This window comes from Enhydra lutris, unplaced genomic scaffold (genome assembly GCF_002288905.1).
Source record: "Enhydra lutris kenyoni isolate GAN:26980312 unplaced genomic scaffold, ASM228890v2 scaffoldscaffold37, whole genome shotgun sequence".
NCBI classification, from domain to species: domain Eukaryota; kingdom Metazoa; phylum Chordata; class Mammalia; order Carnivora; family Mustelidae; genus Enhydra; species Enhydra lutris.
The window spans coordinates 5,161,557-5,229,281 of record NW_019154121.1 but is presented as its reverse complement, the minus strand read 5'-3'; the positions used below and the strand labels follow the sequence as shown (position 1 = coordinate 5,229,281).

At 37.3% G+C, this 67,725-nt stretch overlaps 1 pseudogene; it reads right to left on the bottom strand.

The window, feature by feature from the left end:
• Positions 1-7,067: 7,067 nt before the first annotated feature.
• On the bottom strand, positions 7,068-32,275 carry LOC111154363 (annotated as a pseudogene).
• Positions 32,276-67,725: the final 35,450 nt, after the last annotated feature.

Below are 67,725 nucleotides of genomic sequence, written 5' to 3'. Positions count from 1 at the left end.
TTAGCAGCAATGGCCACGGTCGCCAAACTGTGGAAAGAACCAAGATGCCCTTCAATGGACAAATGGATAAGGAAGATGTGGTCCATATACACTCCTCCATCAGAAAGGATGAATACCCAACTTTTGTAGCAACATGGACGGGGCTGGAAGAGATTATGCTGAGTGAAATAAGTCAAGCAGAGAGAGTCAATTATCATATGGTTTCACTTATTTGTGGAGCATAATAAATACCATGGAGGACATGGGGAGTTAGGAGAAGGCAGTTGGGGGAAATTGAAAGGGGAGGTGAACAATGAGAGACTATGGACTCTGAAAAACAATCTGAAGGGTTTGAAGAGGTGGGGGGGTGGGAGGTTGGGGGAACCAGGTGGTGGGTATTAGAGAGGGCACGGACTGCATGGAGCACTGGGTGTGGTACAAAAACAATGAATACTGTTATGCTGAAGATAAATTAAAAAAATGATTAAAAAATATTTAAAATTTAACAAATTTTATCATATGTTCAAAAGAAGATATCGTAAGGCCTACAAAAGACTTTTATTTATTTTCCCATCCTCCTTTGTGTGAAACAGCTTGGGTTTATGAAGAGTAAAGTCTGGTAGTTCAGCAAAGTGAAATTGTCCTTTTTATCTGCTGACTATCCCCAGTACAGCGTTCTTTACGTTGCTTGCATTTGTTAAACCAGGACCTGAGGAGACGTACCTCTTAAATAACAAGGAGAGAACAGAGGTCTAGTGACTCTAATATTATCCTGACATCAGCACTCCAGGGATTCTGTCTTCAACTAGCTGTTTTGTTTAATCATTTAACTGTTCTCATCCTGTTCTTTGTGTATAAAAAGAAAACAATATTTTCCCCATGCCTTATAAATGTTCCAGGGCTTAATTATTGCTTGCAAACTTCTCTGAGCTTTCTGAAAAAGAGTAGACATAATTATTCGATCTTACAGATAGACACTGCTTAGGGGTTTTTCTGAATGCAGAATGAAAAATAATACAAATTCATCGGAGTGAAGTGTGAGAGGTTTTGTAATGCTGATTGCATATCACTGGGGAACAAATTAAGCCCATCAAATGCCTCAAATATCAATCTCAAATCACACTGCTCTTGGAACAGGGACCTGCCTAGTGTTTTATTTACAAGATGATCACTTTCCTCTCCAAATGAATTAGCTCTTCCACAATGTGTCGATTGGTAGAGTGGGAGTTTAGCAGGCTGGGAATTGTGTACTTCTTGACAACAGAAGACTTGTTGATGCCTAACTTTTGTGGATAGATTTAAAAACTGTTAAATGAAATATCACCATGGAATATCAATTATTCATTATTCTTGAAAATCAGGTTAAACCCAGGATTGTATGTTCAGATTTATAGGGGAACTTGGAAACATTCTGATGCATTGGAAATGTTACCTTTAGAATATATTAAGGGCTATGATTTTTTTTTTTTTTGAAATATGGAGACTGTTTTGGGGAAGAGATACATCTAAAAATACATATTTCCAGGGCTGTCAAATGTCTTTGCATTTTTTTGAAATCTAAAGTCAGCAAGATAAAATTGACAACAGAAAGACATATAAGCTAATGAAGAAATACGCAAAGGATCTAAATAGTTAATTCAGAGAAGCGTAATCCAAGCGACCAGTAAATATATAATAGTGGCGAAAGTTTTCTAGTGGTCAACATAATCTAAATAAACGTTAATAAAGAGCTGTTATTTATTTATTGCCACACACTAGAATGGCAAAGAAATAACAGATTATGTCTCCTGCTGGAGCAGATATGGTGGTGGAAGCAGAGGCCTCCCATATATACATCACTATCAGAAGAGCAAATATTACAGCACAACCCAAGAAAGCAGTGTGAGCACATTTATTAAATCATACTTCCATTTCTTGGGGTCCTTGTAAATGTAAGTTCAAGTAGGTAAGGATAAATAAGAAATAAATGGAAGACCCATCATTAGGTGAAAAGTGGAACACATTTTGGTGAATTCAGATGGAGGGAAGAAGGGCTAATTTTCCACCAAAATTTATTTTCTCCTTCTTCTGTATTGATCAAATCATAGCTGAGATGTGGTTGCCTAGCCGGGGGCTTCCAGGGTCCTCTTGCAGCAGGGGTGGTCTTTGTAAATCAGGTCTTGTCAAGGAAATGTGAATAGAAGTCCTGAGTGCCATTCCAGGGCTGACTGGTTCGCCTCCTACCTGTGCTCCTTCCTACTTGTTTCCAATCCAGAGTGGGACTAGCAATGGCTTCAGCGAAGTTAGCAACTTGGAAACTATGTATTCAGGATAATATTAGCCTGAATAACTGTATGGAACAAACCTACCAGGGGACAGGGTGCAACTGGCTGGAATCATTAGATGGAAGAGAAACTTTAAGGGTTTTTTTCCTTTGTTATTGTTTTTGTCTTTTTTTTTAATCATTTTTTTAAATTTATTTTCAGCATAACAGTATGTTTTTGTCTTTGATTTTTTTTAGGTTGCTTTATTGTAGCAGTTTAGCCATTTAATGAACACCATGCCATGCAATATTATATAACCTTTGGTAAGAAGGAGTAGATCTATACCAGCTGAGCCAGCCAGCTGAGCAGGGGGGATTTCATTATGTACAAAAAGGTTTCCATATGATCCAGTTTTTTGTAAAATAAATGCAAAATCCTATAACCCAGGCGGACACACAAAGAAAGCTGGAGATTGAACTAACAATTAAACAACCAACCAACAAACCAAGTTAAAGTCACCTAGGCAGGAACTGTCAAATGCTGTATAATGTAGAATCTGAAAATAACAGAGATTACAAGGATAATTCTTTTTTCAGAATCTATGACTTTAATTTCTTACTTGACTTCTGAGTCCATTCTGTTCTTCTATGCTATGTTTCAAATGTTTACTTAGTGTCATTACCTAGATATTCTGTAAGTACTTCATATATAGAAAGAAGATGATTCTCTTCCCGGAAAACAGCAAATAATAGACATGTGAAGCAAGCATTTCAGAGCACCTACAAAGTGGCAAGATTTTGTGATGTATGCTGGGTGATACAAAAACTAAAAAAAGCCCCTATCTCTCAAGAATACATACTCAGATGATGGAGCTCCTGGGGAGCACAGTCTGTTAAGTGACCAGCTCTTGGTTTTGACTCAAGTCTTGATCTCAGTGTTGTGAGACTGAGCCCCACGTCAGGCTCAGTGCAGAGCCTGCTTAGGACTGTCTCTCTCTTTCTCTTCCTCTGCCCCACCCCTTCAAATAAATAAATAAATAAATGTAAGAATCCACAGTCAGGTGAAAGAGGAAACATAAAGAGATAATTTCAGTAAAATTTAATGAATGCTTTGATATGGATATATATACAGAAAAATGTAGGAGATTTTGAAGAAGGGTCCCTGTACTTTATTTCAGAAGCTAGGCTAATTTTTAGGGATAAGTTTCATTGAGCCTGGTATAAAAACACAAATCTTTGTGTTTTATACATTGTCTTACTACCTTAAGAATATTTATCATGTGTTATTATTGTTAACTTACTTGTTGGGAGGTAAGTATGTTCACTACTCCATTTCCAGGCAAAGCACCAGGCACACAGTTTACTGGGGAATGAGGAAAAGTGTTGACATAAACATGGTTCTTGTTCTGATAAAATTTCAACTTTTAATGTTGTGGGCCCTGCCTCTGGGCTTCCGGGGAAGCTATACTTGAACTTTAGCAAAGTCAGAATGCCTCAGCAAAACCTCAAAGCATGGGCTCTGTTTCTGCCCCAAAGTGTACATCTGCTTTGTTAAAGAAAATAACCAAAAAGGAGCATTCTGAACACAAAGATAAGAAAAAGTAAGAGATTTCCCTGGTTTCTTATAAGATTAAAGTCCTACAGTCCTGCCTATAGTAGAAACTTGAGAGAAGGTCTGCAAATTTCTGAAATATTCTTTGTCAATAATTTGTAAATTTTTATGTAAAAAAATGTATATAACCCTACATTAAATGTCCCCTTACTGGAACATTCTCATCTTTGTGAAGATCAAATATCAGGTAAATATTCTAACTTGGGCTTCAATAAAACTCTTCCATTTTTTTTTTTTTTTTTTTTTTTTAGAAATTTTTAAAGGTTTGTTCATTTTGCGTCTACATCCTCAAGGAACTCAAGGGCCTGTGGGAAGTAGAGCTGTGTAAGAAAAGGTGTGAAAAAAAAAGTGTTCAGAGAATATTCTTTTCTGCTGTAATAAATATTCATCAGGAGTGAAATATAGTTCAGCTGGCTCCTAGTCCAGAGCTGCTTTGTGATGTTCCATGTAGTACAACTGGGTCTCAGAGCTTCTCTGACCAACACTGATTCTTTGTTTTCTTTTTTAAAAAGGTATTTATTTGAGATAGAGTGACCACATGCAAGCTGGGGGAGGGCCAGAGGGAGAGAATCTCAACCAGACTCAGTATTGAGTGCAGAGCCTGAAGCAGGGCTTGATTTCACGACCCTGAGATCATGACCTGAGTTGAAATCCAGCTGGATGCTTAACCGAGCCACCTGGGCACCCCCAACACTGATTCTTCATATTCAAGTGTGTCTTGAGTTGATGGGAGCTGCAGGATCCTGAGGGCAGGATCCAGGCCCAGGACAGCTGATAACTGAATGGTGTGGGAAGAATCTACTTCACAGTACAGACTAATTCCTTTAAGATATGCTTGGCTCAAACACATAGGACAAAAACACCCACAAAAATTATTGTAAACTTATTGGTGCTCTTATTTACCTTCTGCTCGTATTTCTTGGGTACTGACTTGAAACTTTTCACTTTCAAATACTTTGGAGACTATTCTAACAGAGGCAATGCTTGATGGATGGTTTCCTTAAGTGCTTAGTGAAATTTTGCTGGAACTCATATACCATCTTTCTCTTCTGAATAATGATCCCAGAGAGAAATACTCTTAGACTCATAGAGCTATAAACACTCAAAGTGGGAGGTATTTAAAGGTCATTCAATTTAACCACTCACACAATACTTCAGGTCAAGTTTCGGTGATGACATTTCAGGTTTTCTACAGACTGCCCCAACCAACTCTCCATACAGGTCTCACATTGTTCCTACATTTGCTCTTAGGAAGGCCAGACAGTTAAATGTTCATTTTAAAGTAATTTCTGGCGTGTTTATATGCTTATGTTGCTATCATCTCATTAGCATAACCATATGACTAAGTGAACAAAGAATTTAATTTGGATTTAGATTATTATGTGAAAATTTCACTTTCAAATATAAGTAAGCATGATATAAAAAAAACTCCTTAAATGCTTTATGTTGGAATTCTCATGAGCCACTTGGGAATATAGGTGTAAATTTATTACTATAAGAGAGAAATGTAAAAATTGATGATTGTGAATGCTGCTAACTTTTTGTGCAAACATTGAATATTAAAATAATATTATAAATGATATTAGATGATATTTAAATAATCTGATAATTAGGGAAGTGGCTTGATTATTATGAAAACACTGAATGAGTATATTAGCTAATTTTAGAAAGAATGTTATACCCTATCTGTTCCCCAAATGTGTACTGAAATGAAATTATAAGGTAGGAAAATGGAAAATAGATTGCAATAGATTGCAATGCAATTGTACTCTTTTTTGTATTGATTGTTTGGTCTAGTTGTTAGGTCAGTGATTGATAGAGGAATATTAAAGTCTCTGACCAGGGCTCCTGGGTGGCTCAGTGGGTTAAGCCTCTGCCTTCAGCTCAGGTCATGATCCCAGGGTTCTGGGATCGAGCCCCGCATCGGGCTCTCTGCTTAGCAGGGAGCCTGCTTCTCCCTCTCTCTCTGCCTGCCACTCTGCCTACTTGTGATCTCTGTCTGTCAAATAAGTAAATAAAATCTTTAAAAAAAAAAAGTCTCTAGGGACGCCTGGGTGGCTCAGTTGGTTAAGCAGCTGCCTTCGGCTCAGGTCGTGATCCCGGTGTCCTGGGATCGAGTCCCACACTGGGCTCCTTGCTCTGCAGGGAGCCTGCTTCTCCCTCTGCCTCTGCCTGCCATTCTGTCTGCCTGTGCTCGCTTTCTCTCCCTCTCTCTCTCTCTCTGATAAATAAATAAAATCTTAAAAAAAAAAAAAGTCTCTAACCATGAATGTGGATCTTCTTCTCCCTTGAATTTTGTTAATTTTTGTTTCACTTACTTTGGTGCTCTGTTTTAATTTCTTATAAATTAAGCATTGTTGTTTTCTTGATAAATTAAGCCATTTTACCATTATGAAATGCCTTTACTTACCTTGGGAAATTTTCTTTGTATTGAAGTCTCTTTTGATACTTATCAAGTCATACTGCTTTTCTTTTTTTTTTTTTTTTAAAGATTTCATTTATTTATTTGACAGAGATCACAAGTAGGCAGAGAAGCAGGCAGAGAGAGAGGGGGAAGCAGGCTCCCTGCTGAGCAGAGAGCCCAATGCGGGGCTCAATCCCAGAACCCTGGGATCATGACCTGAGCTGAAGGCAGAGGCTTTAACCTGCTGAGCCACCCAGGCGCCCCTGCTTTTCTTTGATTAATGTTTTCATGGTATATATTTTTCCATCAGTTTTCTTTTAAACCACTTGTATCTTCATATTTAAAGTACGTTTCCTGTAGATAATACATACTTGGATTTAAAAAAAAATCAATTCTGAAAATCTTTGCCTTCCTAACTGGAATGTTTATCTTATTAAAATATAATACCTATTGATAGAGCTGGGCTTAAGTCTATCGCCATGTTTAAGTTTCTATTTATCGCTGTCTTATTTTTCTTCCTCTCATTTTTTAATCTATCTTAATCAGTCATCCCTCTGGGACTGTTTCATATGCTCCATGCTTATGGCCCATGTTGGTATTTTTCATATCATAGACCAGTCCCTGAAACACTGGTCAACTAAGCCCCAATGTTGGAAGGCAGGCATTTTTGTCCTTATGGTTCTGTCAAAATGTAAATTTATCTAAGCTATATTCTGTGACAATGTGGAGCTTTTTTGCAGCCCTTTTTCACTAGTAGGACCCTTATTATTTTTTGACAGAAGTAGGATTTTTTGATGGGCTTGAATAGGGAGGAGGCAGTGCTGAGGTTCCTATGAGGGTAGAGCGTGCCATTTGTCCAGGGGGACATGATTAGGGATGTATTTTGCATTTGACCCCACAGCCATTTGGATGAACTGCTTTTCAGCCACCATGTCTTAAAATTCATGTGCGTTAAACTCAGTAAAGCTCCACTTTTGGAAATGTGGATTTTCTGGCCATCAGGGAATTTGAGCTTGGCCCTGTGTAAGGCCTCAACCACATGCTTCTTGTTCTGCAGCTTGGTACAGGTAACTTGGACAATGTGGACCCTGGCCATTGTGCCCTGGGCTTACCAAAGGCACCAGGCATACCTGTCTGGAGCCCCTTAGCCCTAGCATTGGACAACATGTTGATATGGATGATGTGGATGGGCTGGAGCTGCACTCAGATGTGAAAACCATCTCCGCCACGCTCTTCTCCATATACTTGTTGGCACAAATACAGGCAGGGTCCAGGGCTTTAGAGGAGAGCTGCTCATATTCACCTGGTCCCATTTGGCCACATAGTGGGATCTCATCCTCTTTTTCCTTCTGCCCCAGGTTAAAGATGCAGATCTTGGCTTCAGGGACACCTCTGCAGAAGCAAGAGTTTGGATGTGGCTTGTTCTTACAATATTGGTAATAGCAGGCAGGGTGGTGGCCGATGGTGACACCAGGATCTCCAGTAGCACACTCAAGGAAAAGAGTAGGATCCCTATTTTAAGCAATGGTTTGGGCTTTGGAATCCTACTGTGTGGGAGGACTTTCAGTTCCAATACCCTTCAGGAGTTAAATTCCATTGACTACTTCCATATATGGAGACCGGAAGGCTGTGTCTTTAGTCCAACTTACTGCTTTATAATTTTGTTATTTTTTAAATTCAGAGAGGTATTAATTTTGTTTTTGAGAATGGCTATTTATTTATTGATTTTTAATGAACATATAATGTATTATCAGTTTCAGAGATACAGGTCTGTGATCCATTAGTCTTATATAATACCCAGTGCTCATTATATCATATGCCTTCCTTAATATCCATCATCTAGTTACCCCATCCTTCCACCTATCTCCCCTCTAGCAACTCTCAGTTTGTTTCCTATGATTAAGAGTTTCTTATGGTTTTTCTCCCCCTCTGATTTTGTCTTGTTTTATTATTTCCTCCCTTCTCCTGTGATCCTCTGTTTTGTTTCTTAAATTCCACATAGCAGTGAGATCATATGATAACTGTCTTTCTCTGATCGACTTATTTCACTTAGCATAATACCCTCTAGTTCCAACCACATCATTCAAATGGCAATATTTCATTTTTTGGATGGCTAAATAATATTCCATTTTATATATATATATATATATATATATATATATACATACATACATATATATATACATATATATGTATATACACACACACACATACACACACACACACACACACATACCCCCCACATCTTCTTTAGCCATTCATCTGTTGATGGACATCTGTACTCTTTCCAAAGTTTGGCTATTGTGGACATTGCCATTTTAAACATTGGGGTGCAGGTGCCCCTTTAGATCACTACATTTGTATCTTTGGGATAAATACTCAGTAGTGCAATTGCTGGGTCATAGGGTAGCTCTATTTTCAACTTTTTGAGGAACCTCCATACTGTTTCCAGAGTGGCTGTACCAGTTTCCATTCCCACCAACAGTGTAGGAGTGTTCCCCTTTCTCTGCAACCTGGCCAACATCTGTTGTTTCCTGACTTGTTAATTTTATTGAGAATGGCTACATCTTTATAATGTTTCTTTTTGAATTTTATCAACTCTTTTTGGAATATCAATGGGGGTAGACTGAGTATGTGTATAAATCTGTGTGTGTGTGTGTGTGTGTGTGTGTGTGTGTGTGTAGGTCACAGAGAGGATTTACCATACAATCTTGAATGGAAATCTTGTTTCTTTATAAGATAGGAATACTAATATCTCATTTATAAAATTATTACAAGCCTTAATGATATAAGCCACATAGAAGGCTTGGTAAGTTGCCCAGCCAGATAAAGAGACTCAGCAAATATCACAGAACATTTTACTACAAAATATAGTCACTCAGTTATTGCAGAACAATAGATAAGAACATGAGGAGGTAAAATTGCATCAGGCTCTGAGAACTGTCTTTGGAATATATGTGTTTGAGACAATCTCTGAGAATATAGAGAGTGTGAGATGGGGTTCTTGCTTTGGCCCATTGACATTGTTTGAAGAAATATTAATCTCCTGGACAGCCATTCAGTGAGAGGTAGTGGGAAGGGACAATTCTCTATGGTCTTTTGTGTTTCTGCATGTCTTACATTGTGAATTACTAGATGCCCCTTTTTCTGAACTATCTTTTCAAAGATGTTTATATAGTGAACAGCTATACAAATTGCTATCTAATATCAGCTCAATTTAGAGAAAGAATTTATGGATTCTCTGTGATTAATTTTTCAAGTACTTTACACTTAAAAGGGAACTCTATGGCTCTGGGCTTTCACAAGTCCCACCAGATGATAGAGATAAAACAATATCCTTAGGGAATGCTGGCTGGACATAGATAGCCCAGATGCCTCTGTCTTTTAGCCTGGGTGGCAAACTTCTTGCCAGTATCATCCATCAGAACATTATAGTTTCTTTCCAGCATGATCTTCAGTAGGAGAAAATCTGTAGAGCCCACCAAAACACATTATTTTTCCAAAGTGGATATACTGGTTCCCCCAGATTTCTCTTATAGTTTCCTTGACTCCCTGAAACTCGTGTGCAGGGCAGCTAGTCTTTAAGGGTTTCAGTGGCCACAGGGGTTCTCTCATCAACATCCATTCCATGCCTCCTTCACTGTGGAAGATCTGTGTGGTTTGGCTGGGATCAGACCAACCTACTTCTCATTCCCTAACCTTGGTCTTCTTCTAAACACACAGTAGAGATTTCTGAGTTAGAGAGGAGTCATGATGAGATTTCAAAACAATTAAAACATTGTAAATCTTGGGCAATGTCAACTTGTTTTCCTACTGCAGCCACAGATGATCAGATCTCTTTGATTTGATATCTCTAAAGACTCGGAATTTGAAGAAAGGCCATCTTTCTCTCTGTTCTATACATTTTATTGTGACAAAGACTCTCAGAATTGCCTTTGTATGCCGCTGTGTCTCATTTGAAAAGTTTTCCTGATATTGATATTATTTTTCTATCTCTTGTTCAGCAATAATTTCATAGGAACATTAGTTGTCAATTCTCCATTCTCACTCTCTTTGACACCCCTCCCTCCAACATTGACTTCTTGGCAATGACAGGTGCCATGAAGAGCCCTGGCAAAGAGGTGATATATTACTTCTTTTTTGCTCTCACCTTACTCACAACAGTCATTGAATTTGTTTTAGAGGAAACTAGAGCTGGCTCTGCGAGCAATTAAGTAGTCTTAACCCAAAAAATGCAGTGACTGGAATTTATACACGGCACAACGCTTCACATTTATTGCATCTGGGGTTTGAGAAAAATCACACTTTAAAATGTTATGAAATGAGTTTTACAGAACAGGCAGAAATTCAATGTTGTATAGAAAATCATATAGGGTAGACTACTGAGAAATCAAAAATAAATAAGTGTAAGAGAAAATTATATGGTGGAATAGGGAAGGAGAAATAGAAACAAGAGCAAATAAGGCCTTTTAGGAATGGTAAGAAAGGAGACAATATCAAAATAACTATTTTCTAAACACAGATTCTCCTTAGGAAAGCAATTTGGACACTAAGAACAGTCACAATTCTGCATTCCAATTATAAAAAAAAGTATTTTATTTTAATTTCTCCAAGGTACATTTTGTTACCTTACAATAATATCTTAGAAACATCATTTTAGGAGGAATTTGATCTTGATTTATAGTTTTACATTTTGTGACAAATCCCTTCAAAGACGTTAATGTGCTGGTGCTGTTTAGCCTGAAAGGGTGTCTCTCAAAGCTGATAGGTTACACTCAGGAAACTGAGGATCAGAGAAGGTGGCAACAACCTAGGAGAGAAATCAACTAAACCACTCTATATGTTTTGACCCTGACACTAAATGATAACTGGTTTACTTAAGAGACAACTCTGTAGTCATTTTTGTCAATTTTCTGAATGATGACACACACATAAATTGCACCTGTTCTTATTTATTGATACTGGCAGAAGAATAAATGTCAGTTTGTACCAAAAAAATATCCAAACAAGTTTCCCTTGTATCCCTCTGAAGATCCCCCGAAGATCTTATTACATAATGATTATAAATACATATTTCAAGTTTGGTGACCTTGAAGGAATTCTTGGTAAGATTAGCAAGGGAGAGGAGGGTTGCCCAACAAATAGACATTATGAGGAGATTTATAGGCACTTAGGGAAGAGGATTCTTGATATTTTTCAGACAAATGGTTATATAGAACCAAGAAACAGCAAAACTGCAGGTAGTAAATAATGAGTTCAAAATTTAACATTCCAAAAAGGAGAGAAGGAACATTGTGAATGGGTTACAAAAGGAGGAGTAAGATTGGAGGAAAATTAAATTGCTGTAGAATATAAAGAGATTGGGGACTGTTGGGCTGCAATCTCCATCCCTACTCAGTATGGATATTTTATGGCCCTGGGGCTTGTTTTATATTTTTAAAGAGCTGTTTCCTCTCTCCTGAAAGTACTTATTTCAGAGAATTAGAATTTAAATCATCATTGAAATAACAGTAAGATTGGAGCTTTAACAAAGTCTGACTGATGATGTGATAATCCTGAGTTGATCCTAGGTAAGCATTAACCCCTGAGAGATGGCAGTAAATAGGAAGGTTATGCAAATTCAGTGTAGGGCAGGGCTGCAGAATCATGTAGCAGGTCTAGGAAAAGGATTTACAGCCAGAATATTCAAGTGGAGTGAAAGCTCTGCTATTTACTTACTGCAGTATACTCACTTTAGAAAAGAACATTGGCATACCTGGGTCCTTGTGGCATTGTGCATAAGTGTGATAACATTGTGCCTCTCATACTTCTCAGGATTACTGATAAAATCAATTTTTCATCCCCACCAGGACTACAGTTCATTGATCCTAGTACTTTTTTTTTTTTTAACCATCTCTCATTCCTCTGCTCTCCTTTCTTCCTTCCTTTTTCCCAACAGAGTCTGTGACCTGTAGTTATAATGACTCCCTTCTAAATGTTTTCAGCAACCTTGCTCCTCTTGCTTCTTCCAATTTGTTTGGCAAAACCACTACCCTAGTTAAATCTACCCCTACATACTTTGCGCCTGCATTCATAAAAACTGAATGTAGCTGGAAAAACATAAAATCATGAGACGTGATTTCGCTCTTAATTCATGACCACTAATTTCAAATAGGCCTTTAGTGCTTCTATGACAATCATATTAAAAGCAAATATTTATTATGATAATTATATTGGATATTAATTTTATTTTCTGTTTTTCTTTCTGATTAGATTTTGGTATTAAGATCACATTAAATCATATAATGTTAACTTCAAAAAGTAATTTTCTTTCATTTTCTACTGTCTTTAAGAGTTTCTCCATGATGGGAATCATTTGTTCTTTAATGTTTGGTAGAACTTATCTGTAAACTATGTGGGTTGATTGAGAAGTGTGTGTGTGTGTGTGTGTGTGTGTGTGTGTGTGTGCGTGCGTGTGTGCATGTAGACTTTGATTCAATTCAAATTTAAATGTGATTATATAGATAGTTTCAAATTTTTAATTTTTTTGAATTCATAAATTTGTTTCATAAGTGACATGTTTCTAGGAAACAATGAATTTTAGTTGTATGTTCAGTTCATGCATGGTATTCTTATTTTTTAAAATACTTACAATCAATCGGTAATATGTCCCTGATTTCATTTCTAATATTATTTAATTTTGCTTTCTCTCCTATTTTTCATGATGTTTTTCCAAATTTAAGTATTTTATGTGTCTATACTAATATTGCTCTCTAATATTTCAAAAAATATTTCTTTCAAAAATTAAACTTGGTTTTTATCTTTCTTATTTCCTTCCTTGAGGTTTATTTTTTAAATTTGTTTTCTTTTTATAATTTAAAGTTAGTGTTTGGCTCTCTAATTTTCCATCTTTCATTTTTTCTTTTTTTTTTAAGATTTTATTTATTTATTTGATAGAGAGAGATCACAAGTAGGCAGAGAGGCAGGCAGAGAGAGAGGGGGTAAGCAGGCTCCCCTGCTGAGCAGAGAGCCTGATGTGGGACTGGATCCCAGGATCCTGGGATCATGACCTGAGCCGAAGGCAGAGGTTTTAACCCACTGAGCCACCCAGGTGCCCCCATTTTTGTTTTCTAATAGACACAATTAAGGTTATAAATATTACTCTAAGTATGACTTTGGCTGTATACCACTATATTTAATATGTATCATATTTAGTACCATTTAATTACAAGTATTTTAAGATTTATATGTTGATTTAATATTTAATCCATGAATTTTTAAGTGATGCATTAATTTCTCTATGTATGGATTCTTAAAAGTTACTTCTTTTCAAAATTATTTTCTAACTTAATTGCATTTTTTTTAAAAGGTTTTATTTATTTATTTGACAGACAGAGATCACAAGTAGGCAGAGAAGCAGGCAGAGAGAGAGAGGAAGGGAAGCTGACTCCCTGCTGAGCAGAGAGTCCGAGGCAGGGTTCGATCCTAGGAACCGGGATCATGACCTGAGCTGAAGGGAGAGGCTTTAACCCACTGAGCCACCCAGGCGCCCCCTAACTTAATTGCATCTTTATCAGAGAATATGGACTGTTTGATGCTAATTCTTTGATATATGTTGAGATGCATTTGATCACTTAACATGGTGTGATTTCTGAAATATTCATGTGCTTGAAAGAAAATAATCTCTCTGTTGGGAACAGGATTCCATATATGTTTGTGAATCTGATTTATTTATCATGTTCATTTTTTTGGTCAGGTTTTTGTATCAGTTACTGAGAAAAATATGTAAAAATCTCCCATTTTGAAAATGAATTTATCAATATTTTTATATTCTTCCATTAATAGTGGTTTATAAAACTTTTAAAAGATTTTATTTACTTGCTTGAGAGAGAGAAAGAGAGAGCATGGACAGGGGAGAAGCAGAGGGAAAGGGACAAACAGAGTCCATGCTGAGTATGGATCCTGATGGGGGGGGCTTGATCTCACTACCCTGAGATCATGACCTGAGCCAAATTCAAGAGTCAATCCCTAACTGACTAAGCCACTCTGGCACCCCAATAGTAGTTTATAAATTTTGAACATATGTTATTAAATGCATTATCTGGTTAATTGCTCTTATTATCATTATGTCATGTCCTCTTTGTCTTTAAGAATGCTTTTTTTTGGTATAATTTATTTTCTCTGATATTAATAAAGACTTCCTCTTGGGTGAACATTGGAGACACTACTAGTTACTGACTTTCTTTTTTCAGCCATTTATTTTTACTAACCAAACTTCGATTCTGTTCAGTGACAATAGGTGCAGATAAAACACCCTATGTCTTAGCCTCTCTTGGTTGCCATATGCCATATTAGATTAAATCACATGCTATGCTTATTTTTCTATGTAAGCATAGTAATTTTCGGCAATTTGACGTGATCAAGCCTAATAATTTTGTCCAAGAAGATTTGTAAATGCAAGTCAGCAGGTGGAATTTTTGTGAAGACTATTTTAAAAGAACTCTATTTCGCTGCCCTGGTTTTTCAACCTCCTGTCCTTCGCCCTTTTCCTTCATTTCTTCTTTTGTGGTCTTTGACCCACTGGCATTATAGTGATGATATTATATCTGAAAGATTGAAAATGCATCTTAAACAGGGCAGGGTGGAAGGATGGAAATATTCTTGATAACTCCTTCACCAGTTGCACCAACACTGCACTGCATACCCCTGGATAAGCCATTACATGAGAAAAAACAGCCCCTAGTTAGTCCAGCTCCTACTCCTCTCTCACTTTAATCACTGCTTTTGATAATAATGACCCGCAGTTAAGTAAGTAGCTCCAAGTAAATAGAGCTGGTTTCTTGTGCACAGGTGGACTCCCTTACCTTCTATTCCTCTACCCTTCAGACTGAGGGATGAGGGGACTCATTCTTGAATTCACATAAACTTGTGATACTGTTAGAAAAATACATACTTGAGAAAAATAATAAGATGGATCTTTTTTGTTTGTTTTTTTGTTTGTTTCTCTATCCAGAACCAGGGGAGGGTTTTACATATATTGGCTAGTATGGAGGAAGGACCCCAGTGGCAGCTGCCTGGGTGCCAAGCCATTGACCATTTAAGTCAGGAGACACTAGAAAAAAAATATTTCAAAAAAAAAAAAAAAAGAAAAAATATTTCTTTCTGTTCTTGTTCTTGTTCTTCTTGTTCTTCTTGTTCTTCTTCTTCTTCTTTTTTTTTTTTTCCATTTACTTTCAGCAACACCTCTGCCTTTGGGAGAAGAGTTTTGTATTGTAGCAAACCTAGTCTGGAGCATGACAGATGCGTTTGGGGATTTGTTTGCTGAAGTATTCATGCAGCTGGCTCTGGTTCTGAATTTTAGGGCCAATGGCATAATAATGGCCCCTCTCTTTTAAGTTCCCACTATGCTAGATAGTGTGCTAAGCAGTTAAAATGTATTAACTCATTTAGTTCTTAGAACAATAGGTTGATTTTATTATTCCCACCTTCATTTATCAGAAGAAGCAACTGGGACAGTGAGAAGTTGAATACTTTGTCCAATGTCTTCTGATTAGGATGGACTTGAGCTGGGATGGAACTCTGACGCCTGGACTCCAGAGCCTGTGTGATCAGGCGAGCAGCCATGACTCCTTGGCTGCTTCTCCTGACCCTTGTGTAGAGTTGTCTTCCTGGAGTTTTGAACCGCATCAGGAAAAAAGCGGTGGTGAGAAGTGAAAAGAAAAGCAAACAACAGGCTGTTCGGGAGGAAAAGCCATTACTGAACAAGCTCCCAGGAGACGAATGCTAGACTTTCCCCACCGCAATGCTCAGATTTTATCCAGAAATAAAAACATCCATTTTTGCTACTCTGGGGTCCTTTGGTTGTAGGTAGAGCTGTGTGAAAGTTTCCTCTCCCACTGCCATTCTTCCAAAAACAAATCTGAGACCTTTCTCCGAGGTTTGGTCCCACTTTGGCTTCCATGGAGCAGCTTGCTGGAGTAGGAAGTGTGTTCTCTGAAGTCAGACAAGCTTGGGTTTGTGTTCCTCCTCAGCTACTGTATGTGATCTCCATGACCCGCACACGTCACTTAATCACTCCGAGCCTTCATCTCCTTATTCATCACACTGGAATGTTAATTGTTAACACATGGCTTCGTTCATTCAGGCAACAAGTACGTATGGATTGCCTATTTTGTGCTGGTCACTGGTAGGTAATGTTTTGTCACAAGCAGGTCATAAATCATATTTAGTCTTAGGCGCCATGAACTTATAATTCAGTGGAGAAGCTAGACTCCTGTGGTAAGTGCTCAGACTATTCCGCATACAGGTTGGTCTGGCGAGGAGTGTGGAACATTCGCGTGGGAAGGCAGTTAGCAAATGTTGGTGCTTGTTCATTTCTTCCAGTCCTTCCCTTATTCTAAAGGAGACTACTGCTGACACCCCTTCAGTACATAAGTATGGTGTTATTTCAGAAAACTTCCTCTTGCCTAGGATGTCTTTTTTCCTTTAATATGTAATGTGGGTCTGAGGTTATGTTGTTTAACTACCTTGCAAAGCCCAACGAGGTGATTTGCGCCATGAGTTGTTTGCACCTTGGGCACCCTTCATCTCAGTCTTCATGTAATATTTAACAATTAACTTTACATCTTCTCCAGAAAAACAATTTGAGAATTCAAGAGAAAACTGTAACAAGAACATCTCAAAATTTGGAGGAAGTGAAATAAAAATCAGTTTTGGGCTTTTTGCCTTATTATTTGCATATTATACTTAGAGAACTACTTATTATGGTTTTTGTTGACTGCCTCCCAATTACCCCACTCCAGTTATAAACATGAAAAATGTGAGAATTTTAGATTAGTTTCTCCCAGAGTTGATATTGGAGTCTGGCACTTGGGGATTCTTGCCTTGTGGTTCTGTTGCCAATTCAAACTCCCTAGGAATACAGGCAAACATATTGCTTCACGTGTTTGTTTTTAACCCATAAGGAAGTAGGCTAAAATTCAGGAGGTTTCACACAGAGTTCCGGAAGAAGATTTTACAAAATACTTGCATTTTTTTCTCCTGTCTTTCTTTAGTGTGTCTTGAATCTGTAAACCACCAGACTTTGAGGTTAGGTGGGGTTCAGTAGATCTATTTTTAAAATTTATGAAGGGGGAGAGTAAAATTCTCTCAGCTCAAACAACAAGAGGTGAACATGACTTGAAGATGTAAGTGTGTAGGTTTAATGGGGGGGGGGGTAAAGGGAACTGTGAGGTTCACATTAAATTTGCAAATATTTTTTTCCAGGCTGTTTAGCAGGATGACTGGAAAACATCTTACCTCTAAATTGACAAGCACTACTTCAGATCAGTTTATATTAGCAAGTGTCTTTAAAAAATATTGGCTCTAGAAGCATTTTATATGAGAACATCTACACTTATCAGCTACTAACCTTGAAGCCATGAGAGCCTTTCTCATAGCTTTTTTTCCTTGTAAGGCAGTAGTGGCTCAAAATATACAAACCCGCAGAGTGGTGAGACTGGGGGTTAGTGGTTGTAAGGAGAGGTCTGTAATGAGTCTTCAAAACTATACAAAAAAACACAGCCTTTTGTGACTTGGAAGTATTTCACAGTAACTAGAATAATTTAATCTTGCATTTTTAGTACAGATAGTCTGTCTAGATGATGACATAGCAATGGCACAAGCTATTTCTACAACTCAGTTTGTGAAATATCTTTAAGGAAATACCCTATTAATACTCTGTAGGTGGGTGATTGCATATCCAAAGAATTTCATTCTCCAATAAAACCTTTATCAAGATTTAATTTCCATGAAAGCAGAAAGGCAGAGGTATTTGGGATCTTTGCATTAAATCATGATTAAAACTCATGTGAGGTTACCCACAAATATTTAGGATTTTATTTAATTGAACCCAAGGTGAAAAATAAAACTAATGAATGGCAAAGTTCATTAAAAGAACTTCCAGTTAATGTAATAGTCCAGTGATTGCTCAGAAAACCTAGGAAGATTTAAACATACACACATACATATATGTAATATATACATGTCTGTATTATTTTGTTTTCTCATATAAGGTATGCATGCATAGCTATAGGCATGTGTGTGTGTGTATGTGACACATTATATTACTTTCAGAGTCAGATTCATTTTTACAAAAAAATAGACACTTTTTTCAGTGAAGATTCCAACCTAATTCTTTGAACTTGGATTATAGAATCTCATATTCTGCTCTCCTGTAAGTTCGATTTTATCCTTTAGAGTCCAAAAGTGGGAATATAATATAAAAGCTTTAAGCTTCCTTTCTTGCCTCAGAAAATTGCACAGAGATAGTCCCAGTAATCAAACCCATAAAATATGACTTGTTTTATGAGCGAAGATGTCCAAAAAGCTTAAGAGTAACCTTTGAATTTCTGTGGAAAATTATTAAGCCTTCTTTGATGTCTCGCTCTATCCTCAGCTGCACATGCCTGATAGTGAAGTTAACGAAAAGTAACAAATATTAGCCCAGAGAATGCACAAAATAAAGGAAAGTGGTTGAATGCTCTGAGGCTGAACATGTAACAGCATCAGGTCCAAGGAGAAGGAGTTAGAAACTAGACATGTCCATTAAGGACCCTGGCATCTTCTCCATCCCATGCTCCACCCCACCTTCCCCAAGAGGAAGAGACTGCAGGCTCTCTGCTGTTCAGGATATATTTTAAAACTTTTCATGGTGTGTGAAATGGCCCTTTTTTCTAAATAGACTATGAATATCATCATTTCTAAAGGTGAACCTGAGTACATAATCTTGAGTACAAAACTGAAGATAAAGACTCAACAATCTCAAACTGAATGAACTTAGAATGTGAATATATAGAGCCTTGAAGAAAAATTCAAAGTAACACAAAATTGCTGGGGACCAATATTTATGGAATGCTAATCATGCACATTTGAAAGATTGCTCTCAGCTATTAATATCCTTAGAATGTTAGCTCAGTGTTTCTTACACTTATGAATTGGGAAGATCTCCCTTAAACAAAAGGAGTAGCCTCCATGTTGACTTAAATAGTATTTATTTTGCTCTTACTTAATTATGCATAAGTATAAACCAGCTGTGAACTTCTTCTACCTATGGCTCATATTTGACTTTGACTTTGAAAATCAAAGCTATAACAAATTAAATAAAATACAACGATTAAATAATAAAATTCAAAAAAATATTACTTTAATTTGGTGGATGTAGTTGATTTTCTGAATGTAAATGGCACACTAAAATGTTCTGGGGAAGGTTCTTCTGAATTCCACTGTACGTGTTCTCTGCTCTGAGCATTTTACTAAAAAATCATATCCCTAGAGAACTCTCAATATCAATTGTTCTTCATTTGCCATGAATATATATTTTTACACATTAATTTTCTTCAATTATTTTTTCTGTGTTATAATACTTACAGTAACCCAAAATAATGCCAAATAAATATATGCGTAGATACCAAAATTGTGTGGCTGTATTTGGTTTTTAAAATGTTATTTAAGGGGCACCTGGGTGGCTCAGTGGGTTAAAGCCTCTGCCTTCGGCTCAGGTCATGGTCTCAGGGTCCTGGGATCGAGCCCCGCATTGGGCTCTCTGCTCAGCAGGGACCCTGCCTCCTCCTCTCTCTCTGCCTGCTTCTCTGCCTACTTGTGATCTCTGTCTGTCAAATAAATAAAAATCTTAAAAAAAAATGTTATTTAAATAATACAGAATAGCAATGTCCAATAGAGTTTTCTGCAACAGTGGAAATGTCCTATATCTGCACTGTCTAATATGGTAGCCAGCAGCCACATGTGGCTAATGAACACTTGAAATATGAGCAGTGTGGCTAAAGAACTGAATTTTAATTTTTTAAAGGATTTGTTCATTTATTTATTTTGAGAGAGAGAGAGAGCACAAGTGGGAGGGGCAAGAGGAGAAGGAAAGAGAATCTCAAGTAGACTCCGTGCTCAGCACTGATCCCAACGTGGGGCTTGATTTCAGGACCCTGAGATCATGACTCGAGCCGAAAACAAGAGTCAGGGGCACAGTCACCTGTGCCACTCAGGTGCTCCAAACTGAATTTTAATTTTGTTTCACTGAAATGAATTGAGATTTAAATTTAAATAATTATGACTAGTGGCTATCATATTGGTAAGTGAATACCTAAAATACATTTATGTTAATTTTTTAAATTATTATCAAAATGGAAAATAAATGTCATAATCTTATAAAGAATTTTCAGGTGTCTTAGAATACACACACTCTAGTTTGAGCATGAACTGCTAAGGGTGGTTATTTGATCAGTCTTGGACGTAAATATACCCAGCTCTGTATGTCTTCACAACTTGATGAACCCAAGTTAGAATCTTTGGAAACCTTGATTCAAGAATAATGGGACACCTGGTTGGCTCAGGACATTGAGTGTCTGCCTTTGGCTCGGGTCATGATCCCAGGGTGCTGGGATCCAGCCCCACATTGGGCTCCCTGTTCAAGCGGGAGCCTGCCTCTCCCTCTGCTTCTCCCCCAGTTTGTGCTCTCTCTCTCAAATAAATAAAATCTTTAAAAGAAAGAATAAATCTGGTATATAAAAGGATTCACCAGAACTATGAATTGGGGTTCTCAAGGAAATAATTTTAAGCAGAGAAACTTGAAAAAATAGCTACATCTCTAACTAGCACACGCAGAACCATGAAGTGACAAACCAGTGTGGTCTACACTACAAGAGCAAATGGGTTAAGAAGTACAATGTGTGGTATTTGAAAATGACTTCAAGCTTTTTGTTTGAGTTTTATTGAGATATAATGGACATATGACATTGTGTAGGTTTAATGTAGACAAAGAGATAATTTGATACCTATATATGTATTGTGAAATTAACACAATAATGTCAGTTAACATTAGTTACATGCCAGTTAACACCAGTCACCATCTCACATAATTTCTGTTTCTTTTTTTGTAGTGAGAACATTTAAGATTTACTGTTCTAGCAGCTTTCAAGTGTATAATTATTAACTATGTGTACTGTGCTGTACGTTAGAGCATTTTTTGGAGTCAGTTTCTTTTTTGCAGTGGAGACATCCTTTTCAGGTTTCTACCACCTTCAGTTTGGCCACAAGGAATCCAGCCTCTGGCAGGAAGTCTGGCCAGCTCCCGTCAGACCATTATGGTCAGTCTCTTTTGGGAGGATTGAGAATTCAGCTGGAGACTTAACAAGGCTTGTTCTTGCCCAGGCATGCCGCAGGTAACAAAGCACTTCTCACTTATTGAGGGCTTAATATGTACAAGATATGATGAGGAGGTTGTATGGCAGTGAAAAAATAATATCTTCTCAAAACGATTAACAATTTAGTAGGGAGATATGATGTACACAATCTTTTATAGCTAAAGATCAAAGAAATAAAATGCTTAGATCGGAATATATGATAAGATGAGTGGAGCCCAGATGGGGAAAATATTGGGGTGGCCTGGAAATTTCAGGTAAGCTTCATATATTTAAGTCTCAAAAAATATATCTTAAATGTTATTTGATTCTATATATCCTTACCCTTTTAAGTTGCTTTTGAGATGACTGATATAGGCTTAGGCATTCATGAATAGCCAATAGTGATAAGATGTGAAGGAATAAAAGTAAAATAAATAGGAGAAACACCAAAAACAAAAAACTATGAGAAAATATAAATACGGAAGAGAATTGGGAGTTTCTATAAATGTGTGCACTGTCAGCATCCTTTCATGTGGTGGAAGAACAGTTTTCTCTTATCTGTTAATGTCAAGGTAGGAATACATGTACAGAAATCAAGCATATCTGGAAAGAACAAAAGGTAATAATCAGAAACAAAACAAAGAAGGTGTAAGGACCTATTTAGCCAGAGCGACTCCACCTTGGTTAAAAAGCCATTTTGTTGTTTGTGCAGTAAAACTTAAATTGATCCTGCCCCCAAGAGAAACTTACTTAAAAGCAAGTCTGGGAAACCAGTAAAATATGGTTGGCCAGTTCCTAATAACAGAGTCCAAAATACAAGGACAGGTCAGCCAGTTCCTGATAATAGAGCCCAGAATACAAGGACGAGTCAGGCCAGGTGGAGACATACAATCAGTAAAGCATACATACTGTCTCCTTAACCACCAAAGAATGTAAACCCCGCCTTTTGGGCGCCAAAGTTGAGCGCCAATTCTGACCAGAGTCAGAGAGCTAGAGAGTCAGTAGCTCTTCAAAGAGCTACTAAAGGGTAAATTGTAATTCAACTGGTCACTTGCGTGTGGCCTAACATGACTATGCAATGTTACAATCTCATTGGCCACCTATGTGTGGCCAGGCTTTTGCTCTATAAAAGTTAGTCTGTGAGACTGTGAGGGGTCACTCTCCTCAGAGGCGGCCCTGACCGGTCAGTCTGACTTCTTTTTTTTTTTTTTTTCTATTTTATTTTATTTATTTATTTGACAGAGATCACAAGTAGGCAGAAAGGCAGGCAGAGAGAGAGGAAGGGAAGCAGGTTCCCTGCTGAGCAGAGAGCCCGATGCGGGGCTCCATCCCAGGACCCTGGGATCATGACCTGAGCTGAAGGCAGAGGCTTTAACCCACTGAGCCACCCAGGTGCCCCCGGTCAGTCTGACTTCTAATGCTTGGCATAGAATAGAGCTTTGCATAACTTTCACCTTGTCTCAGTCTTGTTCCCCTGGCTGATCAGTCTAATTTCCAATACTTGTCATAAAATAAAGCTTTAAATAACTTTCACTTTGTCTCAGTCTCGTTTCAGTTAATAACAGACCTAACAGAAAGAAAGAAAGTGCTCACATTGTAAGTTAATGGAATGCAAATCAATAGTTTGAATGTCCACACTGAGAAAAGAATATTTCCTACTGAAATTTGAGTTTTGATATTATTGTTAGAGCCACAGTGTTTAGTGCTAAATGTCTATAAAAATATTTTCAAGGTAGACGCACCAAGAAAGTTGTCAAATCTATGAACCATTTGGACCGTCGGTCTTTGTGTGTCCCTAACAATGGCTCCAAACAATGACCCCTGGGGTGGTCAGCTACTTGTTCTCTACACAGTTGTCTTCAGCAGTGCCTGGACATCTCTGATTCCCTTTTTGGATCTGACATCCCTGCATATACCTGGACAGATCATGTTCTGGGTCATAAAATCTCTTGGGAGTAATGAAAATTGTATGAGAGAGGGCCTGAAAAACAAACGCTCAACATGTTCTGCCTATTGAGAGGAATGAAGGGGTGGGGAACTAGCCTCTTCCATGACAAATATTTTGATAATTTGAATATTCAAAGAATACAACAGAAGAGAGACTCAAGACATTAGCAGCAAAGCTAAAACATGAACTAGTTAAACCAAGAGGTTTCTTGGTTTGTTTGTTTTTAGAGATTTCATTATTTATTAGAGAGAGAGCATGAGCAGGAGGGGCAGAGGGAGAGAGAATCTCAGACTCCACAACTCAGTGCAGAGCCTGACACAGGGCTTGATTTCATGAGCAGAAACTGAGTCCGATGCTTAACCAACTGCGCCATCCAGGTACCCTTAAACTAAGAACAAATTAATGAATGCATTCCACTGCAAAGCATCTGAGCAGGAACTGGGTCTATTTCTCTTTTAATACAATCCACTAAAATAATAGATCTGATGCCTGTAAAGAAATAAAGGAAGGGCTGAGTAGGAAGAGACTCCAACTGACGTCTAATTCTCAGAGAGTTCCAGTCAGGCTGAGGAGAAGCTCTTATTTATTTTGTTTAAAAAAGATTTTATTTATTTGTCAGAGAGAGAGAGAGAGCACACAAGTATGCAGAACAGCAGGAAGAGGGAGAGGGAGAAGCAGGCTCCCCACTGAGCAGGGCGCCTGATGTGGGGCTTGGTCCCACAATCCCGGGATCACAACCTGAGCCAAAGGCAGCTGTTTAATCGACTGAGCCACCCAGGCACCCCTTGCTCTTGACCCAGAATACCTGTGATGGGCACCCATGTCCTGTTCTAGCTCCCACTATGCTGTCAGGGATCTAAAGGTGAAGCAGCTGAAGCCTGTCAGTCAACTTTGCTCCTTACCACAGGTCCTCTTGAAGGGGTTGTGAGCTGGGTAGCTCCAGGGACAACAGAGGCACTTGGCTCAACACAAAATTTTCTTTTAAGGTCTTTATTCTGAACTAGGAAATGAGATTCTCTCCATGTGGGATTTGAGAAGTCTGATCTTTACCAGGGTTTTTTAAACTCCCTTCCACCCCACACCTATTCTAATTGCTTTTTAACTCACGGCACATTCTTCTGGACTTCATGTACAGGTACTAGAGACAGACTCTTGAGGATGCTTTTAATAGAGAAAACCACCTTTCTGTAAATTGCTCTAAAGTGTTACTAATGTCTCTCTGTAGGCAATATAATGGAGTTTGGGATTGAAAGACTCAAGGGATGTCCTTCTGAAATGATCTCACCTGTAAGTATATACCACAGCAAGAATCCCTAGAACCAGCAGGATGGTTCTCACTGTCAAGATTTTGACCCTGGGATGAGAAATTCAGGCTTACCATGTTCGGAATGCCACGCTTGGCTGGGGATGAGATACTTAGCCATGGCTGCTCCGTGGTTTGTTTGCTGTCCTGAGGGAAGTAGCATATGTAGCAACATATCATCGATTTTGGACAACCAGAGTGGTTAAAAGAAGCTATTTGGATTATTACGGAGAAAGCTGTTGGCAGGTGTGCGTCTTGAATAAATGAACAAGTTGATAATTACACACCTGGAACCCAAAGAGCAACAACGTGGGTGGTGGCTTGCTGGGGTGGAGATGGATTGTGACAGAGGTTTTGGATGAGTCTATGAATGGTCCCTACCTCCTCATCCTGAATTCCTTGGCAAAAGGGATTTAGCTCACAAAGCATGGATGTCACTGCTCTAAATTATGCTAGTAATCTCTTCCAACTCTGCACAGACTTGTGTCTGAATTCTATTTTCTACCACTGTAGATTGTTTTCTTGCATGGCGTTTACTAGGCATGAGAGGATGGAGTCGTGATCCTGATTCATTCTCAGAGGAATGGTTTTAGAAAGAATTCAGTAGAATAAAACAGTTTGGATAAGATGCTCTTCTTCATTCCAAAGCATTAGCTCATTAATTAAATATTACTGAGGAAATATTATGTGCCTGAATATATGGAAGGCGTAGACTCAGAGATAAGTAAGATGGGCTTTAAAAAACACAACATGTGGGCACCTGGGTGGCTCAGAGGTTTAAGCTTCTGCCTTTGGTTCAGGTTATGGTCTCAGGGTCCTGGGATCGAGCCCCACATCGGGCTCTCTGCTTGGCGGGGAGCCTGCTCCCCCCTCACCCTGCCTGCCTCTCTGCCTACTTGTGATCTCTGTCTGCCAAATAAATAAATAAAATCTTAAAAAAATAAGTTCTTAAAAAACACAACATGGAGCAAAAATTCAGACAGCTAACTATCAACTAGGGTGGTAAGTGAGGGGTTCCTATTTCTTGCAGTGAATCCAGACTGACAGAGAATCCAAGGTGATCATATCTCACTGGTGTTTAACATTTTTAGTCTCTTCCTATTTTTCAGGAAAAATGGCAAATTTCTTTGCTTAGAAATGTTAGTTAACATTTATTGAGCACTTGCCATGTGAAGGGTACTATTCCAAGCTTATATAGATGATTCACTTGAACATCACAAAATCCCGACGTAGGTACTTTACAGATAAAGAAAATGAGGCATAAAGAGATTAAATATCTTTCCCAATGTAAAACAGTCAGTAAATGGTGGAGTTAGGAAACAATCTAAGCAGCTGAACCTCAAAGCTGTAATTGAACCCATTCATCTACGCTGCAAAACGGTCACAGCCTTGTCAAGGATTAGAATTAGACCCATCTCTATCCTGCTTCCCATTGTCAATTCCTCTAGACATAGCAGCTTCCCGTCATGTTATTTCACACATTAGTGCTTTTGCACAAACTATTCCTTCCCTCAACTTTAATTCATCAATGATTTACTTAGCTCTTGCTTTATGCCACGGCAATTCAGGATACCGGGGATTGCCGTACCTATTAAAATGACAAATGCAGTCTTTCCCTTTATTTAGGTTATAGACCACAGGGACTTGAGAGCAAATAAAGAGAAGCTACTGCCTAGAATGATAGGTGGAAGTAAATAAATAGGAAATTACAGTTGTAGTGTTATCATGAGAATTGAAAAGTGTCCAGGAAGCACCCATGGGGGAGGTATGATTTGAACTTGAAGAATTAGGGAGGTTGAAGATCTAAACAGGTAGCCCAGCGCCTGGCAATTCTGGCCTCTTCTCTACCTTGCTAATTCCTAGGCATCTACCAAGGCTCAGTTTCTTCTTTGAGAGTCCTGTCTTTTCCCCATTTTGATTAAGAAGATTTTTATTAACATCTTGGCAATTTGAACAGAAGACGCTTTATTATCTTGCACTGCTATTGTTAGTTATTGCCTGCTTTTTCTCCCACTAAACTGAAATAGCCTCAAGGGCAGAAATTATTACTTGCTTAGTTGTGTATCCATTATATCAGCTATGCTGCTGGCTTAGCATACGCCCACTACAAATATTTGTTAATGAGTGAGGAAATGGTTGAGAGTGAAGCAAGAAATAAAAAGGCATCAATTCAAAGTGAGTTACCTATATAATACTAATGATAGAATTTTTTTCTAGATGATCAGAGATCCTTAGGATTGTCAATAAAGTTGATTTTGTGTTTTATTCTTATTATGTATGCTTTTGCATCCTTGGGTCAAACTGGTCTGCTAGGTTGGTTAGAAGCTCCCATAGATGTGGCGAAAGTAGTGAGTTTCATCTTTGTATGGACCAATTTGCTTTCATTTATATCTGTAACCTGAGGTTGGCTCATGCACACTGGCCACTTAATCTGCAAATACCTGTTTATAGAGAACAAGAGAAGGGGGCTCCTGGCTGGCTCAGTTGGTAGACCATGTGACTCTTCATCTCAGGATAGTGAGTTCAAAACCTACACTGGGCATTGAGTTTGCTTAAAAAAATAAATAAATAAAGAGAACCAGATGAGAGAGTGTATGTTTGGATCATCTCAAGTCAATTTCCATTCGTGCAACAACAACTGTCACAGACATACCCCAGCAATGGTGAGCCAATGGCTGGCTTCACCTTCCCATGTCCAGGACAGCCCAGGTATTATTTCTCTTTACTGTCATATTATGTTTGAAAGTAAAGTGGTAGACAAGCCTTCAGGACTAACGTAATGTGACAATGCATGTCAGCATCATCGTAGACTTAGAAAATTTACTTCAAGTAATATACCACCATTCCTCAATTGTCAGAATAATTTTGTGACTTAGATTTTTTTATAAAATTATTTTCTTTGACTGTCCCCACTTATGTAATTAGTTATACTGAATTACAAAAATCTTCCTTATAATGTAAGCCTTACCTGAGCAATTTAACAGTAGAGCATACTACTTATCTTCATAAACTCAGACTAGAGCCACAAAACTGTTTTCTTCTGAAAACAGTTGATCTTGAGGTACTTATAGACTCAAATATTTAGATAAGTCACTCTGTTCCAGATTTGTAACAGATTATATCTTTAAGGTCAGAAAATTAGGATATTTTAATGTGGTAAGAATAACAAAGTTATGTAGGGTTACTTACGGTGGGGGGGAAACACATCATGACTATGATTAAAATGATTTTTGTGGATGCTTTGTAGAATAAGGTCAGTAAAATTGGGACTAAAAGCTGAAGACGTTCCATCTGGTGGCTGTTAAATATCATGAGTGTTATTTTAGGAGTAACCTCTGGACTAGGTTCTCCCTAGAAATACTGTGCTTTAGATTTTAAAGAATAGGGTATGCAACTTTCATTGTCAAACGCAGCCTAATCATTTATTGGATGTTCTTAGTTCATTAGGTTATAGTGATCCTGAGGCCATTTTTGGTGACACATATAAAGTTTATAAAGATAAATTTATCCCTGTACCATATGTCTGATAAGCAGGTTGAAAAGTTTCAATCAGAAATGTGACATATGGTTCACTCTCTGTGCATAAAACGCAGTTGACTCCCAGGTTCCTGGTGAAGGGTACTTTAAATTGCCCAGTAAGCAGATATTACTCAAGGTCACAAGTATTTGAGCATACTTATCCAAAAATAAACATCCCTCTGAATTTAGGGTGATTTCAGTATTGATGGAGAATAAAAGAAGGAGGAAATAGCCAACTAGTTTTAACCAAGCATCCCTGCCCTTCTTCACTGTATTCGTGCTCTGAAAAATAATGGTACTGGGAGAGATTTTATTCCTTTTATAATTTATTTGGGGAAAAAACATTAATAACTAAGAGGCAATAAATGATTCACATATACGTACGTTCATCTGCCTTTTTCCCGTATTTATCAGGTGCAACATACACATTTTCTTCCATTAAGATACCGAGAAGGAAAAGAAAAATCTCTCTAGTGAAATGTGATCAGCTTCCAAATAAAAGATTTTCAAGGTTGTGAAGATAGAACCTTTTACATTTCCTCTTAAACAGTGTTGTCATGAACTCTGAAGTACAGGGTCAGAACAAACAGTGAATCTCATTGAAGGGTTAAGGGAGAAAGTAGGTCTCGAGCCCCAGCATTCCAGCCTGAGGGGACACTGTCCTCACCCATTTCGGTGGACACTAAGGATCTGCCATGGAAATCTAGTGCTTGGAAAAACAACTTGAAGACATTTGTCTTAGATCTTTGCTAAGGTACTTTTTCTTACCAACTTACGAGACGATGCAGTACTAGATGCTTAAAAGCAAGTAGGGAAAGGGGTGTTGTTGGTGGGTAGTGGTACTGATAGTGACTGTGCTTTGGGGAAATACTCAGTGATGAAGGAGTCTGGTTGATAGAAAATTTCCAATGGCAGGTGGTAGAAAACCCCCTGAATTATGAGAATCTACTGCAATAATACTGTATTCTGTCTAATCCGAACAGTGCATGCCACTAATACAAGCTGTCTTTACCCCCTTAAACATGGGTCCTATTAAGTAACAAACAAGAGAGATTTATTTGTCCCGATGAAAGTTGTTTTGTTTTGTTCTGTTTAAGTTGAAACCCACTAAGCTGTCTACCACATGAGGTAAAAGAAAATTGGAATGGGTTCACATAAGTTAAGTCCTTTGCAATTATTATTTGATGTTTCCTTTAGAAATTACTTTATTGGGGTGCGTGGGTGGTTCAGTAGGTTAAATGTCTGCCTTCAGCTCAGGTCATGATCTGGGGGTTCTGGGATTGAGCTCCACTTTGGGCAACTCAGTGGGGAACCTGTTTCTCTCTATCTCTCTGTCCCTCCACCCTGCTCCTGTGCTCGCTCTCTGTCTCTCAAATAAATAAATAAAATCTTAAAAAATGTTACTGTATTAATGTTTACCAAAAATCCATTTGAATATCATCATTTGATGTAAATTATAAAGGAATAAGTAAAGTGTACCATAGGCATTTATTCTGAATAATTTTAAGTTACAACTCTTGAAAATTTCTATTTCTAGAAATACATTCTTAGTTCTTTTCTAGTTAACTATCCTTGCAGGACTCTATTTGGTATTTTCTGTTGTCTAATGAATTGAGAAGATAGTTGGTTTCCACATATCAAATGTTATTGGAGAATCTGACACAATGGAGGGAAGACCCTCAGATTTCCACTGTTTGATGCTTTTACAGAACAAAAAATTAGTGATAAAATTAGTCATGTCACTTTAAAAAATGCATCTGTACAATTTTTTTTTATAAGAGAAAAATTTAGCTTCTGGGCTTTGTTTCTATTTATAAAATATTAATGTGTCCTGACATTGAAAAATGAAATGAGATTAAATGACTGTTGTGTCTGGGGTAACAGTACTCCAGATGTTAGAGCTGAGTTGGGAAGATGAGGACTGGGAGATAAGTTCTCCTACAGCAGCAAGAGAGGTTTCTCATGTTTCAGAGACATTTGTAACCCTAAAGCCTTCCCTTAATAATACAGTAAAGCCTGAACTAATGGGATACCTTAGATTTCCTGTAATTAAACAAATCAGCTGAGTGCAGGACTAAATTTCCAGCTCTTTGCAGAAATCTCCCCTTTGTAATTCAAGGGACATATGATCCTTTCCATGTACTTGACAAGGTATGTATGCTGTGCTTTTTCTCTTCCTTAGTAACCCCTCACTTTCTCAAGTCCACCAGGGACCCTAAGCTTAGGTTGTTAGGTCTCTAGGCTTAGGTTGTTAGTCTCCAGCTTTGGTTCTTGCTCTTTGGATAACTTCTGGCTTTCCCAATGCTGCCAAGGAAGAAGGAGGGGATGGCATTGCCAGGGCAATAAAATCCTCTTCTCCTTCATTAATATCTGGCCAGAGAGAGAGAGAAAGAGAGAGAGATGGCTCAGGGCTCACAGGTTTGCAGTACAATGGGGGCGGGGGAGCCCTACAGTTGGAATAGGCTCCAGGATGAATCTTCACCACCATGAAGTCTGACAGAATGCATTTTAGCTGGAATCCATACCCTTCTTCTATCCTTTAGATATTAATAGTTAATATGATTCATGAATTAAAGAGAGAATATTTCTTGAAATTTTTTACTTATTAATGCATTCATTTGATACTTTTTGAATGATCAAATATACTCTGGTTAATTTATTCTACTTCTTTGAGACGTTGTCCTGTGCTATGTGAGATACAATGACAGTCTGGCTATGGTGTCTAGATCAGGGATTGGGTTTTCTATCACCTAATACCCTGCTCACAACTTATTCAGATCTGCTTTAGAACATTCTAGCCCTTCCTGACAATTACTTGTTGGCTGACTGACCTACCAAACAGACAGTCTATAAAGAGTCATATATAGGTTAGCTCTAAATGGTTAAAGAAATGGAAGCAAAAGTGACCGAGGAGAGAGAGCAACCTGAAACTCTGGGACTCTGACAGATTTCTGTAGGGTTATTGTTCTGTCTTCGTTACAGCTCCTCAGCGTCCTCAATCCTCAATCCATGAAAACACCTTGAATTGGTCCGACATAAAAATAACTGACTCTTTGTCTGTGTTGCAAATGGAACTTCCAGAGTTACCGTGTTTGTTTTTCATTGTCGTTTAATCCAAATTGTGAACCTGTTGGGTATCTATATAATGTTTACATAAAATCAGCCATTTGTGGGATCCACAGTTAACTTCAGTAGCTGCTGCCTACTTTATCAGCTTGCTGGCTGTGTTTGCTCACTCTAAAAACTAAATTGGCACCAATGGAGCTAAAGTAAAACAATAACAAGAAACGAAAGCGTAGAAACCCATAAGCAGCTTAAGACAACACTGATAATATCCTCTTAATAAAGTATTTTCCCAAATCACAAGTTTTCCCAATTATATTTGCAGGTGTTCTGGCAGGAAGTCTGCAGCCAGACTTCTTAGTAGAATACTAATTCCAGTTTTAGTAAATCTGACACAATGTTTAATTTAAAAGATCAAATTTTAATACCTTATATAATGGGGTATAAGTAAACAACTTTCTCCTATGTAAAAAATGAAAGTCTCTATATAATTGTTTATCAGTTGTCCCAAAGAGCTGAATAATACATTTTGGGTTCATTTGTGGTTCATCCAATGGGCTCCTCATGTGTTAGATGGGGACTGTCCATACTCTTTGAGAATTAAATATGTCTTATCAATGTCTATGTCCCTGTCTTTGGCTATGTTTATGCCTACAACTGTAGCTTAGACAACAACCAGGGAATAACAGGATTTCAAGCTTGTTAAGAATCTGAGTTTTGACTAACTGTCCCCTGATATTAAAAGGAGACAATAAAATACAGAGGGAATGCATGATGCTAGAAGTAGGAATGTGCCATCCAGTTAACAGAGGAAAAGTACATATTTCCCTGGGCAAGGTGACTCTGAACTGCTGTTGTGTATTGAAGTAAACATCACAAGAGTTCACCTTTACTGTATTGAAGTATTTTCAAGACTCCTTCATTTTCCTTTCTGGGAAATCTCCCACTCTATTTCATTTCTGCAATTAAGGCCATTGTTTCCAACCTGTCAGGGAGGATTTGTCTCTTTTTCATATTCTTCCTTTTGTCATTTTGCACACGCTGTTGGTGCATCACGGCTGCACTTTTAATAATATTACATGATAATAATTCCTTAATTCTGTGTTTCTCCACAGGGATAGGCACAGTCCTGGAAGCACACAACAGAATGTGAAATATACTCGATGGCTACTGCACTCTCATCACTCATTCACGAGGTCACTCATTCATATCCCATGGGAAACACCCTGGGCCTTGCGCACTGTTGTGGTTACAGTCTTCTCAGGAACAAAGGAACCATGCAGAGTATTTCAACAAGTGGGAGTCCAGTTCAGGAAACTGGTAACGTAGGTGTTGGAAAGCTGGAAGGGCTAAAAGAATGGAGATCAGACATTATAGGAAGCTGTTCATCGCTGTAAATCTGGGAAAACAACAGAGAGGAGATGCTGTTACGGCAATTTAGAAATGAGGGAGAGGGGCCAATTCCTTGAGAGATCAGAGGGCTTGAGGAGTTCCCACTGCTCCATGAGCTTCCTGATCTCAGCTTCCAGGACAGTGCAGGAGGGACCTCGGTGTCTGAGACTGGGTGGAGGTACGAATGTGTGGGTGGGGCCAGGCAACTGCTGCTGCAGCTTGGCTAGTGTCGGGACCACGGAGGCCATGACTTGTGGCATGTTTTGGGAGTACTGTCTACCTGGGTGGAGGGAATTTTCTAGAGCACTTTTCACTTGGCTCTTTCTACCATAACAGGTCTTGCCTCATTCCATTTGGCCAGTTTCCAACTATGACTATTGAAATAATATATTCAGGAACTGGGGAACTGACACACATGGTCTTGTAGTGTTGGGGTTAATGTAGAGCATGAAATCAGCCATAATGTAACACAGAGGCCCCTGAGCACAGGGAAGTTTTCTGAGAAGGATATAGGCCTTGGGAATGCCCAGGCCTGAAGGTCCATTCTGCCATTGGAATGCCTCAGGGAGTTGCCTTCCCAGAAGCTTTCTTAGCCCAAACAGTGGCCTGTGATCTGAGAGACTTATGCATTGTCCCTTGGGCTATGTTCAGCAGCACTCATAGAACCTGCAGATTAGCATTTCATATCCTTCCTGTAAACAGATCCTCCTAGTTTCACCAAGACCCCTAGTCACACATCTCAGGCTTCAGAAACAGTGATAAGGGTTTGTGATTATCCTTGAAGGACCAGTAAAAGCAGGAACAAAGAAGAGCAAAGGGTGTCTGCCTCTGAGCGTTGACCCCCTTGCCTTCTCTCTTTCATAGCAAAATTTGGAGTAGTCTTTCATCCATTGGTACAGAGATTGCTGGCCATTTCCAGAATTGTAGAATTACTTTGTTCATCATCAGACTTGAGCCAAAACTGTTTTCATCACCTGACCCCAATAAGCCTTCTCTTTGCTGGTGGACCTCCGTAATGTTTTAGGTACTTATGAATTAATAGTAACTCAGAGCCATTATCTAATAATCCCCCAAAGAGTCTTTTCTTTTGTGGAGAGTGACTGTGAATAATAGTTTTAGATCCTTTCAGGGCAAACTTAGAGTGATATTTAGAGCATATTTTCGGGCAGCATTGTAGGATCCTACTTCAAGGCGATACCATTATGTTGGGTAACTGTGAACCTATATTATAGTGCCCACTAGAATTAGACCTTAAGTTATTGAGATCAAGTAGTACTTTAGTAAGATACTCACTGATTTTCTTTTCAGAGATCATTTGGTAATGATCAAGAAGTCATTACCAAAATTCAAAGGACTCGATTGCTGCTTTGATTCTAGTTCCTATGATGCTAATTTGCCTATCTTGCCACTGGAGTTAAAGACTGACCTAAGCTTGGTCCTGCTGAAGTTCCACTATTGCCATAGTGATGAGAATCTGGTTACAATGACAGCATCTCCTACCACCATTCTAGCTTTCGGAGAACAGCCACCACAGAGTTTTCTAACTGATATAATACCTACTTCCTAATGCCTTAGTTAAGGTAATGTCCTATGGTCCCCCTTTGGGAGACATAGTGAGATACGATTTTTTGGGTTGAGCATACTAACATTACTTCAACACTGATCTTCCAAAACCTCTTATTCCTTTTATATTAAATCTGGGAGTGATAACTCAACATCATTAAGTAGCTCACTGCTGAGTCTATATTTCCATCAACTGATCAAGTAAGCAGACAACTTCTCAGTGTAACACATTAAGTCCAGAGTCCCTGGAAAGTAGAATATATACATATACATGTACAAAAATTAATCAAGAAAAATATTTTAGAGGCATAGTATATATGTATAATTGCATTCTAGCAGTTTTAAACCAAGGAGGACTAACATAGGAATAGTTTGCTGAATAGATTCAGTTGTTCCAGTACCATTTGGTGAAAAGACTATTTTGTTGATGCAAATTTTGAGTCTTTCAAAGTTTAGGAGTATAAGTTCTATCTTTTTGGTTATATCTGATTACATTTGTAGGAATAGAAGCACTAAATGATGGGTGATGGGTTGGGGTCTTGAGGGATTATTTTTTTCAAGCTAATTACCTCTGGTGAGGCCATAGCAGAATCTTCAAGCAATGGAAAACTGGTCTGTTCATATAGGGGAAGAAGCCCTGCTTTTACTGGCAAGGATACTATACATATCATTTTAAAATATCAGGGAAATTTCAGGATTCAAATTCAAATTTCCGAAATTTATTAGTTTTGCTCTTCAGCCATATTTGCCCTGTAGCTACAAGAAATAAGAGATTTCTTTTTTATAAGTTGAGATTTTTAAAATGAATGACATTAAGAAAAAATTCAGCTGAGTAAATCTGAAGATCTAACTGGCTTTATTAATTTATGAATCTGGCAGTGTCTCACTTAGCAAACAGAAGGGAGCTCTGAGGAGTTGTACAAAGTAGAAGGTTATTATAGGATGGAGGGCGGGCTAAGAAATTTATTAGCAAAAGAAAAGAACTGTTCCAGGCAAGGTTGCTTTCCCTTAGGGTAAGAGCAGAGGGTCTTAATGAAAATTCCTTTGGGGGATGAGGAGGGTCCATGTGGCAGATGCCTTGGTGCTGATAGGAAAATCCCTGACTGACTGGTAAAGACTATGTCTCTCAAGGACTTTGAAAAGTATTAAGCCCCAGTTTGGGGACTTGGCCTATGTGATGCCATTTGGGTCTGTGGTTTTCCTTTTGGCACTGAACTCATCATTTATTTTTCATAACACTCAGAAACAATCAGATAACCTCCCAGTTCTTGTGGTTATCATTCCTGTTATAATGGAGAAGAGCAGTAGCCAGTTGGGCTACAAGTCTTGCTTTTAGTAGCTACTTCATTCCTTTTTTTTTTAAATTTATTTTTAAATTATTTTTTATAAACATATAATATATTTTTATCCCCAGGGGTACAGGTCTGTGAATCGCCAGGTTTACACACTTCACAGCACTCACCATAGCACATACCCTCCCCAATGTCCATAACCCCACCCCCCTTTTCCCAACCCCCTCCTCTCAGCAACCCTCAGTTTGTTTTGTGAGATTAAGAGTCACTTATGGTTTGTCTCCCTCCCAATCCCATCTTGTTTCATTTACTCTTCTCCTACCCCCTTAACCCCCCATGTTGCATCTCCACTTCCTCATATCAGGGAGATCATATGATAGTTGTCTTTCTCTGATTGACTTATTTCGCTAAGCATGATACCCTCTAGTTCCATCCACGTCGTCGCAAATGGCAAGATTTCATTTCTTTTGATGGCTGCATAGTATTCCATTGTGTATATATACCACATTTTCTTTATCCATTCATCTGTTGATGGACATCTAGGTTCTTTCCATAGTTTGGCTATTGTAGACATTGCTGCTATAAACATTCAGGTGCACGTGCCCCTTCAGATCACTACGTTTGTATCTTTAGGGTAAATACCCAGTAGTGCAATTGCTGGGTCGTAGGGTAGTTCTATTTTCAACATTTTGAGGAACCCCCAAGCTGTTTTCCAGAGTGGTTGCACCAGCTTGCATTCCCACCAACAGTGTAGGAGGGTTCCCCTTTCTCCGCATCCTCGCCAGCATCTGTCATTTCCTGACTTGTTCATTTTAGCCATTCTGACTGGTGTGAGGTGATATCTCATTGTGGTTTTGATTTGTATTTCCCTGATGCCGAGTGATGTGTCTTTTTCATGTGTCTGTTGGCCATCTGGATGTCTTCTTTGCAGAAATGTCTGTTCACGTCTTCTGCCCATTTCTTGATTGGATTATTTGTTCTTTGGGTGTTGTGTTTGCTAAGTTCTTTATAGATTTTGGACACTAGCCCTTTATCTGATATGTTGTTTGCAAATCTCTTCTCCCATTCTGTCAGTTGTCTTTGGGTTTTGTTAACTGTTTCCTTTGATGTGCAAAAGCTCTATTACAAAGCTGTCATCATCAAGACAGCATGGTACTGGCACAAAAACAGTCACATAGATCAATGGAGCAGAATAGAGAACCCAGAAATAGACCCTCAACTCTATGGTCAACTAATCTTCGACAAAGCAGGAAAGAATGTCCAATGGAAAAAAGACAGCTTCTTCAATAAATGGTGTTGGGAAAATTGGACAGCCACATGCAGAAAAATGAAATTGGACCATTTCCTTACACCACACATGAAAATAGACTCAAAATGGATGAAGGACCTCAATGTGAGAAAGGAATCCATCAAAATCCTTGAGGAGAACACAGGCAGCAACCTCTTCGACCTTAGCTGCAGCAACATCTTCCTAGGAACATCGCCAAAGGCAAGGGAAGCAAGGGCAAAAATGAACTATTGGGATTTTATCTAGTAGCTACTTCATTCTAAGTAAACACGTGATAATTTAAGTGAGCAGGTTGTCATTGCATGTCACAAATTACTAGTGTTTTAATTTACTTGGATAAAGAGGCCTTCATTCAAGCTCAAAAAAGTTAAGCAATCTAATTTAAGAATCTTAGCTTGTTCATAAGTGCGTATCAGTCAAAGACTAGTGAGGGACTAGTCAGAGGGAAAGAAAAACTACACAGTTTGTTTCAGGAGAAGGAATTTAACACATGGGATTTATTACACGGATATTGAAGGGCTAAAAAATCAAAAAGGAGAAGATGAAACGAGTAAGTGCAAAAGCATCTGCTGTCTCAAAGCCTATAGAAACAGAAGGGAGGGAGTGGGCCTATCAGAGGAGGGGCTGCAGCTGTAGTAACTGGAACCATGGATGTGCGGACCACAACTTGAGGAGCTGGGACCATGAAGGAGGTGCCACCATGTGGCAGACTTGGAATTGCAGTGTTTCCCTTTTTTCTCTTTTCCATTATCTCTCCTGAGCTTCACATTGACAGAAGCCAACTGGAAGCCAGCTGCAAAGGGTGTCTGGGAATTTGCAGACTCCAATATTTAGTACTTTAGAGTATAGTATGATTTAGTAGAGTGGACACACAGCTAAAAAAACAATGGGCAAATAACCAACACAGACGCTTATGATTTCTGAACCTCAATTTCCTTATATAGCTAGCTGTAATTCATCCTTTAAGACTCTACTCATTCAGGGGCACCTGGGTGGCGCAGTGGGTTAAAGCCTCTGCCTTCAGCTCAGGTCATGATCTCAGAGTCCTGGGATCGAGCCCTGCATCAGGCTTTCTGCTCAGGGGGGAGCCTGCTTCCTCCTCTCTCTCTCTGTCAAACATTAATTTCCACTTGATCTTTTTCCCAGTTTCCCCTCTGGAGTAAGTAGCCATCCCTCCTTTTTGCTCCCACTGAAACTATTACTGATGATTCTCACATTACTTACTTCAGTGACCCCACTTGCAAAACTTTTGCTTTCTGTTCCCATGATTTCATGCTCTGCTTGCCTAGACGTCTTGGTTCTAAAGGGATGGTACATTTCTACCAGGACACACAATGGTTTCATTGAACTCAAAGTTAAGACTGCCCCCTGTCCACTTTGGTCTCCTCGTTCCTCTGCATCAACCACTAAAGTAGGGAGTTACTGTGCTGGTTGGGGTGAGTAATACTGACTACCAAGGGAAGTTTGACTGCTACTCCACACTGGAACTGGGGAAGAGAATATCTGGAATGAGATCTTTTAGGTGATCTCTGTATTTCCATGCCTGTGATTAAGGTCAATGGAAAACTAAAACGACCCAATTTAGGAAGGATAACTAATGGCTCAGATCTTTCAGAAGTGAACGTCTGGGTCACCTTATCAGGTAAAAAACTATGGCCAACTGAGATGCTTGCTGAACGCAAAGGGAATACAGCATGGGTAGTGGGAAAAGTAGGTATAAATACTAGCTACAGCCATACATAGCCAAATACAGCTACAGTTATAGAAGTGAGGACTGTAATTGTCATTAAACTAGAATCAACCTTATTGGTGTCTCTGGTTTTCAGGCCTTCAGACTTGGACTGAATGGTACTACTAGCTTCCCTGGGTCTCCAGGTTGCAGATGGTAAATTGTGGGATTTCACCCTCCATAATAACATGAGCCAATTCCTTATAATAACTCTCTTCACACACATACACACACGTTTAAGATGTTCTTATCAAAATTTATATATATATATGTATATATATATATTTATTTATATTTATATTTATCTTCTATTAATTTTGTTTTTCTGGAGAACCCCCAGCTAATACAGATTCTAAGAAGAATGTATAGTTTTGCAGTATTTTAATACTGGAAATTTGAAAACTCACATTGTGAGTACTGGGTGAAGAATCATACAGACCTAACATAATGGGGTATGGGGCTTCATCAATTAAGTTGTTCTTGCTTTGGTCTGCATCAATTCTATTAGTCCTTGTTCATGCCCTCTTAATTTTGCTTCTGCATCTCTAGACCTGAAATCCCAGGGGACATTAATCTACTTTTCTCAGACACATGCACATTCTGTCTACCACCTGATCGCAGGTTGTCTGGAATTGTTTCCATTCTTTACCTATTCAGGAGTTTTATCTCTTTAATTTATTTGAAAGCTTCTCAAGAACAAAGATTTTGTCTAGTGATTTTTTTTCTTTGTCCTACATAGTATCTAATGCAATGTTGAGGATATATTTGGTACCCTGTATTTGTTAGATAAATTATTGATAGCTACACTTGATACCTTCTCTGTCTACAATGAAAATCTACTTCTTTTCTCAGTCCATTTTAGAAAAATTGTAAGCAAAGTTGGAAGTAAAATTTAGAAGAATTGTACGTGGGCTGGATGCAAAGCGTTTCCTCAGCAACTCCCTTTTACATCTTAAGGCAAATCAGAATGGCTTCTTGCCCATTTTTAAGTAGAGACCCCTTAATTTTTATATTTCCAGATTGAGATAAGTAAGAAAAACTGTAATCAAAGATGTCCGTGGGTGTTTGCATTCAGTTTGAGTAAATGTTTTTCATTCGGACATTTCATTTGTGGTGTATTTTGGATATGTATTTGGATCTCTAGTTACCACAACATACATTGAATTGTAAAGAGATGAAGAGTTTCAATGTAACAGATGGTAAATTAAGCTCTAAAATAAAATAGATGGATGCTAATGCTAGGCATTGCTTTTATTAGGGCTGTTAGAATTTCTATACCCAGTAAATCTTTGTCAATGTTAAAACTCAATGGCAAAGAAACATGCTTGGGATGGTGCTTGTAAGTATGATTTTAATATAGTTTGGTTTTAATTTTTAAAAATAACTTTACCTTAAAAATGATATGTGCCCATGATAAAACAATTCAAATTATGTAAAAGGCAAAGAAGAAAATAAAAATGTCCTTTAAGTGCATAATTCAGAAACTACTGTTGTTAATATTTTGGTTACTATCCTTTTAGGTACATATCTCTGTTCATGTATAAATATAAGTATATACATAAATTTTACATGAAACACTACATGATGTTTACACCTATTTTTGACTCAATGCACTATTGTTGATCATATCTTATGTTAAAAGAATAGAGGAACCTCTTGTATCTAATATTTCATTTATTTACCATATGATTAATGGTAGTCTTAGAGGTCATTTTTATTTCTTTCTTAGTCTAAACAATGCTGTAGACAGCATTTTTATTCAAATATAATTTTTCACTTTGTTCTAACCTTAGTTGAGCTTATTCATTCATTCATTCCACTGATATTTATCAGCTCCAACAGTGTGTCAGTCACTGAGATGCTATACTGTTTCATATGCCATATGCTGGGAGACAACTCCCCATTGGTTTCTCTCTCTTTCTCTCACGTTTCTGGATGTCTTGCAAGCAGAAATATTGGCTGTCCTTTTTCTGGACTCCCTTTGCAAGGATGTTTATATGGTGAACAGCCTTTGAAGATAGAAAGAGTGTCTCTCACTGGAGTGAAACGTAGGTAGTGTAATAGAGATGCTTTTCTCTGGAACAAAGATCAAACAGGTTTGCCATCCATTATAAAAGGTTCAAGTTGCCTAAGCTTGAGTTCCTCTTCTGTAATGCAGCCTAATGTGTGGACAGGCAGACCTAACTCTCCTTATATTAACCTTTGGAAATGGAGGTTGGGAATTTAGAAAATGCTGATATGCTGGCTATTGCTCACACTATCAGTAATAAAGTCCTTTGTCTCTGGAGTCCTTTTGTCTCAGGAGGCCAGCATCAGTGAACTTGTGGCATGCTTTCTTGTTAGGATGCAAGTAAAATAAAATCTCAGACACTTCTAAGTTTTGTAGCATTTTGTACTTTCCTGAATTTTATCTATTCAATGATTTTATTAGGCACTGAGAAAAACACTAGTTAACTAACCTCAAGAAATAATTTTAGGTAAGGTAACAAATATATCTTTTAGATTTACTTTAAGAAATATGTATGATGTGTATAAAACAGTATATTAAGAAATTGATAAAGTACACTTGCCCTATGGTAGAAAAAAGAAAAAGTTCTCATCATTTCCTTTAATCAATTTCTTATATTAATGCTTGAAACTCTACCTAATTTATTCAATTTTAAATATTCTTCTGTAGACAACAAGCTCATGAATGCTTTAGAGATAATATACTTTATTTAGTGCAATTTTAAACTAAATATTATGAATGAGATTTCCAAACTATGTCACTAAGGTTTAATGAGGTATAATTACAGGTCCTAAGATATTTGTATGAAAAGCAAAAGCTTACTGTACATCATTAAAGTGTTTTATGTATGATGATGACTGACACTACCCATTATAGAATTTGAATAAGCTTAATTGTCCAAGAAAAATAATTGAAAATAATCCTTTATATGTCAAAAATATAACAATTTATCATATGACTCTGTCAGTTGTTATTTAATTTCCTTCCTGGTTATAGACATGCTTTTTTGGTAGCTCATTAGTTATGTCACCAGGAAAACAATATTTTTAGCACTGTTCAGGGTGAAACTTTATTTTCAATGTGTTGAAATATGAAGTGCACAAGAACATTGGCATTAAACCAATGCAGTATTATCAGCATGACCTGAGTGCTCTGACAATTAAAGGGTAGAACAGAAAATAGACATGAGTAATGATAATTTTTCAGTTTGTTTCTGAATATTTCTATGAAGTTTAACAATATTTTGGGAAACTAATCACTATTCCATGTGTCATTCAACTGAGGATAGACTAATAACAATTCTAGTTTTAAAAAGTTTATTGTATCTTACATCTAACAGCAAATGAGAGGCATAGGGTCCAAGGAAAGGAAATTGGGAGGAACGTGATGAACATGTGGATTAGATTAGCCCAGATCAATTCATGTTTCTGTGTAGTTGAAAGCGAGAAGCAAACTTGGCCCCAAGATTTAACAGGCAAAACAAAGGTGGAAATAAAATAATTTATAAAATTTAAGATATCCATAAATTAAGGCCAGTCAGTTTATTAGAGAAACATCACTTTTCTTATTCCTGACATGTGCAGAATTATCTCTGAGTGAGCTGCTTATTTAAATAGTCCAAAGACATGAAGAAAAAGTTCTACTTGTTACAGATGTTGCTTAAGGGGATGCTGCATCAGAATGTGATACACATTCTCAAGTCTTGGATGTTAATATTAATTTTTAATATTAATATAGAAGAGATGAAAGAGTAGATGGACTGCCTATCTTTTAGAACATCATCTGTAAATATGTCTGGCAATGAAATTTTGACAAGGGTTAAATAGCTGTAACTCAGAGTTACATTTTCTTGCAAGAACCTGGGATCTAGATATTCTATCAAATCTTTAAATGAGTTGTCTATATGTTTGGGCAGCCAGCTGACAAAGGGCAGGCTAAAAGTGTTCTTAAAAACAATTAAGGAGGGTAAGGAAACACTTGCCCATATAAATGATGTCTTACTTTCTCATGGAAGAGGCTGAAAGTATACATATAGGCAGACCCTATAACCTATATATCTGTAAAGATATCCTAGTAGAATAATAGCACCTAAAACACTCTGTGACGGTATACTTTTGAGTTATAATAGTAGATTTCTACTTCAAGGTTACAGGTTGCTTTTTCTTACTGTCTGGTTCATTTGGATGAAGGGATGAGCTTGAATAGTTTACTATAGATGGTTATGGGATACTGTCTCTACTTTGTACTCAGTGGGGATGAAGACTTTAGAAAAGACTTTTCCATCTGCACAGAGGTCATTTTCCTGTTTTTCCTTTTGGGTATTTTTGCTTTTGCTTTATGACTACTACTTGAAATGTGATAGATTTATTTGTAAGGCATCCTCTTTCATCTGCAAAGAAAAATTTTTTGCTGCCTCAGGAGCTCAGTTGCCTTTTTCTTTTTCTACTTAAATCCTTTTTTATTCTCTATCACCACTTAAAGTCTTGCACTGGACTTTACGACTGTTTTTACTGCTGTTTGGATTAGGAAAAGACCCTAAGAGCCTGTTGCTGCACTTTCCTCTGAGCTCGGACTTGTACATTACTCAGGGCACCAGGGAGATAAAGTTACAGCATCTTTCTCTTCCAAATTCTGTTCCAAGATTGAATGAATATTAACATTTAATTCTCTGGGATTTCCAGAATTAAGAAAGTAACTATTACTTTAGAGCCTAAAAAACAAATTCCATAAATGTAAATATTTTTAATATTAATAGTCATATTATAATGAACATATACATTTATTCTAAGTCAGTTAAGATAGTATAAATTACAATTACATCTAAGCACAAATAATATAGCTTATAATTGGACTTTGGAATCCTTTACTACTTTATAAGAATCTTTAATTTCTTAGGTCTTTTGAGTCTCCTGCTAACTTTAACCATTTAGCAGATGGAGAAAATGAGGGCTCAGTATCTCATTTCTATTCCATGCTTATGAGTCATTCCCTGTCCACTGATGGTTTTGGCATGAGGAAAGTGAGGATACTATTTGCATTCCTTCCCTTTTCTACATGACCTATAAGGAGGAGTGTTGATTTGGATTTAATTCACTTCCAGGATACTTTTTATGCCAAAATTGTTTAAAAAAGATTAAATTTTAGAGTTATAATAAGCTTTCATAAGATAATCATCCTCTTTCTTCCACACTGATTTATGCTTGAGTGTCAAATTGGAATGGGTGATTTCAGAGAATAGAGTTTAGGCTTTGCAGGCCAAAATAGGCAAACGGACAAACCTAAGGGTCTGCTTTGGTTTGATGCTCCTTATACTTAGGGAAAACAAGCTTTCTATATAGTCAGCAAAACGCTAAAGTTTTAAAATAAAGTATGAGTTATACATTCTTTTGACAGTAACATGTTATTTTTGTTTTGTTCTGTTTTTGTTTTTGCTTTTTGTTTGTTGTTGTTGTTGCTTTGTTTTGTTTTGCTTTGCTTACTATATATCTCCATTAGAGTTTTTGGGGAAAAGAAGAATGAGATGGTCAAGGCAGAGTTTCAATATTTCTGGATCTTTTACATAGTACCATCTTAATAACATGCCTTAATCCATTATCATGAATTTTCTTAGGTGATTAAAGGGTTTGCTCTTTCTCTGAGCGAACTGCTTATTTAGTTATATCTGAATTGAGGTAAGAAAATGGTTATTAATAGATCTGATTTTTCACATTGATTATATTGGTAAAATTTATTCATTTATTTTTTTTAGAGAGAGAGTGTGTGTGCAAGCGGGCAGGAAGGGGCAGAGGGAGAGGGAGAGTGAATCTCAAGCAGACTCCACTGTCAGTGTGGAACCTGATGTGGGACTGGATTTCATGACCTAAGCCAAAACTAAGAGTCCGGCACTTAAAAGACTGAGCCACCCAGGCACCCCTGGTAAAATTTTCTAAATAATAACAAATTAAAAACTGTAAAAGGAGATTGATTTATTTAGTTTACTGCAATAAGGAAAATTCCTCACATCCAAGGATCAGAGTGTCTCAGCAGGTGGTTTTGCCTCAGATTTTTATTATTTTTTAATTTTTTTACTTTTTAATTTTTTTGTAAACATATAATGTATTATTAGACCCTGGGGTACAGGTCTGTGAATCGCCAGGTTTACACACTTCACAGCACCCACCATAGCACATACCCTCCCCAATGTCCATAACCCCACCACCTTCTCCCGACCCCCATCCCCCCAGCAACCCTTAGTTTGTTTTGTGAGATTAAGAGTCTCTTATGGTTTGTCTCCCTCTCAATCCCATCTTGTTTCATTTATTCTTTTCCTATCACCCAAACCCCCCACATTGCATCTCCACTTCCTCATATCAGGGAGATGATATGATAATTGTCTTTCTCTGATTGACTTATTTTGCTCAGCATAATACCCTCTAGTTGCATCCACATCGTTGCAAATGGCAAGATTTCATTTCTTTAGATGGCTGCATAGTATTCCAATATATATATATATATATATATATATATATATATATATACCACATCTTCTTTATCCTAGATGTCCATCAACAGATGAATGAATAAGGAAGATGCCTCAGATTTTTATAGGGAGGTTTTCTGCAAACAAGTTGCAGATGAGTTGATTTATATTTGGTATTGTTCTGCAAGAAAGGGAAGCTTTAGTCAGTTATCTGAAGGGGAAATGTTTTTCCCTAGTGCTTAGCTAGCCCTAATCTTAGCTAACCAATCATAAGACAAAGCAGGGGAAGTTGGATGGTCGGAGTTAGGCCTTGTCAGCAGGTTCAAGCAAAAATAGAAAAGACTGTTAATCTTTGTCTGTCCCCCCCTTCGTGTTTGAGACAAACATTATCTGTTTTAGAATAATCTCAGGATTTTGTGTAATTTCTGCTGGGTTTTGGATCAATGTTTGGGGATATGGTCCATATAATTAGCAGTTTCTTCTTTGCTCTGTTCCTGGAGAAGTTGAAGCTGAACCATCTGTTGTGCTCTAAGTTGCCTGCAAGGATTCTTGTGATAAGGTATTTAATTGTAGAATACCTATTAGAAGAAAGAAAAATGACTTATAGCGAGTTGGCAACCATTTTTCCTAGAAAATTTTTATGGACAGTTCCTTCAATGCTAGGATAAGGATTGTGGTGGCACTTAGCTTCCTTTTTGAAAAATAGTTTATTTGTCAGAAAGAGAGAGAGAGAGTGAGAGAGCACAAGTAGGGGGAGCAACAGGCAGAGGGAGAAACAGGCTACCTGCTGAGCAAGGAGCTCAATGCAAGACTTGATACCAGGGCTCTGAGGTCATGACCTGAGCTGAGGGCAGACACTTAACTGATTGAGCCATCCTGGTGTCCCTGAACTTAGTTTCCTTTTTAAGAGTATCTTCAAATTCGGAGTTCATGTTTTGGTGTCTGTCTTGGTGTATTTAGGTGGGTAGTTAATAGTGGATTATTGAGATTGATGGTGGGGCTTTGAAGAAAACAAAGGAGAATATAAATAACTTAATAAAGGGATCAAGTTAGGGATCTGAGAAGGACTGACAAGATTAGTTAGGTAACATGAGCCTGACCAGTTTCCTGAGAAATACTCAATTACCAATAGACTCAATTTCCTCAAATGAAATAGGTGCCTCTGGGGGCTCTCCAGGTGGAATGGAAGTAAGTTTGCCATAGGTCATCTTTGACTCTAAAGAGAATAGGCCGATTGGGACTTTTCCATATGTAAAGTTTTAGTGCCCCTAGATGGCAGTAAAACATGGTAGAGCTGTTTTATGTAAGGTTGGATTTTATGACTTTTACAAGTATGGTTATATCAGAGTTAGAAGCATAAAAACTATATCAACAGAAATTGGAACTGAGAAAATGGCCATCTGTGAAATTGTGAGAGAAGTGGATTTGACTTTATCTAAAAGCAGTCCAGATTAGATCTGGATTTCCATCTAACATATATAACATATGAGAAGAATTTCCTAGCATCGCATGTGTCAAAATATCTAAATTAATAGCTGTGGAGGTTTTAAAGGCAGGAAGAGGAATTTGGGGAAATATGGTTGAGCTAAGAGGGAAGGGGCAAAGAAACAAATAACTATAAGATTATAAGACTGAGTAATCAGTTCAACAAATATCATCCAAAAGTTTTGAAGGTATTGAATATTTACAGGTAAATGAGGAATGGAGAAAAAGGAAGTGGTAGGTTGTGCCAAAAGGAAAAAGAGAGACATGGCTTAAGGAAGTATTCAAGTAAATGGGTGATTGAAAAATAAAGGAGTCTCCAAAGAAGATATTTAAATGGCCAACAAGCACATGACAAGATGGTCAACATTATTAGTCATTAAGGAAATGCAAATTAAAGCCACAATGAGTACCACTTTATATCCTCTATCTAGTATGGCTATAATTAAAAAAAGATGGGCAAAAATAACTATTAGGAAAAATGTGGAGGAATTGGAACTTTCATACATTGCTGGTGGGTATGTAAAATTATACATCTGCTTTGGAAAACCATTTGGCAGACCTTCAAAATGTTCAACATAGAATTACCATGTGACTTAGCAATGACACTCCTAGGTATACATCCAAGATATTTGAAACATGTTCACACAAAAACTTATAAATGAATTTTCATAGAAACATCATTCATAATATCACAGCCCCAAAGTGGAAACAACCCAAATGCCCATAACTAACAAAGGGATAAACAAAATATGGTATATCCATGCAAGGGAATATTATTCATTCACAAAAAGGAATGAAATACCAATTCATGCTACAACATGAACGGTCCTTGAAAACATGATGCCAATTGAAAGATGTCAGAACCAAAAGGCCACATATTGTATAATTCCATTTATATGAATTGTTCAGAATAGGAAAATCCATAGAGATAGAAAGTAGATTAGTAGTTTCTAGAGGGTTGGGGCAGGGCATGGGAGGGAAAATGGAGAGTGACTGCTGACTAAATGTAGTTTCTTTTAAAGGTGATGAAAATATTTTGGAATTAGACCATTGTGATTGTTGCGCAACTTTGTGATTCTACTAAAACCATTGCATTATACATTTTAAGAAGATGAATTTTATAGTGGACTACGTCTCATTAATAGGAGGATGATAATAGGAGGAGATAAAAGAGGAATAAGGAGAATATTAAACAGGGGAATCCTAAGGAATCTTGTTCCAGTGCCTTGGGTGGAAGCTGACCATTTTGTGATGTCATCTGTTTGGTCCTGATTTCTTGGGAAAGAGTGTACCTCATGTTGTCATCTTCTGGAAGGTTTTGAAAGAACTTCAGTTTAAGGTCTTTCATTGGTGTAGATTTCTATTTGTAATAAAACTTGTATTTTAAAAATTATGAAACATGAGCCTGAGGTGGTATTCCTTGTAGTTCCGCATTTATTTTGGTGGTTGGGAGGACAGATAGTGTCTCTTCCACCTGGGCTCAAGACTGGTCTTTTAGTGGTGTCTTTCAAAAGAAAAGGTGTCTTACCTGAAGATGATGTCAAGGCTATGGTGGGTATATTTGGAGAAAGGCAATTTGTTCTGTTGGTGATAAGTATGAGTGCATTTAGTGATACTTTGTAAGTACTTAAAGCTATCATATTGAAACATTAGAGTCTCCTAAAGTCCAACAGGAATAAGAGACCCTCACTGGCCTGCTGTAATTATTTCATAAGGAGATAGTTAAATTTTACTTGGAGGGGTAGGGAGATTGAAGAATTATTAGGGCTAAAGTTAAGATTTTGGATGAAGGCAGGTTGGGTTCCTTAGGGAGTTTGATACTTTAAGTTTTAGAGTTCTAGGCCCATTATATTTTTCTAAGGGTTTGAGAGTAGTAAGAATAGTGCAGTTTTTGTGAAGTAGAAGAACTCTGAATATCTTTTTTTTAAAGGTCTTATTTATTTATTTCAGAGAGAGAGCAAAGCAGGGGAAGAGGTAAAGGGACTAAGTACAGAGGTGGACACAAGGCTTGATCCCAGGACCCTGAGGTCATGACGTGAGCTGAAGTCATATGCTTAACTGACTAAACCACCTAGGCCCCCCAAGATCTCTGAATATCTTGAATAAACTTACTAGGGAAGGGATCTTTTCTATTGCGAGAAGAACAAAAGTATTCCCCAAGTGGGGAAAATTCTTTCTAGGAGTAACTTAGCTACAGTAGTGTCAGTAGCCTCTTTGTAGGGAAAAATCTTCTAACTATGGGAAAACATGCAGACTATAGTTAGGACATGTACATAACTATATGACTTTGGGTATTGAGTAACATTCATTTGCCAGTGAAAAAGGGTCTATAAGGGGCTGACTCTTATCCTTGCCTTACTTTTAATTTTTTACCAGGATTGTTTTCCTAGCTGTTAGGAAAAATCAGGTTTGCCTGCACAATATAAGAGTTGGTGTCCACACCAATATCTGGGGAAGAGATCTTTAAGATTTTCTTTACTGTGGGATTTGCTGAGGCTGTTAGATAACTTTTGGGCAAGACCAAGGAAAGACAAGTGGCCATCTCTAAAGCTCATTTGAGAAAATAAGATATCCAGCTTGTTCTCATAGATATTCATCCTCAGGTACTGGCAGTTGTCCAATACCTTCTCTAAGTAGAAGTTTCTGCTCTAAAGGAGGTTGATGAAGGGAAAATATGCAGATGGTTGAAGGAAAATTTTCTTGTGAAGCATCTGTCGTAGCATATATGTCAGTCAACTCCTTTTCTTTACTGTTGAGAGTCTGACTACTAGTGTGATCTTCAGTTGTGAGAATAGTTAATTCCTTGGATAGTACTAAGATTTCTAATAGGTTAGTTATTTCACTTCCATTTCTGGTGGGTGTCTTTACAACTTTCGTGACCGCTCTTTGTTTCTATACCATATCCAAATCATGTCCAACATCAAAAGCATGTCTTCTACATGTATAAATGTCAGCTTTCTTATCTTTTGCTACTATGCAAGACTGGTACAGGCTTGGAGTTTAACAATTTGGCTGAGTTAACCTCAGGTAAGGGTTTGAATTTGATGGGTTGTTGAAAATATATGGTAGTATATCCTGGTTTGAAATTTCCCATTTCTAAGTCTGAGCTAAGTACATGTATAAAGAAGATGACATCAAGGTCTTTGAGAGGAGTTTCAGTGAAGTTTGGATGAGGAGCAATTATAGACTAAATGATGGTGACGAAGCTATGAGATTGTTCCTCAAGAGGGAAAGAAGACTAGTTGCACTGAGGTTTAGATTGTGATGGATAATGATGTGAGAGCGAGAAAACAGTAGGATTTCATAGGATATGAGCTAGAGTCAGAAAAATGTAGAAGGGATGGGAGTGGGGGAATGGGTGAGCCAGGTGATGGGTATTAAGGAGGGCATAGATTGCATGGAGCACTAAGTGTTATATGCAAACAGTGAATCATGGAACACTACATCAAAAATTAATGATGCACTGTATGGTGACTAATGTAACATAATAAAATAAGTAAATAAGTAAATAAAATCTTTAAAAAAGTATTGAGTGTTCTCAGTAAGTGGCAGGGTTTGAATTGCATGGAGTACATATAGATTGAGTGAGTAACTCAGCACTGCGTCAGCAATGGCATTAACTAATTCTGCAGCAGTGGCGTATTTGTACAGACAAACAGAAAAGCCTGAGCTGTAGTATGTAAAGTGTGGCTAAAATGCACAATAGGTCTTTGTCTTTCATTGTGTTTTTTGGTGAAGACCCTTAAAGCACGTTTTCCTCTTTGGGCATAAAAGGTAAAAGGACAAAGAGTAATTGGGAAACCCAGCCATGAAGGAAGAGGATAGAGAGGATGTGAGGTTTTGATATTCAGATATGGAAGGGGAGTCCCAGTCAAGATGTTCAGAGATGGACTCTTAGTTCTGGTGTATAAAGGGAAGGCAATAGTGGAAAAGTCAGGAGTCCAATTCCAGCAATAGCCAATTAATGCTATAAACCCTTGGGTTGTATTTTAATCTTGATTATAGGGAAATTGATGATGGTGTTAATTCATTTAGGTGATAAATATTCCCATCAGGAGAGATACCATGTCCTAGGTAATACACTTGAGGAATGCATAATTGCATTTATCTTTAGAGCCCTTATGTCCCTTGTGGGCAAGAACTTGGGAGTAAATATTGGATGTTGACAAGCAAGCTGTCAAAATTAGTTGAGCAGAGAAGGTCATCTACAAACTGGATCAGAGCTTCAGAATAAGGTTAAATGTCTCAGGTTTGCATTTAGGTTTCAAAACAACTAAGTCCAGTAAACACCTGAGGCATAAAGTGTACTATTTTTTTTTTCATAGAACCCCAAAAAAGATATGAGTTGGGGTGAAGAGGTATGATGAAAAAAAAAAATCAGAATATAAGGCAGTGACTATAAATGAACAGTATTGGTTTGAATAGAAGCCAGAATGGTGTTAGGATTAGCAACTAGAAAACCATGGATCTCTTTCATTTACTGTTTTTTTTTTTTTTTTAAGATTTTATTTATTTATTTGACAGAGAGAGACACAGCAAGAGAGGGAACACAAGCAGGAGTGGGAGAGGGAGAAGCAGGCTTCCCACAGAGCAGGGAGCCCAATGTAGGGCTGGACCCCAGGACCTGAGCCGAAGGCAGAGGCTTAAGGACGGAGCCACCCAGGCATCCCTATTCATTGCTTTTAAGTCTTGAACTAGCTGCCAATAGCCTTCTTTACTTGGAGGGCTGGAATATTTCAGGGACTGAATGTGGGTACTGAGTCCTTAAATTGACTAGTAAATTCTTCTTTATTCTTATGAAGGTCCAGAAAGTAACAACAGTATATAAATCTGAGTGTGACTAAAGTTTCAAGAGTATTGGCTTAGGGGGCAATGCAGGTCATTAACTTTCAGGAAAGGTTGGAAAGGGCTGCAGGTTAAAGTGGGAAATTAGGGAGCAAGGTTTTGTCACAGAAGCTGGGGAGATAATGAAGAGGAGTAGGGACTGAGGGAAAAGGAAAATGTAATTCATGGAGTAATGAGTAGTGGGTGGAAGAAGACCTGGGGTGGTGCCCATGGAAAGGTCAGGGTGAAGAAGCAGTTTGGGAAGTTTTGCAAGAGGAATGGATTGGTGATGAGATAAGCATCCTTAAGGGATTGTACACTTTGAGATACTGTCTCATTTTTTAGCCTTGTATCAAACAAAATAAACTGCCACTGGTGAGAAGACATGATAGAGCCAAGATTCAAGGTCATCTCACAGGTGAACAAGTTTAGAGACCTCTCAGGTGTCCCAGTAACACCACTGGAGTTCTAAACTGCCCTTAGTAAAATCCAACCATTTTCAAAAGTAAAGAATTGAATTGTTACTTGTAGTGGTGAACATCTAATTAGCAGAGGTTTTGGAAAGGGATAAGAAGAGGATTGAGAATTTCCTATAGTACAAAAGTTGAACAGAAACTGGCAATAAAACAAATAAAAATAATGCTTAAAAAATAAAATTCAAACATTTACTCTTCTGCCATGTACAAATATCTGAAGCACAGGGATCAGAATCTGTATTCAGTATTGGACTCCTGAATTGCCAGTCAGGGAAGGAACATAATAGGCTCAAGAAGCCTCAGCACCTGGGTGGTGAAGATGAAGACTAGTCCAATACAAGTCATGCGACCAAATCATTGAACACAAAAACTGGATAAGAAAGGAGATTGGCTTTATTCGGGCTGTTAAAATAACAGGAAACACCCCACATCAGAGTGGCTAAGCAGTGTCTTAAAACTCTTTTAGGGGGCGCCTGGGTGGCTCAGTGGGTTAAAGCCTCTGCCTTCGGCTCAGGTCGTGATCCCAGGGTCCTGGGATCGAGCCCCGCATCGGGCTCTCTGCTCAGTGGGGAGCCTGCTTCCTCCTTTCTCTCTGCCTGCCTCTTCGCCTACTTGTGATCTCTCTCTCTGTGTGTCAAATTAAAAAAAAAAAAATCTAAACTCTTTTAGGGAGAGTTAAGCCAGTTACAAATAGGATGATTTACAACTGGGGTTGTTTTGCAAGAAAGTAAAGTCTCTGTTATCTGAACAGGAAATATTTTTCTATGGGGTTAGCTAGTTCCATGGGGAGAGACAGTTCTAATCTTAAGTAATCAGTTATGAGACAATAAACAGGAAGTTAGAGAATCTATCAATAATGTTTTGGATGGAATTTGTTTCTTAAAACTTAGGGAAAGAAATGTCATCTTAGTTTCTTTTATCTGAAACAAATAATGAAATCTGTTTTTGAATTCTTATTCCTGGGTAATGGGAAGTTCTATCTCACTGAAATTTTAAAGACCTTCCTCCTTTTTTTCTGATGCCTTACCATTGTGGTTGTCTGGAAATTCAAGGAAGTTCCTGGTCCTTAGTCTGCAATTTTTACATAGGTACCAGAATTTCTTTATCTTATGTAATACCACTCTCCAGCCTGGTCCTTTGCCTTTCTCAGAGCTAACTTGAAGGTTTCCTTCCAAGAGCTCTTTTCCAGGATTATAACTTTTTTAAATGAGAGAACACTCTCCAGGTCTTGTGTTTATGGGACAACTCTCACCAGTATCCCACGTTGATCTCTCATCTCGACAAATAAGGTATGGTTCTGCCTTACTCTCTGGAAGTCTAGTACCTCTTTCCTCATTGTTCTGGAGAAGCTCAACCCTTTCCTCCAAATTTGAGTCATTTCCCCCCCCCATATCTTTGGACTAATTTCTGTATTAACACCTTTTGATGAGCCACCAACTCTCAAATAAACTCTGATTGTGGGAACTGGGGTTGTGGGGAGAAGGTATTTGTTTCACATGAATTTGATTCTATAACATAATGCTCATTAGGTCCTTGGGATAGGGAACCTAGATTCTGAACACATGGTGTAGCCACTTATTTAGAAAGGTGAGGGTCAAATCCATTCAGTGTTTGACTCTTTATAGCGGGGAGAATAAAATACAAATTATTGCCCAAATAAATGATCCTTTGAATTCTCCCCAAGTAAATTTTTGCACTTCAAAAATAGTCTTCCAAATGAATTTTCTCTTTATAAATGTGGCATAGGTACTTGTTCATCTGCTTTCCCTAAGCAGTTATTCTTGTAAGTAAAGCAGTGTCTCAAATATGCTTTCTATTCCTTCTGAGTATTCTAAAAATTGGGTTTATGAGATTACCTACAAAAATAAAGTGAAATAAGTTCATTGCACTTGTTTTTCTATTTTAATTCCAGAATAGTTAACATATAGTATTATATTAGTTTCATGTGTAAAATACAGTGATTCAACAATTCTGTACATCACCTGTTGCTCATCACATCAAGTGTACCCCTTAATCCCCATCATCTGTCTCACTCTTCCTGCTACCAACCTCATCTCTGGTAACCATCAGTTTGTTCTCTATAGTCAAGAGTCTGTTTCTTGATTTGTATCCCCCCCGCCCGTACTCATTTGTTTTGTGTCTTAAATTCCACATATGATTGAAATAATATGGTATTTGTCTTTCTCTGACTGATTTATTTTTCTTGGCATTATACTCTCTAGATCTATCCATGTTGTTGCAAATGACAAGATTTCATTCTTTCTTATGGTTGAATACTCCACTGTGTGTGTGTGTGTGTATTATATCTTCTTTATCCATTCATCTATCAATGGAAAATTGGGCAGCTTCCATAATTTGACTATTGTAAATAATGCTGCTATAAACATTGAGGTTCATGAATCCCTTTGAATCAGTGTTTTTGTATTTTGGGGGTAAATACCCAGTCGTGTGATTACTGTATCATAGGGTAGTTCTACTTATAACTTTCTGGGGAAACTCCATACTTTTTTCCACAGTGGATGCACCAGTTTGCCTTCCCGCCAATGGTGCAAGAGGGTTCCTTTTTCTCTACACCCTTGCCAACACTTGTTTCTTTTTTGATTTTAGCCATTTTGACAGGTTTGGGGTGATATCTCATTGTGGTTTTGATTTGAATTCCCTGGCGATGAACGAAGTTAAACATCTTTTCGTGATCGTGTTTTGAGAGATCTTTTTCATAATCCTGGACTTAAAAATAGTAAGAACATTAATTCAGATGCTGTGTATAGCTATGATCTTTTTATCCTCCTCGTCCAAGCTCTTCAGCCGCTGTTTGCATTTAGGAATCTCATTTCTTATATTCTTGGGATCTGACCTGGGCTGTCTTGCCATGGATCCTTTAACTGATGGAGAGGGAGAGCCTTTATCTCAAACTGGCACTTTTCTAAATTGAGTGAGTCTTTAGGCCCTTCCCTTTCTATTTCCTGGGTCAAACTTAAGAGTGAGGCTGTGCCAAAAAGCCAATTTCTTGTAGGACCAGGTCAAATTTGTTCTTTCATCCCTCTCTGGTTTATTAATAGTCACAAAATATATTTTAGCTTTATTTAGGGCTCTCTTTTGAGTACACAAAACCATAGAGATATTTTAGCTTTTATAAACATATAGTGGTTGTAGTTATCTCTTATATGTTTTACTTTTGCACCTGAGCAATGCTCTTTACTTTCATTTTGTGTTCATGTCTCCTCTTCTGATTCGTGTGTGTGTGTGTGTGTGTGTGTGTGTGTGTGTTTCAGGCCCACTATCAATAGCAGATTAAGAGACAATATTACTTGTTGGGGTACCAGGATTGCCTCTCTTCTGTAGTGAGCTCTTAGGGGACCTACAGAAGGATGTTCAGAGCAACTATGGTTTTTCACTGCCTTGCTCAGTTGCCATCTGCTGTAGCTGGCAAAATCTGGATCATTGTTCTTGAACACAACATCCCTTCTTCCCCTGGCTAAGTGCTTCTTAATGTTTTGTGGCCAGAGGTCTCTGCATCAGTTTTTAGCTTCAGTTAAATGCAGATAATTTTTTATTTCCATTTAAGGAGGTATTCAGGAAACAAACCTGTACTGCTTTCTGGTTTTAGATATGGCCAAAGCTGGTCCTAAAGTGCTCAGATAATTCAGCCAGGCACAATGAGAGTTGAAATGCCCTTAAAGACTGGGTCACTAAAGCAATCTGCTTCTAAAGGTTAGCAGCTGCCTGTCCTTGTGTAAGAGTTACTGCTGTAGCACCTGAGTAATGGGCTCTCTTCAAGATTCAAGATCTCTTCTAGAACTGGCTTTTCATACCCCCCAAACACCACCATTTTCCAGGAATTTGTTGTTTCTGTCATAGGCAGAAGCCATTTTTGTAACACACTATCTTAGAACATTAGACTTTAACTGAATTTATAATCAGGCTTAGGATGTCATGGTGTTCCCATATCCATGACATCTGCTACTGACCTCTTCAAGACAAAGCTCTCTCTTAGAAATTCAGAGCCTGAACAAAGGACCTTAAAAATAATCTTCAGTGATATGTGTGCTCTCTTTTCCTCTTGAACACTGTGTCCTCAAAATATATCTACCTCGAAGTGTTAGTAAACATTCATAAAATTTCTGATTAAACTGACTCTTAGCATGGCCTTCTTATGGTTGTTTCTTATTATTGTTATTCTTAAAGTTAAAAGTTATTTACTATCATTTCTCATCTGTTTGAATTATTTTTTGAACTTGGTCTTGGCAATGGGTTAAAAACTAATAAGTTCAAATTATAGTTGTTATGGTTAGTCCATAGTTTGGCCATAATCTATGGGAATATTTTTAGTAATCTGGAGTAAGGTCTTAGTCAATAGCAAGTATAAAATTCTCTACAATCTTTGAGGGCAAGAGAGAGAGAAAATAGTTTTTCTCTTCTAAATTAATTTAAATTTGGCCCTGAGACCCCATTTGCTAACATGGTAAAAAAAATTAATCTAAAATTTATTTTTGGACATGGTTTCTCACTACCTAGATTTCATAACATTCTGGAATTCAGAGACACATAGCAGAGTGTTTATAAAGCAAATTAGAAATTTCTCATTCCTTGGCGGTATTTGTTGTTACTTTGCTCCATCTGTTGTGTGATGCCATTATTGAGACTGGTTCTTTATCATCATCTGGACACTGATCGCTTAAGTGTGTTTAAAGACACTTCCTTAAAGCAGTCTTCTCCATTCCCTGATAATTGGGCTGTATAGAACTTCATTCATTCTTAGGACTTTGGTGCTTAATTATCAGCCATATCTAACATCTGAAGCCTAATGTTGGTGACTAAATATAAGAACATATGTCTCTACTATTTGTGGAAATGTGCAGATGTCTACTAATCACCATTTTCTCAGGGGCTATTTCTTCTTTTCTTTTCAACTCTCAGAATCAGGTTCTTTCTCCTTCTTCTGAATAAGACTCTAGTTCTCAAACAATAGAGCAGACTTTTTTCCTGGATGACTGGCAAATTCTAACTATGTAATGCAAAAGCCATTCTCTATAGGAGAAAACCTTGACTGATTATAAGAAGGGGAAAATATATCTTACTCTCTTTTACCTTTTTCAATGACAAGACGTAATCCTTAATAATTCAGTAAGTTTTCAAACCAGAATATAAACCCATTGAATGCATTTTCTTGAAGCCTGGTAACATAGTCACTCTTCTCATCATTGCACCCTCAAATTGCCAGGTACATTTGTAGGCATTAGTAAATGCACTGAATGTTGAATTTTCATGTTGGCTGCTTTTATGTTCTATGTAGGCAATTCTATTGTTAAGAAATGTAGGAGCTATAGCTATAGATTTCCCCTTGTTGATTATACGCATTTATTTTGGATACATCAGTAATAAAATAGAGATCCTTTCTTTTGTAGAACTTATATTGTTGGGCAATGGGGGGGGGAATAGAGATAATAAAATAAAAATAAATAAGTAAATAAGTAATTATATAGTATGACAGATGGTGATAAGTGCTATGGAGAAAACCAAGGCAGAGAAGAGAGAGAAAATGTAGAGAAGGCACTTGAAATATACAATGCAGTGCACAGGGAAACTCTCATTATTCAATGGATGATATTTGAACAAGTATGTGGAGTAAGTGGGAGAATTAAGCATGTATGAAAGTCCTACAGAGAAAAAGAAAGGCTGTGCTGTAAAGCAAAAGCTTACCTGCCTATACAAGAAATAGCTTTGCGGACTGTTAGGTGTGGATTGACTGGAGGGGGACAGTGATAAGAGACACAGTAGAGGGGTAAGGAGGGTGGGATTATGTAGGGTCTTGCAGATCACTGTAAGGAGTCAGGCCTTTTATCCCAGTGAAATGGTGAGCCTCATATGGTTTTGAGCAAAGGAAAGACATGAAAGTTTTAGCAGCATCACTATAGTTGTTCTGTGGAGATTAGATGACTGAAGGTTAGAAGCAGGGCAGAAGCATGCGATCAATTGGGAGGCATTTGAAATAATCCTTAGTAATTGGTGATGGTGGCTTGCACCTGGGGTGTATCCAGGCAGGTGGTGAAATCCTGTATCTGCTTTGGAAGTAGAGCCAACAGAAACCTAGACTTTAATGATTTAATTCATGTTTATGGGTTCATATTCTCTTTGCCCTGTGTTTTGCATTCTTAATCGGTACTTCCACTGTATTTCCTCAAAGAAAGTATAGGAAAGAAAATAACTGATTGAGCTGGGCTTGCTGGGCTGAGCTGTTAAGAATGCCTGTTTTAAAGAGTTATAGGACACCCGAGCTGATAATGGTTTTATTCAGGAAGAATAGAAAGTTAAGTCTCAGTAAATTCTTCCTTTGCTGTACCATTTAGATTCCGCTTTGAGTTTTACAGCACCACAATATAAGTATTAGTGGTGGATGGGTACTTGTGGAGCTGCAACACAGCATGAATTCTTCCTGACACCTATTGGGTTATATACTGCAATATCCATAAAAGAGCTCCAACTAGTCCAGTCATTTCTCTTGAGAATGAGAAAACACCTACTCCTCTTAAAATAATAATAAAGAACAGTGGGATACAAAGTCCCATTAGGAAGATCACATGCAGGACTTTGCTTTACTAATTTGTAGAAGAGAAAACATGCTTCAGTGAAATTTGTCAGAGCAATGCCACATGGGGCTCTATCATGAGAAATTAATAGACAATCAAAGAAAACAAGAAGGCTCCTATTTTTTGTAGATTCAGAGCTAGGCACTCATTTATTTTTGTAGTTTTCTCTTAATAGTCCAGTAGTTTCTGCCATGCAGCAATTTCATTAACGCTTTGATCATACTAGTAATATAAACTCGAGCTTTCTGCAAAGGCTTCATTGCCCTAAAGAGTCAGTAATTGGCCAAATAGCTTTTAGAGTTTTGCTTGGATTCATCACAGTACAAGTAAAAATTAATTACCCCACAGTTTCTGCAATGCCATAATACAAGGATGTCAAAACTTGTCTTTCTAAATGGCATCTCCTCGTATCACACCGGATATGGGGCTGGCTATAAATGTGATTTGTGGAAACCATTAATGAAGTACTAGACCTAATTGACTTCTCTTAGCTTTATGACAACATAAAAAAAGTTCTGCACTAGTGATAATTCTTTTAAAGTTCTGTAGTTGGAAATACATGACTGTATATTTTTCCAATGAGGCAAGACTTAACGTTATTTAGAATTTGAAATGCGAGCTGTAGCTAAGGAACAATATGGCATATATGACTATTTTGATTTTTATCATTATTACCATCATTATCTTTATCTGCTGCGTCTGCTGAGCTCCTGCTATATTGGTACCACCGTATCAGGCCTTGTGGAAACTGTGCACCAGGGAAGAGGCATAGCAAGTGGGTGGCTCACACTGCTGTATGAAGGGGTGTATTTTGACTATTGTTAAAGTTGATTTATGACAAGGGATTTAGCATAGGAACACTGTTTTCCTCACTAATATGATACTTAAGACTCTACAGGAGTCTAACTCTGAGGCTTTGGTTCACTTATTAATTCTGTAATCTCTGAAAATAGATGAAATATTTAAAAATTGGAGATTCATTTGGATATTAAACTAGGATAGAAATTAGGTAATGGGTAACAATCTTCTCTCTTTTGGTCATTCTTTCTCTGCTTATACTAAAAATACTGCTAATCAACTCAGAGCAGCCATCAGTTGGTAGTGATGAGGAGAGGCCATATTTCAAAAAACTATTGTGAAGGTGGTAGCAAAATATATTAATAGATTAAGTGAAACATAACATAGCAAAGCAGGGGGAATATTCCCTTATTTTGTCTGGGCTTCATTTCTTCCCCACTTCCCCCATCCCTTGTACTTTTAATTGAACTGTCAATAATAATCTACATCTCTCTGACTGTAGGGGTATGCACAATAATCTGGGCTTGACCAGTCTCTACAGCAAATCGTAGTTGTCCAAGGGTGGACTCATGACTAAGAAGGTGTATTCACTGTTCACTGTTGCTCTAACAAAGTATATAAATTTTGCAGCTTAAAACACAAAATTATTATCTTATAGTTTATGTTGTAAGTATTGGGCTCACTGAAACAATCCAGGATAATCTCCCTATATTAATACCTCTAGCCTTAACTTCATCTGCAGAGTTCTTTTTTGTCGTATAAGAGAACATACTTATAGGTTCTGGTGATTAGGACATCTTAGCAGGCTTTTATTAGAGTAATAAATCCTAAATTGGGAAAACAATGGGTATTCAACCTTTAAGGTAATTCCTAGCTTCCTAATCATGAGAATGACAGGGATTGGAGACAACCTCTGAGGTGACCACTGATGGAAATGCAGAGGAATCTGCTGTTTTAAGCTATTGAGATTTTTTTAGGTTATTTGTTACCCTAGAATAATTTACCCTATCTGGCTGATATATTCTCTTTTACAATTTACAATTGTTACTGCTTTCCAGGTGTCATTTAATTTTAGATTGATGCTCTTGGAGAAGCAACATCTATTTTTCATTGTTAGATGTGGAAAATTATTTCTTACTTCCATATTTCTATATGGAGAAACTGTCATTAAGATAAAAGTATTCCTGGCTTCTCTTTGTCCACAGGCAGAAGGGTCAACAAATTAAAATAAGATTGACTGAAGACACTGGGCATGCATAACTCATCTTCTTCTCTTCTTTGATCAATGGGATCTTCTTGAACTTAGAGGGCATCTATTTTCATTTGTTTTCAGCCTGTGGTATGATGAGAAATATGAGCCCTATACTTGCAAGAACTCTTGGGGCAATTCTGCTTAATTCAGGTTGTAATAATAGCAAGTCTTTGACTCAGAACTAAAACCGCATTATCTCATTATCTAATTTCTTTTTAATTGGTAGTAATATTTATTTTTGATATCTGCCTGACCCCTGTCTCTCTCAACCGATACCATACTTGGAAGAAATAAGAAGTACATGTGTAAGTGATTCGATGTTCTATTGGGTGAGAGTTGGATTATCACCCTTTAGTTGCTTTAATTTTCCTTTCTTTTTCCTTTCTGTTTACTCATTTTTTTCAGCTTTATTGAGGTATAATTGATAAATAAAGTGGCAAGATATTCCAAGTGTACAATGTGATGATTTGATATGCATATACATTATGAAGAATTTCCCTTCATTGAGTTGACATCTTCATCACCTCATTTGGTTACTTTATTGATTGATGGATAGATTGATTGTTGAGAACATTCAAGTTCTATTCACTTATCAGATTTCAATTATGCAATACAGCATTATCAACTATAGTCATAATGTTATGCATTGGAGCCTCAGAACTTCTTTATCTTATAACTGAAAGCTTGTCCACTTTTACAAGTCTCTCCCTATGTTCCTCACTCCCCAGCCTGTGGCAACCTATTTCTCTATTCTCTTTGTTCTTAAGTTTGATTTTTTTTTTTTTTTCATTGCACATATAAGTCATACCATACAACGTTTGCTTTCTCTGCCTGGTTATTCCCGTAAGCATACTGCCCTCTAGGGTTATCCATATTCTTGCAAATGACAGGATTTCCTTCTCTTTAAAGGCTAAATAATATTTCAATTATATATACACTATATTTTCTTTTGATATTCACCCATTAATGGATAGTTTGTTTCTGTGTCTTGGCTTTTATGAATAAGACTGCAGTGGATATGGTGGTATAAATAACTCTTTGAGATACCTATTTTGTTTCCTTTGGGTGTCAAAGGAAATGGGATGGCTAGATCATATAGTAGTTATATTTTTAATTTTTTGAGAAACCGCTGTACTGTTTTCCATAGTGGCTGTACCAGTTTACATTACCACTGACAGTGTACAAGGGTTCCCTTTTCTCCACATCTTCACCAGCACTTGTTATCTCTTTTTTTTTTTGATAATATATAACCTAAAAGTTGTGAAGTGATATCTCATTGAGTTTTTTAAATAATTCTAATTTATTTTTTATTAAGAATAATATTTAATTTTAAAGTATGAAGTATAAAGGTTATCACAGTCTTTTTTTCTATCCCTCTTTTTCTTATGTAATTGAGATCACACTATATATAGTATTTTTAAAGGTAGGATTAATGTAACAATATTCAGAAGTCCCAGATGGAATGCAATATAAACATAGGCTTGATGACATGTCTTCTCTTGAGGGTTTTCTTTTTTTCTTTCTTTCTTTCTTTTTTTTTAAATTAAAATATAATGTGTTATTTGCTTCAGGAGTACAGGTCTGTAAATCATCAATATTACCCAATTCATAGCACTCACCATAGTAGATACCCTCCCCTGTGTCCATAACCCAGCCAGCCCATCCTTCCTCTTCACTCCCCAGAAACCCTTGGTTTGTTTTCTGAGATTAAGAATCTCTTATGGTTCGTCTCCCTCCTGATCCCATCTTGTTTCATTTTTTTCTCTCCCTACTCCCCCACAACCTTCCACCCTGGCTCTCAAATTCCTCATATCAGAGAGGTCATATGATAATTGTCTTTCTCTGATTGACTTATTTTGCTTAGCACAATACCCTCTAATTCCACCCATGTTGTTGTAAATGGCAAGATTTTTTTTTTTGATGGCTGCATAGTATATATATATATATCTCACATCTTTTTAAAAAATTTTATTTATTTGAGAGAGAGACAGTGGGAGAGAGCATAAGAGGGGAGAAGGTCAGCGGGAGAAGTAGACTCCCCGTTGAGCTGGGAGCCTGGTGTGGGACTCTGGGATCATGACCCAAGCCAAAGGCAGTCGTTTAACCAACTGAGCCACCCAGGTGCCCTATACCACATCTTCTTTATCCATTCATCTGTTGTTGGACATCTAAGTTCTTTCCATAGCTTGGCTATTGTTTTGACTTGCATTTCCCTGGTGATTAATGATGTTAAACATCCATTCTTTTACCTGTTGACCATTTGTATGTCTTCTTCAGAAAAATCCATGTTCAGATCCTTTGCCTATTTTGAAAATGGGTTATTGGTTCTTTATGGCTATTGAGCTGTGTGAGTTACTCACATATTTTCAATATTAACCTCTTATTGAATAGGTGGTTTGCAAATATTCTTTCTCATTCAGTAGGATGCTTTTTCATTTTGTTGATGCTTTTCATTGTTGTGCAGAAGTCTTTTTATTTGATGTAGTCTCATTCATTTGCTTTTGCTTTTGTTGCCTTTGCTTTTAGTGTCAAATCCAAAAATTCATTGCCAGGACTAATGTCAAGAGGTTTATCCCCTATGTTTTCCTCTAAGAGTTTTATGGTTTCAAGTCTTATATTCAAGCATTTAATCCATTTTGAGTTGACTTTTGTGTATAGCATAAGGTAGGGACTTAGTTTCATTCTATTTCACGTGACTGTTTAGTATTCTCCAAACCATTCATTGAAGAGACTATCCTTTCCCCATTGTATATTCTTGCTTTAATTAATAACTTTGACACAAATTAATTCACTATATATGCCTAGATTTCTGGGCTCTTGATTCTGTTTCATTGATCTGCTTGTTCTTATGCCAGTACTATACTCTTTTCATTACGGTAACTTTGTAATATGGTTTGAAATCAGGAAATACGATGTGTCTAGCTTTATTATTATTTTTTTCTCAAGATTTCTTTGCTTACTTGGGGCCTTACATGGTTTCATACAAATTTTAGAATTGTTTGATCTATTTCTGTGAAAATGTCTTTGCAATTTTGATAGGGATTTCATTGAACCTGTAGATTGCTTTGGGTAGTATGAAAATTTAACAGTATTAATTCTTCTGATCCATGAACATGGAATATCTTCCCATTTATTTGCGTCTTCATTTTCTAATATCAGTGTCTTATAGTTTTCAGTGTACCTATCTTCCTCCTCCTTGGTTAAATTTATTTCTAAGTATTTTATTGCTTTTGACATTTATAAATGCAATAGTTTTCTTAATTTCTCTTTCTGATAGTTCATTGCTCGTGTATAGAAATATAACTGATTTTTGTATATGGATTTTATATCTTATAATTTCATTGACAGTATTTTGGTGGAGTCTTTAGCATTTTTTATATATATAAGATCATGCTGTCTACGAATAGAGACAATTTTACTTCTGCCTTTCTAATATGGATGCCTTTTGTTTTTCCAGTTTACTTGCTCTGGCTAGGATGTTATATACTATCTACTTGTATAGTTATATAACTATAGTTATTATGTTATATACAAGTGGTAAGTGTGAGCATCCTTATCTTATTCCTAATCTTAGAGGAAAAGCTTTCAGCTTTTCACCATTGAGTATAATGCCGGCTGTAGGCTTGTCATATACGTCTTTATTATGTTAAGATACATTCCTTCTATATCTAGGTTTTTAGGAGTTTTTATACTGAATGGATATTAAATTTTGTCAAATGCTTTTGTTGCATTTATCAAGACAATCATATTATTTTTATTGTTGCTTTTGTTAATGTGGTATATCACAATATTTTGTGGATGTAGGACCATCCATGCATCCCTGGGATAAATCTCACTTGATCATCATATATTATCTTTTTAATATGTTGTTGAATTTGATTTTTAAATATCTGTTGAGGAGCTTTTATATCTAGTTCATCAGGATATTGGCCCATACTTTTCTTGCAGTGTCTTTGTCTGGCTTTAGTAATAGGGTGATGCTGGCTTTGTAAAATAAGTTTGGAGGTGTTCCCTCCTATTCTATTTTTGGGAAGAGTTTGAAAAGGGTCAGTATTAGTACTTTAAATGTTTGGTAGAATTCACTGGTAAAGTTGTCTGATCACTTTTCTTTGTTGGGAAGTTTTTGATTATTGATTCTCTCTCCTTACTAGTAATTAATCTGTTCAGATTTCTTTTTATTTTTTTTTGATTCAATCTTAGTATTTCTTTAAAGATTATATTTATTTATTTGAGAGAGAGAGAGAGAGAGGAAAAGATGGAGCACAAGCAGGGGAAGTAACAGAAGAAGAGGGAGAAGCAGGCTCCCAAATGAGCAGGGAGCTCAAGATGGAACTTGATCCTAGGACCATGGGATCTTGACATGAGCTGAAGGTAGATGCTTAACCTACTGAGCCACCCAGGCACCCCTCAGTCTTAGTATCTTTCTAGTGTTTCTAAGACATTATTCTAGGTTGTCCAATTTTGGGTGTATAATTGTTCATAGTAATTTCTATAATCCTTTGTATTTCTGTGCTATCAGTTATAATGTCTCAATTCATTTCTTTTTCTTTTTAAAAAATTTTTTATTTAAATTCCAGTTAGTTGACAAATAGTCTAATACTAGTTTTAGATGTACAATATAGTGATTCATATATCAATTCAACAATTCCATATATCACCTTGTGCTCATCATAACAAGTGCATTCTTTAATCTCCATCACCTATTTCACCCATCCGTTCATCCCCTCCTCTCTGGTAACCATCAGTTTATTCTCTATAGTTAAGAGTCTGTTTCATGGTTTGCCCCATCTCTCCCCCTCCTTTTGTTTTATTTCTTAAATTCCATATACGAGGGATGCCTGGGTGGCTCAGTTGGTTAAGCCGCTGCCTTCGGCTCAGGTCATGATCCCGGCGTCCTGGGATCGAGTCCCACATCGGGCTCCTTATTCTGTGGGGTGCCTGCTTCTCCCTCTGCCTCTGCCTGCCACTCTGTCTGCCTGTGCTCGCTCTCTCTCTCTCTCTCTCTCTCTGACAAATAAATAAATAAAATCTTTAAAAAAAATTCCATATATGAGTAAAATTATATGGTATATGTCTTTGTCCAACTGACTTACTTTGTTTATTGTAATACTCTCTACCTCTATCCATATTGTCACCACAATGTCATCACAAATGGCAAGATTGCATTCTTTATTATGGCTAAGTAATTTTCTATTGTATATTGGTATACCACCTCTTCTCTATTCATCAGCCAATGGACACTTGGGCTGTTTCCATAATTTGGGTATGGTAAATCATGCTGCTATAAACATCATCATAGGGTAGTCCTACTTTTAACTTTTTGGTGAACTTCCATACTGTTTTCCAGAGTGGCTGCACCAGTATGCTATTCCCACCAACAACGCAAGAGGGTTTCCCTTCCTCTGCACACTCTCTAATACCTGTTTTTCTTGTATTGTTGATTTTAGCCATTCTGACTGGGGTGAGGTGGCATTTCATTGTATTTGTTTTCCCTGATGATGAGTGAGGTTGAGTGTGTCTGTTGGCAGTCTGTATGTCTATTCATATCTTCTGCCAATTATTTTAGATTGGATTATTAATTTTTGGGGTGTTGAATTTTTTAACTTCTTAGTAGTTTGGACACTAACTTTTTATCAGGTATGTCACTTGAAAATATCTTCTCCCATTCCACAAGTTGTCTTTTAGTTTTGGTGATTGTTTCCTTTGCTCTGCAGAAGCTTTTTATTTTGATGAAGTTCCAATAATTGATTTTTGCTTTTGTTTTCCTCACCCAGGAGACATATCTGGTAAGAACTTGCTATGGCTGATGTCAAAGAGATTACTGCCTGTGTTCTCCTGTAGGATTTTTAAGGCTTCAAGTCTCCCATTTAGGTCTTTAATCCACTCTGAATTTATTTTTGTTTAAGGTGTAAGAAAGTTTCATTCTTTTAGATGTTGCTGTCCAGTTTTCTCAAATCCGTTGTAGAACAGACTGTGTTTTTCCCATTGGATTTCTTTTCTGCTTTGTTGAAGATTAATTGACCATGTAGTTGTGGGTTCATTTCTGGGTTTTCTATTCTGTTCAATTGATCCATGTGTCAATTTTTTGCGCCAATACCATAGCTTTGTCTTGATCATTGTAGCTTTGTAATATGACTTGAAGTCTGGAATTGTGATGTCTTCAGTTTTGGTTTTCTTTTTCAAGGTCATAATTCATTTATGATTTTATTTATTTAGGTTCTCTCCCCTTTTTTCTCTGTGAGTCTAGTTGAAGAGTTGTCTAATTTATTAAAAAAAAAAAGCTTTCAGATTTATCGATCTTTTCTACTATCTTTTTGGCCTGTTCCTTTTATTTCCACTTTGATCTTGGATATTTCTTCTTTTCTTCTAAATTTTGGCTTAGTTTGTCCTTATTTTCCTAGTCCCTTGAGGTATAAAGGTAACTTGTTTCTTTGGGTTTGATTTTTTTTCTTAATGTTGTTGTTTATCCATATAATTCTGCCTTAGCACTGCTTTTACTATATTCCATAGGTTTTGGTATGTGGTGTTTCCATTTTAATTTTCTCAAGTTATTTTTTTATTTCTTTTTTGATTTCCTTTTAATCCATTGGTTTTCCAGGAGCATGTTATTTAATCTACATGCACTTGTGAGTTTAGTTTTCTAATTTTCTTCTTCTAACTGATTTCTGGTTTCTCACCATTGTGGTCAGATAAGACCTTGATAGGATTTCAATCTTCTTAAATCTATTAAGACTTGTTTTATGGCCTAACAAATAATCTATGTTGCAGAATATTTCATGTGCCCTTTAAAAATGTGCATTTTTCTGCTGATGGTTGAAATATTCTGTATATATCTGTTAAATCCATCTGTTTTTCTGTGTTGCTTGTCATTGTTTCCTTATTGACTTTCTGTCTGGATGATCTATCCACTGTTGGAAGTGGGGTTTGAAGTTCCCTGTTATTATTGTATTTCTGTATGTTTCCCCTTTCAGATCTAGCAATATTTGTTTTATATATTTAGGTGTTCCTATGTTGGGTGCATAAATACTTAAAAATATTTTAACTTTGATGAATTAAGTCCTTTATCATTATATAATGACTTTCTTTTTCTCTGGTTTTAGTTTTTAGCTTAAGCTCTCTTTTGCTGAAGTATAGTTACTTCTGCTCTCTTTTTGTTTCTATTTACATGACATATCTTTTTCCATCTCTTTACTTTCAATCTCTGTGTATACGTAAATCTTAAGTGAGTCTCTTATAGGCAGCATATAGATTTGCCTTCTTTTTTTTTAAGATTTATTTTTTATTTATTTGACAGAGAGAGAGATCAGAAGTCGGCAGAGAGGCAGGCAGAGAGAGAGAGAGAGAGAGAGA